This window comes from Corythoichthys intestinalis, chromosome 7, assembly GCF_030265065.1.
Source record: "Corythoichthys intestinalis isolate RoL2023-P3 chromosome 7, ASM3026506v1, whole genome shotgun sequence".
Classification (NCBI taxonomy): Eukaryota; Metazoa; Chordata; class Actinopteri; order Syngnathiformes; family Syngnathidae; genus Corythoichthys; species Corythoichthys intestinalis.
Genome location: NC_080401.1, coordinates 11829871 through 11884101, shown reverse-complemented (window position 1 = coordinate 11884101; position 54231 = coordinate 11829871). Strand labels below are relative to the sequence as shown.

General features: G+C 38.1%; 2 protein-coding genes across 5 annotated transcripts; one reads left to right on the top strand and one right to left on the bottom strand.

Moving 5' to 3' along the window:
• The first annotated feature begins 579 nt into the window (after window positions 1–579).
• Window positions 580–45329, top strand: fam102bb (family with sequence similarity 102 member Bb). 4 transcript variants are annotated; one of them, XM_057841637.1, is made up of 12 exons: window positions 580–846; window positions 22055–22175; window positions 23618–23647; window positions 24514–24630; window positions 24941–24987; window positions 26444–26538; window positions 31594–31692; window positions 31829–31858; window positions 32974–33208; window positions 36522–36658; window positions 36878–36947; window positions 39499–45326. In XM_057841637.1, exons 1-12 carry the CDS (start codon window positions 701–703, stop codon window positions 39539–39541), a joined length of 1170 nt encoding a protein of 389 aa, XP_057697620.1. In that variant the 5' UTR covers window positions 580–700; the 3' UTR covers window positions 39542–45326. The 4 variants fall into 4 exon arrangements, with proteins under 4 accessions (XP_057697620.1, XP_057697621.1, XP_057697623.1 ...); XM_057841640.1 differs by lacking the exon at window positions 580–846 and adding an exon at window positions 2186–2710 and having other exon boundaries at window positions 39499–45328; XM_057841639.1 differs by lacking the exon at window positions 580–846 and adding an exon at window positions 20109–20173 and having other exon boundaries at window positions 39499–45329.
• Window positions 45153–52431, bottom strand: henmt1 (HEN methyltransferase 1). Its single transcript, XM_057841636.1, has 9 exons — window positions 52308–52431; window positions 52020–52132; window positions 49097–49231; window positions 48827–49009; window positions 48312–48498; window positions 48122–48239; window positions 47411–47519; window positions 45491–45648; window positions 45153–45351 (listed from the first exon to the last, which is right to left on the bottom strand). The coding sequence occupies exons 1-9, from the start codon at window positions 52389–52391 to the stop codon at window positions 45260–45262; spliced, it is 1179 nt and encodes a 392-aa protein (XP_057697619.1). The 5' UTR covers window positions 52392–52431; the 3' UTR covers window positions 45153–45259.
• Window positions 52432–54231: the final 1800 nt, after the last annotated feature.

Sequence of the window (54231 nt, the reverse complement as noted above, 5' to 3'; positions counted from 1 at the left end):
CAGTGACTTATTTACAGACACCATTTTTTTCATTGTGACGTAATTTGTTTAATAATTTAAAATATGCGAGTGAATAATTTTTTAAAGTCTTTTTGTTTTTGCAACGAAATATTAGACATCAATTAATGATTCTAAGCTAAAAATGACAGACATTTTGAATAATAAATATAATTACTTACCTTCTTTTTATGGCTGGGTTGAAACAAAAGCGGTTGCGCGATGTCTGTAAACGGGGGGTTTCTAGGGTAAAATGGAGAAATTAAAAATAGTTTGGGGGCTTAATGCTCCATGAATCTGCTATGGCAGCATATAGACATATTGTCCTATCAAACACAACAGTTCTTTTGGCTTAAAATACAGCAGTTTATTTTTAAGAAGTGTGCAAGAGCAGAAACGGCTTTTTCAGTCTTGTCTGTTTTCCTCCCTAAATAAAATTTGTCGATCGTGACTGACACCGACTGAAATTTATTATTTAAGTGTTACATTTATGACCACAATGGAAACAATTTGTAATGTTTTATTTTGAAAAACCCGATTGGGAAGTGCTTTGTGTGCAACATTTTAGCCCACTGACGACGTTTTTGAGCGCTGAACAGTTTCCCCATCCTCCCACAACACATCAGTGACCGTGTTGGCATACGGCGGCACAATGGACGGGAGACGACATTGAACATCCTTCTCAAGATTGCCGACACCGTGCATGGATTTAATGATGATGAAAAAGAAGAAATTCAAATTCAAGGTGGATTTTGAGCTGGACGAACTCTCGTCGGTTCCTTTTGTCAATGGGGTGCTCTTCTGCAAAGTCAGACTCTTGGACGGCGGATTCTCTGAGGAGTCTTCTAGGTGAGATGTTTGGTGTAGCTCTGATTCACAACACCGATTATATTTATTGACACCCACTAGACGTGGCCCACTTAACTCAGGCTAACGATACAAACTCGTATGCCAGACGAAAAGGAACGGCATCTTCTTCACTGCAAAGAATCCAGCATATGCTGTTTTTTTTTTTTTTAACCAGCAAGAACAGTACCAAAACACATCGAATCTATCAAGGTCCTGCTGGATTTGTTGTGATTTGGTAAATTGGTACTGGTCTTGCTGATACAGAAACCAGCATATGTAGGATTTCTTCGCGGGGTGTAATATGTCAACGGTGTTCTGTGTGCCAAAAAAAAAAAAAAAACGGGGGGGGGGGGGGGGGGGGGACATCAAAATAGAGGGAGGGAATCATTTTAGATATAAACATATTTGATTATTGAATCCAAGAAATAGCCATTTCACTTTTTTACCAAATGTGTGATCGCACTGCCATTGAAAGTACTGTGTATAAATAAATCTGCCATGTTTCTGTTTTTCTGAAATACAGTAAACTCAACAAAGTTGATCATGATTCGCCATATCTGCCACGGAGTATTAACCCATTTCATACTTGTTAAAACCAGTGTTGTTAATCTTACTGAAAAAAAGTAATTAATTATAGTTACAAATTACTTCTCCCAAAAAGTAATTGCGTTAGTAACTCAATTACCTGAATGTAAGAGTAATTAGTTACTTGGCAAAGTAATTGGTGATAATTACTTTTTTTTTTCCCTCAAAAAAAAAAAAAAAAAAAAAAAAAAAAAAACATTGGCCACACTATGTGAAGTTTTTTGTGAAGGTTTTTGGTACAATTGGCCCGAGCCCAATTCTTTACCCTAATTTACACTTTACCCTGAATCAACTGTTAAAAGTTGTTAAAATTGGTCCCATTATTGCATTTGTTCCCTTCGTTCTTTCGACATATGAAAGTTTTAAAACTGTTTCATCATTTAAAGATAGATTAAAGTCAAGATTTTGCCGATTTATAAGTATTTTAGATAACAAGTTACTTAGGTTCGCTAGGAAGGTTCTCTACAACAGAGCCGTCCTAAAAAGTCTACTGCTTTAAGATGGCGGCTGTCTACTAACGCATTTAGTGCCATGCAGTGTTGTTAATTTTACTTTAAAAAAGTAATTAATTACAGTTACAAATTACTTCTCCCAAAAAGTAATCGCGTTATTAACTCAGTTACCTGAATGTAAGAGTAATTAGTTACTTTGCAAAGTAACTAGTGATATATATTTTTTTTTCTCAAAAAAAAAAAAAAAACACAGGTCACACAATGTGAAGCTTAAAGGGTTTGGGGGGACAATTGGCCCTAGCCCAATTCTTTACCCTCCACTTAACTAGACACAAGGGTATTGCGATAACTAGCTAGTAACCTTTGCTATGTGTGGAAGTCATTTAAAGTTGTGAATCAATCGTTAAAGTTGTTCAAATTTCTCCCATTATTGCATTAGTTCCCTTCTGTCTACTTTAAACATGTGTAAGTTTAAAAACTGTTTCATCATTTAAAGATAGATTTAAGTTAAGATTTTGCCGATTTAGGAGCATTTTAGATTTAAAAAATTACTTAGGTTCGCTAGGAAGGATCTCAGCATCAGGGCCTTCCTAAATTCCTGAGAGGTGTACTGCTTTAAGATGGCGGCTGTTTACAAACGCATGTAGTCCTTAAAACATGTTGGCAATGCAGCAGTGTCTGTCATCTGCATCTAGTTCTATAATATGATATCTACCGTGTCATGTGGGCGTAGTTTGTCGGCTATGGCTGCAATCAGGTATTATTGGAGCCACCTAGCATCGCGGTTGCAACGGCGTCTTCCCCACTCCTGCTCTGCTCTCGTCCCCGTGAGTCCGTTTCTCTCAGACTTTTTTTTTATTCAACCAACTTAGTAACGCATAGTAACGCACGCCTTTCCCGCCTCAGTAACGGTAACGGCGTTGCCAAGATGAGTAAAGTAATTAATTAGATTACTCATTACTGAAAAAAATAACGCCGTTAGTAACGCCGTTATATTGTAACTATGGAGATAGAATAGTGCCAAAAGAAGTGAGGTTGTAAAATGAAAATTCTTCCTGTAAAATGACCATTTTTAACTAAAAAACACTTGTATTACCGACTTTTTCCTTTTGTAATAAACATGAAAAAAACACAATGTAAAAAATACATTATACAAGTGTTTTTTTTCCAATTACAAGTGATTTTTTTTGTTCTACGGGTGTTTTTTCTTAGCTACAGGTTAAAAAGTTTTGTCTCACCCTTGTCGCGTTTTATGAGACAAAAAAAATACTCGTAACCTAGTTTTAAAATAAAAACATACCTGTAAAATGACTCATCTTAACTAAAAAACACTTGTATTTTAACTAAAAAAACACTTGTATTTCCAAATTTTTTCGTTGTGAAATAAACATGAAAAAACAATATTATAAAATTTCTTCAAGTGTTTTTTTTCCTCATTTACAAGTGATTTTTTTTGTTCTACGGGTGTTTTTTCTTAGCTACAGGTTAAAAAGTTTTGTCTCACCCTTGTCGCGTTTTATGAGACAAAAAAAATACTTGTAACCTAGTTTTAAAATAAAAACATACCTGTAAAATGACTCATCTTAACTAAAAAACACTTGTATTTTAACTAAAAAAACACTTGTATTTCCAAATTTTTCGTTGTGAAATAAACATGAAAAAACAATATTAAAAAATTTCTTCAAGTGTTTTTTTCCCCCATTTACAAGTGATTTTTTTATTTTTCTACAGGTGTTTTTTTCTTTGCTACAGGTGAAAAAGTTTCGTCTCACCCCTTGTGGCGTTTTCTGAGACAAAAGTCACTTGTAACCAAAGATGAAAAAATCTACTTGTACATCGAAATAATATGTTGTAAAACACAAAAATATCATTCCAAGTCGTGGTCAAAAGAAGACGTTAGTTAAGAAAGAACACAATCTAGTGAAGAGTTCTTCGGGTGTTTTATCTTTAATAATCTACAAGTGTTTTCTGAGCATGTACAACTAAATTTCGGCCCAAGCATGTGATGTGAGGCAAAATTCAGACCAATCGGAACGGCGATTGTTCAGGAGGAGGGCGGGACGCTCTGCCATTTCTGTCGTACTCTGCCGTGATGAATAAAGCAAGAAGGAGCAGGTCGGCAATGGTGTGTCCCGCCCTCCTCCTGAACAATCGCCGTTCCGATTGGTCTGAATTTTGCCTCACATCACATGCTTGGGCCGAAATTTAGTTGTACATGCTCAGAAAACACTTGTAGATTATTAAAGATAAAACACCCGAAGAACTATTCACTAGATTGTGTTCTTTCTTAACTAACGTCTTCTTTTGACCACGACTTGGAATGATATTTTTGTGTTTTACAACATATTATTTCGATGTACAAGTAGATTTTTTCATCTTTGGTTACAAGTGACTTTTGTCTCAGAAAACTCCACAAGGGGTGAGACGAAACTTTTTCACCTGTAGCAAAGAAAAAAACACCTGTAGAAAAATAAAAAAATCACTTGTAAATGGGGGAAAAAAACACTTGAAGAAATTTTTTAATATTGTTTTTTCATGTTTATTTCACAACGAAAAATTTGGAAATACAAGTGTTTTTTTAGTTAAAATACAAGTGTTTTTTAGTTAAGATGAGTCATTTTACAGGTATGTTTTTATTTTAAAACTAGGTTACAAGTATTTTTTTTGTCTCATAAAACGCGACAAGGGTGAGACAAAACTTTTTAACCTGTAGCTAAGAAAAAACACCCGTAGAACAAAAAAAATCACTTGTAAATGAGGAAAAAAAACACTTGAAGAAATTTTATAATATTGTTTTTTCATGTTTATTTCACAACGAAAAAATTTGGAAATACAAGTGTTTTTTTAGTTAAAATACAAGTGTTTTTTAGTTAAGATGAGTCATTTTACAGGTATGTTTTTATTTTAAAACTAGGTTACGAGTATTTTTTTTGTCTCATAAAACGCGACAAGGGTGAGACAAAACTTTTTAACCTGTAGCTAAGAAAAAACACCCGTAGAACAAAAAAAATCACTTGTAATTGGAAAAAAAAACACTTGTATAATGTATTTTTTACATTGTGTTTTTTTCATGTTTATTACAAAAGGAAAAAGTCGGTAATACAAGTGTTTTTTAGTTAAAAATGGTCATTTTACAGGAAGAATTTTCATTTTACAACCTCACTTCTTTTGGCACTATTCTATCTCCATAGTAACGCCGTTATTAACAACACTGGTTAAAACTGTCCTTTTCCCATGTCAGTAATTACAGCGTTAACCCTGGAATTTTCTGCAAAGTCGAGACCGAGATTTGAATTTTACGACCCGTTTTACCCACCCTGTTGTCATAAGCTGATTTCAAGGGGGGCCAGGCCCCCCTGGTGGCCGTAATGTGTCATTGCATATAATTGACTTTCCTATGTATATAAAAGTTGTTAAGCAAGAAAACTGCAACAAAAATGAATGAAATGAACAAAAAAATATGTTTTTATAGTGGTTCAAAATTATTTTTCGAACAGATTATGTGACTAGCAACTTTTACTTGCAACGTAATTTGCTTTGCATATAATTTTAAAAAAAAAACAAAAAAATAGGGGAGAGCAATTTTATTTTTCAAATGATTTTGCTCTTTGATTGAAAATATTTGTTTTCATTGAAGCAACTTTTTGGGGGATTAAATGATTTAGACACAAATTTCCTACTCATAATATGGCCCAAACACAAAAAGGATCGCTTCAATCAAAGAAAACTTTTTCAATGAAAAATTAAGTGTTCAAATGCAATTTTTTTTATTTTTTTTTAATCTCAAATATTTTTTTTCACATTCAAAAACTTTTTCCATGATTTAAATTTTTCTTTTCTTGATTGAAGTGATTTTTTTGGGATATATATATATTTTTTGCTTCAATTAAAAAAAAAAAAAAAAAAAAAAAAAAAAAAAAACTAGACTTCAATTTTTTAAAAAAAATCAAAGAATAATAGCTTTCACATGCATTTTTTTTGTTTCAAATTTATTTTTGCATTCAAACTTTTTTTAATGTAGCGACTTTTTTTGGGTTGAAAATATATATTTTGGAACAACTTTTTTTGATTGAATAATAAAGACACAAATCTACCTCCATATGGCTCCACCCAGGGGATACAATTTTTGACTGGGGTAACTACATTGGCACGACACCGGCGGGCGTACCATTTTCAATGGATGACGGTCTTGGGGAAAAGTATTGCCTAAGCAGCCTGATTTAGAATTCCCCTCAAGAATGAGGGGAAACAAAAAACGCTCAGTGTTAACTTATTATTATTATAAATATTCTTTTAAGTTGATTTTATTGCTGACACTGCGTTTCGGGGTCTTCAACATGTTGTGCCCCCCCTGCCCCAAAAGTCAAATTCTGCCTATGCCTGTTTTATATGAGTGTGTAAAAAAAGTGTCAGTTTTAAACCCAATGACTCACTACACCTTCTTTGTAATGAAAGTAGAAAAATGACAGCCTGTCATAATGCAATTTCTGGTTGAAATGGCCACTTTAACCTGAATTGTGGGTTCTGGATAAATGTGGTTCTCTTGTGTTGGGTGAAAAGGCCTTTTTTTGTACAGTTGCCAGTAGGAGTGGGAACCTCTTCTTACCTCACGGTACGATACAATTTGCGATACAAAGCTCACGATAACGATGATCTGACGATATGGCGATACAACGATTATCGATACATTGGTCAGGAAATCATTCTAGGATATTCTACAAACAACTAATAAACAGAAAAACAAGCTTCTGCTGTGAATTGGAATGAGTTTATCACTAGTAGACGTCCAATCCATTTGAACTGGGAGGGTGGCAGCGAATGATCATTCGCTAACATCCCTCCCACTTCAAACGGATTGAACGTCTATGGCCATCAGTGACAGCCAATGCCAGGCAATGAGGTAATTTTGGGCCATTTAACGTCATTTACCTGTTGATTTTCAGTTACTTCCTGTTGATTTTGGGGTATTTCATGGGTCACTTCCTGTTTATTTTGAGTTACAGAACAGGAAGTGACCTGGGAATCACCTAAATGAATAGGCAGTGACTCAAACTCAACAGGAAATGACCTGTAAATGCCCTAAAATGAACAGCAAGTGACCTGTAAATGCCCTGAAAATCGGACAGAATGACTGTGAATGGTCTGGTTTTGAATAAACAAACATTCCCAGTCTAAATGGAACACCGTCAATGCATGAGTTAATTGAGACACTATTATGGTGGAAGATTTTGGTAGCAACTTGTTGGTTCCTTTTTTTTTTTTTTTTTTTTTTAATTTATTTTTTACATTGACACCTTTTTAAAATGGTATCTCAATTCTTGGCAGGAGCATATCGATAACCTTTTTTTCACGATATATCACCATTTCGATATTTTGTCACACCCCTAGTTGCCAGTAGATAACCGGGTTAAAACAACAGCAAAAACAAAATTAGAGCAAAACAATAGTTTGATCAATTCTGAACATATCTCCTCAACTCTTTTGTTATGTCAGCTTCTCAAGAAGCCCTTTCATTGAATGCCTGAAAAGTTTACGCATGTTAAAAACAATGTCCTCTGATGAGCTGATACTGACTGGCAGAGATATTTTAACACTTATTTTAACATTTAACTATATTGTAGTTCTGCGCATCATCTTACATTTGTTTTAGACCCTCACCCAACCACGTCCCCTTTACACCTGCAAACCGGGCTCCCTAAAGGCCCGGTGCAGCCGTACCCATCTAAGCTCTGCCCTGATATGCCCTAAAAACTTTCTAAAAATTATTACTGGGAACAGAAGTGTGAGCAATGAAATAGGTTATTTCCTCCATTATTGTTTTAAATTAGGGCTGTCAAACGATTAAAATTTTTAATCAAGTTAATTACAGCGTAAAAATTAATTAATCGTAATTAATCGCAATTCAAACCATCTATAAAATATGCCACATTTTTCTGTAAATTATTGTTGGAATGAAAAGATAAGACACAAGACGGATACAGTGCTGCTCAAAAGTTTGTGAACCCCCTCAACATTTTGGAATTTTCTATTATTTCAACCTGATTTCCTAATCAATCAATTCAGTAGTTTTTTTTTGTTTTTTTAACAGTTGTGTTGTCGAGACTAAATTAAAAAGAGTTTTCATCAACTGATGTAGGTGCAAAATTGAACTGTTTGGTCACAACCAAAACCGCCATGTCTGGCGAAAAGTCAACACTGCATACCACCAAAAGAACCTTCTCCCAACAGTGAAGCATGGAGGTGGGAATGTCAAGATCTGGGCTTGCTTTTCATCCTCAGGACCTGGACAACCCACATAGTCCAGGGAATCATGAATTCTGAGGAATATTGTCAAATCCTAGAACATAACCTGACGCCATCTGTTTTGAAGTTAAAGCTTGGCAGAAGGTGGATCATGCAACATGATAATGATCCAAAGCATTCCAGCAATACAACCAAGGAATGGCTGAAAAAGAAGAAGATTCGTGTTCTGGACTGGCCCAGTCAAAGTCCTGACCTAAATCCCATTGAAATGCTATGGCGGGACCTGAAGCGAGCAGTTCATGCCAGACGCCCATCAAACCTCTCTCAACTGACTGCGTTCTGCAAGGAAGAATGGGCAAAAATCCCCCAAAGTAGATGTGAGAGGCTGATTAGTCACTACAGAAACCGTTTGGTTGAGGTAATCTCTGCAAAAGGAGGCGCAATATCCTATTAACTGAAGGGGTTCACATACTTTTGCACACATGATATCTGAGTTTTTCTTAAATCAACCACTTTTGTTAAATAAAGAATGACAATATAACTATTTCTTTTGTTTCAGTCCATTATTTGGAATGTCAGTATTGTGGATTTGGGTATAACTTAACATTTAATAAGGTTATTTTAGTTTTTTTTACAAAAAATCTGACCATCGCTGTGGGGTTCACAAACTTTCGAGCAGCACTGTATATACATTCAACATACGGTACATAAGTACCGTATTTGTTTATTATAACAATAAATCAACAAGATGGCATAACATTATTAATATTCTCTTAAAGCAATCCATGGATAGAAAAACTTGTAGTTCTTAAAAGATAAATGTTAGTACAAGTTATAGAAATTTTATATAAAAACCCCTCTTAATGTTTTCGTTTTAAAATTTAAATATTTAAAATTTGTAAAATTTTCAATCAAAAAATAAACTAGTAGCTCGCCATTGTTGATGTCATTACACCACGCTCACTCCCCAAACCCATAAAATCATTTGGACTCAAGCGCCAGCAGAGGGCGCCAAACAACAAAAAACAAGTAACAAGTAGCAAGCGGACATTACACTGCTGTCATTTTTATCTGAGCGGGGCATGTGCGTTAATTGCGTCAAATATTTTAACGTGATTAATTTTTAAAAAATTAATTACCGCCCGTTAACACGATCATTTTGACAGCCCTATTTTAAATATGAATTTGCTTGTTGTAAGGGGTTTTAAAGGCCATCTGAATTGCTCATTGCATGTTTGTTTTATGACATCTAGCCTATATTAAATATAGAATTTAAAAGATAATTATACATTTATAAAAATTTCCACAAAATTTCAATGTCCTTTCATCTGAAAAGGACAGACGAATAAATCCTGGTAGTAAGTACTGTACAATATAAGGATATATATCGCCAAAACAATAAACATTTCTATCATATAAGATGTGTCTATCTCAATCATTAGCTCTCCTCGAGAATTGGTCAATTAGCATGTAATCTACACAGAAAACATTACTCATTCCAAAATCAATATTATTTAATTTATTGTTGATTATACTATAATAACTTAATATACAGCAATCTTCAAATTCAAAGCCACTCACAAGTATTAGTAGATAATTCGATATTTTTACATTTGCGCAAAAATATGTATGCTACTGTGCTGATTGTGTTTACACTGAATATTTTAGATTGCAGCACTACTTGATGCGTTTAACATTTGTGGCAGGTTAGTTTAATGTCCTCTCAAAAATAAAGTGGGGGGGGAACTGTCATAACTGTTGTATAATCTTTCACCAAATAATTAGATATGCAATATCTGGCAGTATCTTTCTTTCCTTTGATACACCAGTTTACATGGTTCTGAGAGTGGCTATTGACAATATACAGGGTTGTCATTGCACCACTACACGATAACGGCTATTAGTAGACATCACATCAGAATGCTCTGACATTTACTTGCTCGGAATTCAGAGATTGTCCCGATCCCAAATTTTCGTTTTTATGGCATTATATTTTGATGACAGTATTTTTTAGCATTCTCACAGCATCTGAGGGAGCTGCAAATGTGATCATGTATGATATAATTTTAGGGTGTTCACTTATTAACACTAATAAACTGGAATGAGCCGTGAAGTGAAAAATTTAAATTAGTTCACACAGCAAGGGCATTGCCTATGATTACGAACAAAGGCTCAATATCTTCCCAGTATATTTTATGAATTGTTCGAGTTAGCCACTTTTACCCTACTCTCTGGTACCATTATCCACAAGAGAAATGCATCTGCACAAAAAGCCAGGCTGAATGCACCTCGAGGTATTGCATTTACTGAATTCACATAGTGGCAGAAATGACTCAGACAATCTGGGGATTTTGATGACTCACTTAATGTCAGCCTACTATTCAACAATAATAATACATTTTATTTCAGAGCGCCTTTCAAACACTCAATGACACTGTACAATAGAGATTAAAAATCAACAAACGTAAATTAAAAGCAGGATATACAAATTAACAGCAGGATAAAAGCAAAAGAAAATTAGGACGTCGAGATAAAACGGAGATAAAGATCAAGATGGGTAAGCAAGGTTGAACAGGTGAGTTTTGAGTCAGGATTTGAAAAGTGACAGGGTGGCAATGCGGCAGTTACTCATAAACAAATGAAGACAAAGTTTATTACTGCATTTTATTCTACAGTATTATTTTTAGTTTTTCAGTGTTTGGTGCTGAGCAGGCCAAAAGCTAAACCTTGGTTCCAGTAGTTGAGAAATCCGGTATAACATTTCTTTCTTTTTTTTCCACATATTGAGGGAATTCTGTAGAAATAGCGAGATAACACTACTCATCACAAGAACGCATACTGTGAATGGTAGTGGTAATTGGCAACATTATGTTTTGTAAAAAACTGAAGGTGAAGACAAATTTCTGTTTTATTGTATGTCCAAAAGCACACTAACAAATCAACAAAAAACAACATCACCAGAAAAACAAACACTTTTGAAAGGGTACAGCTAGAATACAGACACACAGTGGATCCATCTGTGCAGTGACCTAAAGGAGCATGTGCCCAAGAGGTACCAAGTGCTCGAGCAAGGAACAATAGGCAAACCTTGCCAGGTCAAGATGTGCTCTGCCCAAAAATATTCATACGTATACCGTATTTTCCGCAATGTAAGGCGCAACTTAGCCTTCAACGTTCTCAATAGCTGATAGTGCGCCTTATAATCAGATGTGCCCTCTATATGGCTCAATATTAGTTAATCATGGCATGGCATTCCTTTTACCGCAACTTCATCTAGTGCAGTACTTCTCAAATAGTGGGGCGCGCCCCCGCAGGCGCAGAGCGATGCCAGGGGTGGCGCATGTGACCTTGGGGAACATCCTTTTTTTTTCTCACTTTTTGCCATACTAGAATAAAGTGTACTTGCGCATCCACTCAGTCGGTGGCAGTGGCGCTCTCATTTTCAAAGTGCGCGCAGTATTTTTGAAGTAAGCAAGAGCACACGGACGAGAGATATGAAGAGCTGTGCGCCGTTTTCGAAAGCCGTCTACACCTGCGGCATCCGGCCGGACTCACGCAGCGCAGTCTTCTCCGGTTCTCACGTGTCCGCCCGAGACGTGCCATTTTCGGCTTGGGATCGTCACGACGACCGCCGTCACCTATGGTTCTCCCTCGGCTGCCGAGAATGCGCTTTTTTCGGGCCGTTTGCCTTTTGGCTTTGACATTTAATACAGTGGTAGGTGAGGAAAGACCACTGTTTACTGTGTCTAAAAATGATTATAGCGGACAGCCGGAAGCCAAATCAATTAAGACGCCACTTAAAGACATTAGACCCCAATCTCATTGATAAGCCGCTTGGTTGTTTTTCAGCGAAAACGTGCCGAATATTGCCAATAATCGTCCCGCTTTGTCAGCGTTATACAAGTAAACCAGTGAGCACTGTTAGCATGCTCCGTGGAAAATAACCCCACACTATTGCAAACTGGAGGTGCTAATGTGAGCAGCGAAAATAAAAACTGTCCTTTTGTCCAAAGACACCCCCCTTTCTATTTAGTTTTGTTTTTTTCAGTCAAATTTTTTGGCATATTGTCCTCATGAGTTAATGTTTCTAATCAATTTGAATTTGTTATTATTTACTGATTTTATTTTTGATGATCAAATGTTAAAAATGTACCTTGAGTGTATTTTTACAGTTTGGATGTGACTTTTTTTTTTTTTTCAAATTCAGGCAAATTGATGCGCGTTAAGTCTTTTCTGTTACAAACAAAACAATGTTGATAAAGTTATACTTTATAAGTTGATCTCTGTTATTTTCTGTAATAGAAAAAAATGACAATATGAGGCAGAGACGAAGTTATAATAGTAATATTATAGACAAATGATACTATTTACAGTGGCGGCAGAATTTGGGGGGGCGCGAAACATTTACGTCTTTCTTAGGGGGGGCGTAACAGAAAATAATTGAGAAACACTGATCTAGTGGATGCATAATGCAACTCCAACAACTACGACTACATAGTTGATGTAAACCGTGTTTTTTTTTTTTTAAACATTACGTCTATATTGAAATTCCTATCCAATTTTTCAACCTCGTATTTGTTTTTAATTTTGTACGTTGTTTAAAATTGAATTTTTGTTCTTTATTTTGTGTAATCAAGTTAAACAAAATATTTGTATACCCAGACTGACAGGGCTCCAACATGCTAAGAAGCGTTGTGAGCTGCAGCACATGTTAACAAGCCTGAATTCCCCTAGTGCAGTGTACAGCTGGCTGGGAGTTCCCTCTGTAACCCTGTTACATTTATCAGCCTCAGGATAAAGTCAGCACTCACACATCTGCTGCTTTTTATTTTAAGTGAAGGCAGGCTTCGAATTTCCAGTAAGAGATTTTATGTTTGCGCTTTAATATCATGACTCTGTATCTTTCTTAATTGTTGTCACAGTACAGTACAACAAACTGGCAAATGTGCGACACATTTGTGATGTTACATGTCATATTTTTCTTGAACTCATCAATCAATCAATCAATCAATCAACTTTATTTGTATAGCACATTTAAAAATCCGCCAAGGAGACCAAAGTGCTTTACATAGCAAAACACAGCAAAATAAGTCAACTTTGAAAGATAAAACAAACACATAAAATAAAATAAATAAAAGACGAGGTCATAAACTGTCATTGCACATTAAAAGCTGAAGAAAAATAAAATGTTTTAAGACGTGATTTAAAATCCGTAAGTGAGGGGGCCTGTCTAATAGTAAGTGGTAATTGGTTCCACAGCCTGGGCGCCATCACCGCAAATGCACGGTCACCCCTAAGCTTCAGCCTTGATCTTGGGACTACTAGAAGCAGGTGGTCAGCTGATCTGAGGGTTCTGGTTGGACTGTAAGGCTGAAGCAGTTCTGACAAATATGGCGGCGCAAGATTATTCAAACATTTAAAAACAAATAATAATATCTTAAAATGTATTCGGTAATGTACCGGGAGCCAGTGAAGAGATGCTAAAATTGGGGTGATATGTTCACGCCTGCGGGTTCTAGTTAGGAGTCGAGCAGCAGAGTTTTGTACAAGTTGCAGACGGGCCAGTGCCGCCCGACCGACACCTGCATACAAAGAATTACCGCAATCCAGCCGAGTTGTGACAAAAGCATGAATCAATTTTTCCATATCAGAGCGTGAAACAATAGATTTCACCTTAGCAATCTGGCGAAGCTGATAAAAACAGTCCCGAACAACACAAGAAATCTGCTTCTCAAATTTAAAATCAGCATCAAATTGGACCCCTAGATTTTTGACATAATTCTTAAGAAACGGAGACAATAAACCGAGGTCAACATTCAGGGAGGCCTGGCTACTCGGTTTGAACACCATGACTTCAGACTTACTGTCATTCAAACTTAAAAAATTACATGAGAGCCACGACTTTATATCGTTGAGGCATTCAATAAGTTGACAGAAAGTGCCATTCTGCGCCAATGGAAAATAGATCTGACAGTCATCAGCATACAAATGAAATGAAACACCATGTTTTCTAAAAACAGAACCAAGAGGCAATAAATAAAGTGAAAATAAAAGAGGGCCGAGAACAGATCCCTGGGGAACCCCATGTGGAAGCGATGCCTTTTTGGACATGAAATTGCCCATTTTCACACAAAAACTCCGTTCATTTAGGTAAGACTTAAACCATTCAAGAGCGACACCTTGAATACCCACACTGTGTTCAAGACGAGAAATTAAAATCTGATGGTCTACGGTATCAAATGCTGCAGATAAATCTAAAAGAACTAAAACAACAAACTTGCCAGAGTCTGTTGCCAGAAGTATATCATTTGATACTCTTAAAAGTGCCGACTCAGTGCTGTGGAGGGATTTAAAACCAGACTGGAATGGTTCCGAAATCTGGTTTTCTTCAAGGAATGGTAGCAGCTGACTATAGATAACCTTTTCTAGTATTTTGGAGATGTACAGTATGGAAGATGAGAAATGGGCCTAAAATTTGAACAGAGGGTGGAGTCTAGGCCTCTTTTCTTCAATAAAGGTTCTACTACTGCATGCTTAAAGTCACATGGATATGTGCCAGTAAGGAGACTACAGTTAATAATTTTTAAGACGTGTGGATCAATGATGTCAAAAACCTCTTTAAATAAGCGAGGGGGAATTACATCGGAGGGGGAACCGGAGGGCTTTATATTACTAACAATGTTTTCGACCAAAGAAGAAGAAACTTGCTCAAACTGGGCGAAAACAGATGAACAGCGCATGGGAACGGAGGAATCATTGCAAAATGGTGAAATAGAGGCTCTAGTTGTAGCAACTCTGTCAATAAAGAATTGAAGAAAGCGGTCACATTTTTCATTTGATGCATCAGGATCTAGGGAAATTGGAGCATCGAGGACAGAATTGATAGTTTTGAAGAGAGCACGGGGATTATTACTACTAGCAATAATTTCCGATAGGTACTTGTGCTTCTCAGCTTTCACAGTCTTCTGATATTTCACCAAGCAGTCTTTTAGGATCTCCCAGGAAACGTGCAGCTTGTCCTTTTTCCAAGAGCGCTCCGCTCTCCTGCACTCTCGTCTGGCGGTGCGAGTGACGTCATTAAGCCAGGGCTCCGGTGCTGGTTTGACGTGCCGATTTTTTAGGGGAGCGATCGTGTCCAATGTTCGTAAGCAAACAGTATTAAAAGAAGCAACCAGCTCGTCAGTATTTAAACTCTCGGGTGAATGAGGGAGATCGTTGCTTATATCCAAAAAAGTCGATGAGAAAAGAGCTGGAGAGGAGGAGTGAAATGTGCGACAGCGTTTTGGGGGTGCGCAAAGTTTAGCTTCCCGCCGAATAGGAACGTCAAATAAAATGGGCATGTGGTCTGAAAATACTGCATCATGAATGTTCAGATTGGACACACACAACCCATGCGATAGCACCAAATCAAGCGTGTGGCCGAGTTGATGGGTAGGTCCGACCACCGATTGGACAAGATTAAAAGAGTCAATAACATTTAAGAAGCTGCCGGAGATTGGCTCATCAGGGCAACAGACATGAATGTTAAAATCCCCAAGAATGAGGACACGATCATATTTTGGTAAAATTTCAGCCAAGAATTCAGCAAAGTCACTTAAAAAATCCTTGTTGTACTTGGGTGGTCGGTAAATGACAGCACACAGTACAGCGTGCCAGCGACCAATTTCGAACAGGCAGTGCTCAAAAGTCACGCAGGGTGCTTGCAGGCTGATCGGCCGGCTTTTAAAAGAATCTTTAAAAACAACTGCTACTCCACCTCCTTTTCGACCCTCAGCTCGCGGCGAGTTAAAATAGCAGCATTCCGGTGGTAACAGCTCGGACAACTCATATTGTATAGCAGAGGTGTTCATTACATCAATCGTGATCGATCAGTCGATTGCAACTGTAGTTTGGATAGATCGCGGCATCAAACAAATATATGGCGGAAAACACTCAGGTGACTTGAAGTTCCACTCTGAGACCCCCAATTTGGCCAAATTTCAAAATTGTCCGATATGCATGTGAGATACATCATTGGAAGGCTTAAAATCTCAATTTTCTGGGGCAAGAAACATTTTGAACAGGAGGGCATTTAAAAATTTTTTTTTTTTTGACAGCGAAACCCTATCTGGAAGTGAGAACATGAAAGAGCAGAATTAAAGACGCCCCGACTTTAATAAGATATTATCGCGTACTTACCTTGTTTCGATCCAAAAACTCCATGTAGCATTTTAAACATTTTAATATTGTATACAGTATGTACTTACTTACATAATTGAACTTATCATTTTGGATATCATGATTAATCGTCACCCAACATTAAATACAATTTGATCGAAAATATGGAAAGCAAATTTCTGCCAGTAAGTTATTTTAAATTTATTTTTTATGGATTTATTTTAGTGGGCGGGAAACTCATTTCTACCTAAAAGCTATTATATGTGGCGGGAAAGACTCAGGTGACTGACTAAAAAATTAAACAGCAAAACCTTAACTGGAGGTGAGAGCAAACACTCAGGTGACTTGAAGTTCCGCTCTGAGACCCCCAATTTGGCAAAATTTCAAAATTGTCCTATTTGCATGTGTGATACATCATTGGAAAGCTTAAAATCTCACTTTTCTGGGGGAAGAAAAAATTGAACATGAGGGCATTTAAAAAAAATAAATAAATAGAAAATTAAACAGGCGGCACGGTGGCTGAGTGGTTAGCACGTCTGCCTCACAGTTCTAAGATCAAGGGTTCAATCCCGGGCTTCGGCCTTCCTGTGTGGAGTTTGCATGTTCTCCCCGTGCCTGCGTGGGTTTCCTCCGGGAACTCCGGTTTCCTCCCACATCCCAAAAACATGCTTGGTAGGCTGATTGAACACTCTAAATTGTCCGTAGGTATGAGTGTGTGCGTGAATGGTTGTATGTCTCCTTGTGCCCTGCACTTGGCTGGCAACCAGTTCAGGGTGTCCCCTGCCTACTGCCCTGGGTTAGCTGGGATAGGCTCCAGCACCTCCGCGACCCTCGTGAGGAAAAGCGGCATGGAAAATGAATGAATGAATGAATTAAACAGCAAAACCTTAACTGGAGGTGAGAGCACGCGAGAGCATTAAAGACGCCACGATTTTGACGAGATATTATCGCATACTTGCCTTGTTTCAATCCAAAAACTCCATGTAGCATGTATCACTGAGTGTCAAGACACAGCTGTGAATGGCCACAGCTGGATTTTTGGGGGAGTTTAAGGGCGAAACATGGTAATATAACAAGGGTCGCGATGCAGAAATCGCAGACACCAAGGAGTTTTAGATTTTCATATATTTACCCTTTTAAACATTTTTTTCCCAATTTGTCTTTGTTTTGATCGAATATTTATCATTTAACATATCGGCGAAAATGCGACAGTAACAAAAAAATACAATTAAGCGATAGTTATGAGGTAGATATCCGTGACTTTTTTACAGACACCATTTTTTTTCATTTTATTCAATTTTTATGTTTAAAAATACAATTACTTACCTTCTTTTTATGGCCAGGTTGAAACAAAAGCGGTTGCGCAATGTCTGTAAACGGGGGTTTCCAGGGTAAAACGGACAAATTAAAAATAGTTAGAGGACTTAATGCGCCATGAATCTGCTATGGCAGCATATAGATATATTTTTCTATCAAACACAACAGTTCTTTTGGCTTAAAATACAGCAGTTTTTATTTTAAAGAGGGGTGCAAGAGCAGAAATTGCTTTTTCAGCGTCTGTGTTTTCCGCAATGTACATTTTTTGAAGGCCAAAAAAGGCTTAATGATGTTTTGTTGTGCAATATTGCTGCTGTTGAGCCTTTTTGGCGGCCACCCAAAAAATAATACACAAATAATGTTGAATTGTATTGACAAATTAAAAAAGAAGCCTATCATCCAGTCAAATGACTGAATTTTATTCATTTTTTTACCCACACTTAGGTCACTGTGTGTGTTAAAACAACGGCTTTAAGTGCAGCAAAGCTAACAAGCTATTAGCTCGCAACTTATATTGCTGCTTAGCTCTTTAGGCGCAACCAAAAAAACAGACCGCAAGAGGTTGTCTCCTTGAAAAGTAGATGTTAGAGCAACCCTGCTGTACAGTATTTCCCAGATCTCCCATACACTGTACGCAAATTGTCAACTACTGTATATGAAGTATAGTTAGTCTAAAATGAATGGGTCTGAATAAATGGACAGAAGGGATCCAGTGTGGTGTGTGGGCGATGATGCTAGTGAGAGAAGCCATGCTGTGTATCATTTCGCTGCCCACGCATGCAGACCGTTTTTCCTTTCACTTCAGGTATTCTGTTTCTCATCAATTGATATTGCTTTTTGTGAACCCCCACTCAATGGTAGAGAATGCATTTCTCTCATTCCTCTGCAGTTAATGTTACGATGGATCATAGATCAAACCATAAAATATTGGATTTTGCCCAGCATCAGTGATGAACACAAAAGCTGCGTGTTAGCATCATCCAACAGTTCAGATGTAATGAATTCAGCGACACAGAGGCTCATGTCGATGCTTTGTTAGCATTTTAGATTTTCCTTCACCAAAATTGATACTTTTGTACCTAGACGTTATTCTTAATTGAGACGACCATCCATTTTCCCCTCTTATTTTTTTCTTTTCTTCTGGGAAGCTGAACTCTATTTAGTTGGTGCAAGAAGTGGGGTACACCCTGGTCTGAACAAATTATTAGTAGTGTTTCACTGATACCAATTTTTCTCCCCCTATACCAATACCTGGCTGTGCAGTATCGGCCGATACCGATACCATACAGATACCACTTTGTTTGAAATGTATATACATATATATGCCGGAAAACACAGACAAGACTGAAAAAGCAGTTTCTGCTCTTGCACCCTTCTTTTAAATAAACTGCTGTATTTTAAGCCAAAAAAACTTATGTTTGATAAAACAATATGTCTATATGCTGCCATAGCAGATTCATGGCGCATTAAGCCCCCAAACTATTTTTAATTTCTCCGTTTTGCCCTGGAAACAACCGTTTACAGACGTCACGCAACAGCTTTTGTTTCAACCCAGCCATAAAAAAAATGTAAGTACCGTATTTTTCGGACTATAAGTCGCGTTTTTTTTTTCATATTTTGGCTGGGGGTGCGACTTATACTCAGGAGCGACTTATGTGTGGAATTATTAACACATTATGATATAATTTCATGTTATTTTGGTGTTTTGCATTGACACTGATGGTTTTGTAAAGTTGTTAGCATGTTCTTATGCTATAGTTATCTGAATAACTCTTTATAGCTATGGCCACGTTCGCGTTCTGCCTTTGGCAGTGTATGTTCAATTGTATTATTGACTTTTTTATCTTGAAATGGATGCATTTAGTTTGTGGCGCTTTCACGCCCACGTGAGGGCGCACTCGCACTTGTTTACGTGACACGCCAGAAGAAGACGGACAGCTACGTTGCTCTGAGTGAGTGAGTGGGCGAGTTAGCTAGAGAGAATAGACGGATGCGAACCTACTTTCATTGTTTATGCTTTTAAATAATCTCTACAGAGGCAACGCCTGCGTGTATCATCTTTTCTGTTGTTGTTGTGTGTTTTCCACCCGCGATCGGACACTTAGAGCCAGTTGTGTGGTTGTTTGAACGATGTGCTAATGATAGCGAACGCATGCTAACCTGTTACTTATTACTAATAGTACCTAATTATCATTTATTTACGTTGATGCGAACCTGTTTTCAATCGAGGACCAAATTGATTCAGCAAATTATACGGACGTCCAGCATTGTGTTTTGGGAGTTCGCTGTATAGCCAGGACAGGCCGTAGCGTAGGACAGTATATTCACATTTCGTTGTTCATGCACTGTACACTGTACATTTATTTAGCATGTTGTTCTCTTTTGTATTTTTATATTAAATTGCCTTTCAAGATGACATGTCTGTTCTATTTGTTGGATTTTATCAAGTAAATTTCCCCCAAAAATTCGACTTATACTCCGGTGCGACTTGTATATGTTTTTTTTCTCTTCGTAGGTCATTTTATGGCTGGATCGACTTATACTCAGGAGCGACTTGTAGTCCGAAAAATACGGTAATTATAGTTATTATCATTTTCTAGCTTAGAATCGTTAATTGGTGTCTAATATTTCGTTTAAAAAAAAACGACTTTAAAAAATTATTCACTCACATATTTTCACGTTTTAAACAATGAAAAAATTGGTGTTTGTAAAAAGTCTCGGATATCTACCTCATAATTATCGCTTAACTGTATTTTTTCGTTACTGTCACATTTTCCTCAATATTTTAGATGATAAATAATCGATCCAAACAAAGAAAAATTGGGGGGAAAAAAAAAAACTTAAAAAGGGTCGATATATGAAAATGAAAATCTCAATTATTCCTTGATGTCTGCAATTTCTGCATCGCCACCCTTGTTATATTACCATGTTTCACCCATAAAATCCCCCCAAAATCCGGCTGTGGCCATTCACATCTGTGTCTTGACACTCGATGATATATGCTATATGGAGTCTTTGGATTGAAACAAGGTAAATATGCGATAATATCTCATTAAAATCATAGCGTCTTTAATTCTGCTCTTACATGCTCTCACTTTCAGTAAGGGTTTTGCTGTTTAATTAATTCATTAATTTATTTTTTAAAATGCCCTGCTGTTCAAAATTTTTTCTTCCCCCAGAAAATTGACATTTTAAGCTTTCCTTTGACGTATCACATGTGCATATTGGACAATTTTGAAATTTGGACAAATTGGGGGTCCGAGAGCGGAACTCCCAGACAGAGAGTCACCTAAGTTTTTTTTCGCCATATACAGTGGGGCAAATAAGTATTTAGTCAACCACTAATTGTGCAAGTTCTCCCACTTGAAAATATTACAGAGGCCTGTAATTTTCAACATGGGTGAACCTCAACCACGAGAGACAGGAGAAAAAAAACCCAGAAAATCACATTGTTTGATTTTTTAAAGAATTTATTTGCAAATCATGGTGGAAAATAAGTATTTGGTCAATACCAAAAGTTCATCTCAGTTCTTTGTTATGTACCCTTTGTTGGCAATAACGGAGTCCAAACGTTTTCTGTAACTCTTCACAAGCTTTTCACACACTGTTGCTGGTATTTTGGCCTATTCCTCCATGCAGATCTCCTCTTGAGCAGTGATGTTTTGGGGCTGTCGTTGGGCAACACGGACTTCAACTGGTTAAGAGCTATTACTATTGGCCTGCTCCAGACCAATAAGAGCAGGCCAATAGTAATAGCTGCTTAGCATGCAAAGTGATCACATGTCATCACACAACACAGAGACAGAGTGTAGTGAACATCAGGAGGAAAAAAGGCAGCGGTCAAGTGTTATAATACTGGACCGGTAAATGGTATCGCTGCCCTGTTTGTTGGTACTCACCAATACTGATACCACCATTTCGTGCTGGATCAGCCCCCCCGCCGATACTGGTATGGGTATCAGTGCATCAGTAATTATTAGACAACCAATCGTATTCGGATTCACATCTGTGAGCAATTTCAAATCTTGAATAAAGCTAAAATGAATGTTTTCGGACTATAAGAGTGGGAGAAATCCCGAATACTGGGAAGGTACTCTCAAGCAGAACATGAAGTTACCACACTTACAGACATGAGCAGGGATTCAAATCTGCAATGGACCTTGAGATATAATGCTGTGGCATGTTGGTTGGAATAAAAAGAGCATTTTACAGTACATAAAGTACCTTCTCATATAATCATGCATAGAATTTAATCACAAAAAGTATACACAGTGTTAGCATGCCAGCTTCATAGGTCTGATGATGATGAAGTTTCAAATCACTGCTTTGGGCTTTATGTATTTGGATGTTATCCCTGCACTATAGACAACCTAGATTTTGATAGTTAAAATATAGGGATGCACATATTCTAGGTTCGACTCAGTGTTTTACATTTTTTGGGTTTTCTCTAACAGGGAGATAGTCCAGGCCAACTGCGTACGGTGGAGGAAAAGATTCTCTTTCCCCTGTAAGATGAGTGCCAGTGCTGGCACTGGTGTACTGGATCCATGCGTGTGCCGCGTATCAGTCAGAAAGGTATATTATTTATTAAGTCTGAGCTGCTTTCATAACTGTACTTTTTTCCATTATGTCTGTGTTACTTTATTCATAGACTTCATAATATAATGACGGGACATGGGACGCGGAGCCGATTAATAGGGGGCCTGCATTGTTGGCGTGGCTGTCAAAGCTGACCGAGTGGAATCACAGACAAAGAGCTTTTGCCTTTGAGAATTCTTGTGAATAAATGCTTAATTCTTTCTAGATATGGACGTAAAAGTCTCAATTCTTGGTTAAAAGCAAAAAAACGTGCACTTAGCATTTATTTTACGTAAATATCGTGAACTATGATGCTAGTCAGTAAGCAAATGTAGCGGCCGCCTTATGAAAACAAAGAGCTTTTTCCGTTGAAAATTCTTGTGAATAAATGCTTAAATCCCTGAATTCTTTATAGATATGAAGGTAACACGGTCTCGATTCTTGATTAAAAGCAAAACAACCATGCAGTTAATATTTATTTTACATGAATATTGTGAACAATGATGCTAGTAAGTAAGTAAATATAGCAGCAGCCTTTAAAAACAAAGAGATTTTCCCGTTGAAAATTCTTGTGAATAAAAGCTTAAATCCCTGAATTCTTTATAGATATGGATGTAAAACATTCTCGATTATTGGTTAAAGGCAAAAAAAAAACAAAAAAAAAACGTGTAGTTACCATTTATTTTACGTAAAAATGCAAACTATGATGCTATTCAGTAAGCAAATGTAGCGGCCGCCTTAGGAAAACAAAGAGCTTTTTCCATTGATAAATTTGTGAATAAATGCTTAAATCCCTTAATTATTTATAGATTTTGACATTGACGTAAAATAGCCTCGATTCTTGGTTTAAAGACGAATACATGCATCGCCCACAGGATGCGAACAGAACTCCAGTGTCGAGCTGCTAAGCGCTTGAGATATTCGATGGTCGATGATGATTGATATTTCTCATGAGATCACCGTGGGACATTGGGATCGAATGTGCATAGAACAGGGGTGCCCAAACCGGTCCTCAAGGGCTACTGTGGGTCCTGGGTTTTGTTCCTACTGAACGATCACAGACGGTTTAACTACAATCAACTGACTACAATCAACTGATCACACTTGTAAGACACCAGATTGGTGAGATGTCGTCCTAGTTTGTTGTAAAGAAATCCTGCAACCACTGTGGCCCGATGGGAAATAGTTTGGGGACCCCTGGTATAGAAGTACCCCCATTGCATGCCAACCATTATTTTCTAATGCTCTTAAAGACTGAAAGAAATAAAGAGAAAATAAAATTGTCATTGTCAGATGAAGTACAGAGAAAAATTATGGAACCATTTAATTCTGAGGGGAAAATTATGGAGAGAAAAAAATATATATATATACGGAATATTGTTTGTTATACATTATACTATTGGTAATATTTACTTTGTATTATGTTTCTGTCTGTATAGGAGCTGAAGGGGGGGAAAGCATATGCAAAGGTAAACTGAAATTTGTTTTGCTTTAATAACACCATTTAGGTTTGTGACAATTTATTAGCATGGCACTTCTTCACTTTCCAATATGTGTCCGTTCTCCCTTGCAAAATCCTACACTATTACATATTGTTACTTCTGGATGTAAAAGTACGCTTACAGTTGTTGGCATGCACCATGTTTCCTAATAAGATAACCCTTAAAATTTCATAGAAGTGGTTGAATAATTATGTTAATTACAAATGCAACCACATTTAACTCATTCACTACCAAAGACATAAACAATGTTGATTATAATGTTCAACTGCTCATAACTAAATAATGAAAAAGAGTACAAACTTTTTTTATGATGAAAAATGGGAATATAATCTTTCTTTTCGTAAATTCTGTGTTCATGTAGCCATAGAACAATATTCTGTGGCGCTTGAAAGAAGGGGATGTCTTGTGAGTTGTGACATGATGTTTGGTAGTTAATGAGTTGAGAGTGAGTGCAATTTTGCAGCCACCCTATTAATGTTGTTTGTATTCCTATTTTTAATCACCCCATAAAATATCCGTTCCGATGAATAGTTCAAGTACATTCACAGATTGAAAGTCTGTGATCTGATATTATTATTCTTTCTCAAAAGAAAATTTACACACTTCGCAATTCAAGATGAGAAAACAATTTAACATTGTACTCTATAGTATATACTAATGTTCTCAATGAAAATACAAAAAACATGAAGCATACAATTGGTATGGCAGGCAGAGAGGCTGGCTAATCTCTGCCAGTACAAACACAAAGTTTTTTGCTCTTTTATTTATTTATTTATTCATTTATTTATTTGATATTAAAACAAAAAATAATTACTGCATGTTTTTTCCAACAGCTTGGTTTTGCAGATCTGAATTTATCAGAGTTTGCTGGCTCAGGAAGTACAACCCGAAGATGTCTGCTGGAGGGTTACGACACCAAAAATACTCGCCAGGATAACTCAATTCTTAAGGTAAATTGGAACTACGCAGCTGTCTAGTTGGACTTCAACAGAATAAGACCAAAATGTTTTCAACATGTCTGTCCCTGATCTGGGACAACAATACTGGCTTGATAAAGTAGACATTTGGAGTCATCAAGGTGCTGTATGTAAGTGTAACAAAGAAAAATCATTACTGTTGTTTATGGCCAGTACTCAATCTCCATTCAGAAAGGCTTACAGTGGAACTCTGGTTCTAAATTCCCTGTTTGCACTGATGTTATTGTATGCCGGAGTATAACTAGTGCAAGTCAAAGAAATGTAATTTTTTATGGTTTTACAGGTTATCATCAGTACTCAGCTTATGTCAGGAGATCCCTGTTTTAAAACGTAAGTATAAGTAACTTTCTACCCTACTAAAAATGTACTAAATTGAGTGAGCAATACAAAGCTTCACATTTTCTTGTTGTTGCCTCTAGCGCTTCGCATAAAATACCTTGCTGATTTCATGAAATGTAGTGGTGCATGACCCAAGAAAGAACCGATTAAATGTGAAATGAAGGAACATGTCCATTTAACAGCATTTTTATTACATTGACCTTGGCAAAAGCCTGACATGGTCTGAAGCTTATGAAGGGAAAAGCAGAATCAATATCTGTACAGTAGTCACAGTGTAACCTTAGTTGTACAATTAAAATGAGCTTTTAGTAAACTAAAATTAAATAGTATATTTGAAAGCTTCATAAATAAAAGTTTGTTTCATAGTCATTTATAATGTTCCTCCTTGTGCCTCGTTTTAACAGCAATTCACAGTAAATATGCCGGAATGGCATTAGGCCTCTGTATCTAGATGTAATATACTGTAAATGCACTTAAATAGACACAAAGCTAGTGTCAATGACATGTGAAAGATGGCTGTTCAGAGAATTTAAATATTCTAATCAGGACTTTCATTAAAGTAGTGTTGTCAAAAGTATTGATACTGAAATGTTGTATTCTATTACAATATTTTATTGCAAAAGTATGGATACTCAGCCCATCTGGTCGCTGCTACACCTTCCCCTCTCCTCACCACGGAGATGATAGCTTTTCACATAAGACAAATGGTATAGAGTGTTTGTTTGTTTTTTGTCTCGATATCGAGTTGAGAATTTTAGTATTGTGACAACCCTACTCAGAACTATAAGAAAATAATGTACAGTATTTAGAAAATGACACAGGTCATAGGTGGTAAATCAGGAACTCCAGAACATGATGTGTGAGACCGCCAAAGAAGGCTGGGAGCTTATCAGTTTTGGGCTGCAAGGCAAAATAGAATTGACTAATGAATTTACAAACTAAGATACTTGCAAAGCTATAGTGGGCTGTGGGTTGCAGGCTAACAGTTTGAACTGAGATACTGGATTTACGGTTTTTAAGGTTTCAGGTTTTTCTCCATCACCACACAGCAAAAAATGAATTTTTTTTTTTTTTTTTTCCAAATTGTCAAACATAATTCTTTCCACTAGGATGCACTTGATCAAATACCTTGTCTTGCGCTTTAAGTCACATCTTGACACACCGTATCTTTGGCTGCCGTGTTTTCCTTTTTTTAGTGAATGTACAAATTTGGCAGCAAGGATGGATTTTAAAAAAATGTAGATGAACCCGAGGGAAGGTTTTGACCTAGAAGAAATTCAGCAGTCTCTGTGTTTTCCCAAAACATATACAATATTATTAGGGTTCTTTATTTGGTATATACACTTGATTCACTTTCAACTTTGATCTTTTTCCACAATAATTATTAGACTTACACTGCTGTCTTTATTTTGAAACATTTCCTGGGAAGTTAAACTGTCATCATCAGGCCACCTTCAACAGCAACAGTGATTGGGATCCAAGGTGATGGCGAAAGCCTGCTGGAGGAAAGAAGAGGTGGTGACTCACAAAAAGCTTCTTGTGGTGAGCCAAATCACTCCCACGTTAGACTTCTGAGTGCTGCTTAGTCATCCCACTTTACCAAAAACTATATTTACTTCGCCAATGCCTGTTCTACATTGTATTGAGTTAGTAGCAGTTTTCACATGGGGTTTCAATAAAAATAAAAAAAAATCCCTGCAATACGATCCGATATCAATTCTCTGAACAATTATACAAAATTTGTCAGTATTACAAAGGTATCACAATTCGATTCGAAGGCCTTTGATCATTTTAATGCTATATTATTTAATTGTTCACTGTGTGTAGGCATGTGCCGGTTACCGGTTTCAAGGTATACCGTGGTATGAAAACATCAAGCTTTCAAAACCTCAGAAATTTTCCGTCATCCCGTCCCTACAGTATTAGCTATTTTTTATGTCCCAAAAATGCTGGGCTCACCCCTCCCCTTCAAGCTGTTGCTCAGTGTCAGTGAGTCAGCTGTGCTGCACGTTGACTGTAGGACATGAAACACCTGAACTTTTTCCCCCATCGAAGAAAATTAAGTCGCTGGTATTGGAATACTTCGGGTAAAGGAAAGGTACAGACAGCCACAGGTTAGGTGGGTCAACCGACATGTAAAACATATTTGCGGAGGGGTGGCTGCCGAGGAGTCAATATCTCCAATATGATTTTGCATTTATACAAAATTAAAGGTTAGTAAAGGCTGTCATGAATGTTTCCCACTAGCTACGAGCGTTTACTCCAGCGTGTGTAGTGTGTCTCGCAATGGTAAAACAAACATACTGTAACGTAAGCTTGTTAATGAGGCAGGTAACGGGGCTAATTTGCATGCCAATATAATTTTATTAAGATTTTTTTTTTTTTATTTAACCTAACATTATATTTATATTCCAATTTGCTAATACGTTGTTTTGAAAAATAACAATCCTGTTCAATGGGGTAATTTTTTAAATTTTTTAAACATTTTAGAGCTGTAATGACAATACCGTGAAACCGTGATATTTTGGCTTAAGGTTGTCATACCATCAGAATGTCATACCGGCACATGCCTAACTGTGTGTAATGTTATCTTCCCTTAAAAGACCTCAACATTTGCCTGATTTCCTGGAAGTATTGTGCTACTTGTGATGAGGACAGGTAATGGCGCAAAAATGTAAAGTATTTTTGATACTAATTATTACTACCGATTGTTTATTACTATTATTATATTGTTATTTACCTGATTCTCGCACTCATACTGGAGTTATCCCTAGCTGCTAAATTTATCTCGTCTTTAATTGTGAATCAGTGGGTTACTGTTTTGTAAGAGTGCTGTGAAGTGCTTTTATCCATAATTTAAACAAAGTCCCATTGGATTAACTACATGATGCTACAATTCGTAGGCTCTTACATGGCTAAAAATAGAACTGTTTGCACGTTTACGGGAGTTTGGTGTTTGCTTCCATGTGTTTGCAGTTTATCAGCTGTATAGCTTAGGGTGACCATATTTTGATTTCCAAAAAAGAGGACACTCAGCCCGGCCTCAAGATACTTGAATTTTACTAGAAGTTCACTCAAAGATGCCTAATTACTATACTTAAAGTGTGCCCCCTCACTCTGGATGGAAAAATGCAGTTTGAAAAACATAAAATAATAATGACAAAAAAAAATACATATTATATATATATATATATACACACACAGGGGTGCACATAAGTGGTCCGCATGCACGCATGCGTACTGGATATAGACAAACGCGCTGGGCCTCAACGGCTTCCATACGCTTTTGCGTACCGATGGCTGACCACTGTATTTGCGGCAGACACGAGAAAATCACTTCTCAAAATGTCAAAGAGGCAGGCCCCACTGAGTAATTATTTCCGTGTTCCCCCACCACCGCCAAAAGACAGACAGACGACAGAGACGTCACCGGAGCTACCGAAAAAAAGGACTTTTGCTGAAAAGTGGCTGCAGGAGGTACCATGGCTAGAAGCAAATGATGGTCGCACGGAAATGTGGTACGTGAGAATCCCAATGTCGCTGATAAGAGCAGCGCATTTTATGTAGGGTCAAAGAGTTTCAGCCTTCCAAACTTTGAAAAGCACGAAAAAAACAGAGAGCATGTGGCAATTAAGCAAACTATCGATGTCAGACAGGACCCCACTCGCCCTATGGACAAGTGGCGGAATAAAGTTAATCAAGAACAGCGCCATGCACTGACAAATGTGTTTTTGCTCGCATTTCACAAAGCTAAACATGCACGTTCAATGAGCTCTTATGAGGAGGACATCCCACTTTTACAAAGTTACATTACATTACAAAGTTAATGTGGGAGGCAAAAAAAAATATACGCACCCCTGTTTATTTCTTTACATTTAGCTTCGAAGTAATGGAAATTTTGTTGTGCCAGTTGATAATCAAGCATTAATTGTTAATATAATTAATTAAAGGTAATTGGCTCTAAGTAAAGCTTGTCATAATTTTATCGCATCAGGCGGGTCGGCTGTTCTCTGAGAACCTGGGCAAAAAAAATATGTGCACCCCTGTGTAAAAAAAATAAAATATATATATATATACACTCACCGGCTACTTTATTAGGTACAGCATGCTAGTAACGGGTTGGACCCCCTTTTGCCTTCAGAGCTGCCTCAATTCTTCGTGGCATAGATTCAACAAAGTGCTGGAAGCATTTCTCAGAGAGTTTGGTCCATATTGACATGATGGCATCACACAGTTGGTGCAGATTTGTCGGCTGCACATCCATGATTTGAATCTCCTGTTCCACCACATCCCAAAGATGCTCTATTGCATTGAGATCTGGTGACTGTGGAGGCCATTTGAGTACAATGAACTCATTGTCATGTTCAAGAAACCAGTCTGAGATGATTCCAGCTTTATGACATGGTGCATTATCCTGCTGAAAGTAGCCATCAGAAGTTGGGTACATTGTGGTCATAAAGGGATGGACATGGTCAGCAACAATACTCAGGTAGGCTGTGGCGTTCCAACGATGCTCAATTGGTACCAAGGGGCCCAAAGAGTGCCAAGGAAATATTCCCCACACCATTACACCACCACCACCAGCCTGAACCGTTAATACAAGGCAGGATGGATCCATGCTTTCATGTTGTTGACGCCAAATTCTGACCCTAACATCCAAATGTCGCAGCAGAAATCGAGACTCATCAGACCAGGCAACGTTTTTCCAATCTTCTATTGTCCAATTTCGATGAGCTTTTGCAAATTGTAGCCTCAGTTTCCTGTTCTTAGCTGAAAGGAGTGGCACCCGGCGTGGTCTTCTGCCACTGTAGCCCATCTGCCTCAAAGTTCGACGTACTGTGCGTTCAGAGATGCTCTTCTGCCTACCTTGGTTGTAACGGGTGGTTAGTTGAGTTACTGTTGCCTTTCTATCAGCTCGAACCAGTCTGGCCCATCTCCTCTGACCTCTGGCATCAACAAGGCATTTCCGCCCACAGAACTGCCGCTCACTGGATATTTTTTCTTTTTCGGACCATTCTCTGTAAACCCTAGAGATGGTTGTGCGTGAAAATCCCAGTAGATCAGCAGTTTCTGAAATACTCAGACCAGCCGGTCTGGCACCAAAAACCATGCCACGTTCAGAGTCACTCAGATCACCTTTCTTCCCCATACTGATGCTCGGTTTGAACTGCAGGGGATTGTCTTAAACCATGTCTACATGCCTAAATGCACTGAGTTGCTGCCATGTGATTGGCTGATTAGAAATTAAGTGTTAACGAGCAGTTGGACAGGTGTACCTAATAAAGTGGCCGGTGAGTGTATATACATATATATGTATATAGTATAATGCAGAACCATTGAAAAGTAGTCCAGTCAATACACATACACACAGTAGGCTTATAAATTACTATCACGACAAATTGTTATTCCCATTCAATTGATATTCTTATTCAATGTTCTAGATTGCACACAAACAATAACCGAAATAAACTGACAAACTATTCAACCAGCATGTTTCCAAACGTAGCAGTTCAAAACTACGTTTCCCATAATTCCTAGCGTGGTTTAGCTTACTGATAGCTAGCTGAGGCAAAAATCAAACTCTGCTAAAAAAGTTTACAATCATCGGCAGCGCAAAGATGCGACCCCAAACGGGATTTTACAGTCAAAGCTCCGACAGAAGTCAACAGTTGCCATTATATACGTATTTATCGTAAAAAACTTAACAACTGGGCAGGCGTTGTGGCCAAATCGTCAACCCAGTAGATGGCGGTAATGCCTAATGATAGGGGTAAACTGCCAACGAAAACAAGAAGAACTACTTCTTCCCTCTCTACTACTAGGAGCTATGTCATCGCATGCAGGCGCTGCCTCCCAGCGGCCGGAGGGATTCTCTTCAAATTGGTCCCGTGAAAAATCATAAAAACCGGACATTTTTATGAATTTATAAAACCCGCCCGGACGAGGAGGATACTACGTGAAAGTAGGACTTGTCCGGGCAAAAGAGGACGTTTGGTCACCCTAGTATAGCTGATGTGCTTTGAATTAAATTGCATGCATTAAAAATAAAAAATCACAGCAGTAATGTCGGTTTTATAAGCCTTTATTGTATATTTAACAGAGGTGCATTTTTTTTTATCTTTTTTTTTTTTTTTTTTGTCACAATGTGGTGAAAGAAATGTTTTTACGCACGTGTGACTTGACTGATTTGCTGTTAAAATAGTAACTATGCGTGCATGCCGAAGCTCCACTATGGTCACATGCTGAAGAAAGATGTGACATGTAACTGATAGCTTTTCACACTAACTATAAATAATACAGTAGGTAAGTCTATTGTTCACCTTTTTTGTTTTTTTTTTAATAAGTTGTGTTTTATATGAATTTCAATTATACCTGTACAGCTTTACACTTCATGTTTATGACTGTGTGAAGGATGTGATTGAAGGCATACCATATCATATGCTACTGTACGCATTGACTGCTACTGTATATAATGATAGTGTATTATCATTAAAACAAAGGTCCATAACAATTGTTCATGGATCACATGCATTTACAGTATACGACTTAGCAATTCAAATATCAAAATTTAAATCTTCATTTATTTTGCAACTTCAGAGAGTCGAGAAGTCAAGTGTCCTGTGGTGTCTGAGGATCTTGGCGGCTGTGGCCACTCGCGAACTTCCAGCTACGCCAGCCAGCAGTCCAAACTCTCAGGTCAGCCATTCTGCCTTGCATCAAAATATAAGCGCTGGTTAAATTATATTGTGATGTTCTGCACTTGAAAAATTCATTTTGAAATTTCCCTGTAACTTCAGATTGGTAGCATTCGGTTTTCATGTCATTTTTCCAGGGGAGACCGCAATCACAGATGAGTCAAAGAGTGAGTCATTGGAGCTCTAATAGGCCAATAATTCAAGACATTGGAGCTGTATTTCCTGCCTTTTAGTCATCATCAACCACTTGAAATCTCCATGACATGAGTGACACTTTTCTGATTATCCTTTAAGTCATGCCCTTTAAAGGTGACATACAATGAAAGTGTCATATCCTCGTCTATAGATAACCTCTCTTGGGTGCCTGTGTTCCCATTTACAGAACTAAACACGTAGAGCTGATTATCTCGAATAGTACATGGTTGTGAGAAGTTCTGCACTTTGGGACCATTGTCACTGTGCAGAACAGGGACAGCTCAAAGCCTCCCTCTTTAAGAAGCTAATTTTAGCAAGACAAGCAATACGGTATTTAAATTGAGCAAATTAATTGTTTATCCTTGTAGTATGAAGATGAAAGCGTATCCCAAACATATGTGTTTTTACTGCGAAAAAAAGAACATGTTCCACAAATGAGTTTAGTTACAGATGTCAACAAAATGCAGATTCACAAGCAGGCCACAGGAAAACAAATTATTGATCCAGCTATTCATTTTCTTCACCACTTATATTACAGTATATTAGATTTTTACCTTTTTTATCCCAGCTGATTCTAGATAAGAGGACTTCACTAACTAATCTACTAATTAATCACAGGATATGGTATGAGGAGACTGATAACTCAATCAGTACACTTGTACGCTGATAACATTTTACAGTTTACACCTATGGTCGATTTACAAGAACCTACATTTTTGAGGAATGATGGATGAGTACCAGGTAAAAGTGTTCACCTGAGCTTTTGTCTTTGTTTTGTCATAATGTGGGTATGTATTAATAATGATGTAGTCAAGTGTATAAAAGTTAGTGATTTGATGTAGACAGATATATAATCCTTACCATTCTAACTTGGTGAATTCAGATTTTTTTCGTCACAATGTCAATATTAACAGTGTTGTTCATAGTTTATTGGCTAAAAAAAAAAAAAAAATTGGTTCTGCCGGGGATTACATTCAAAGTCCATGATGAACTCAACCTTAATTAACCAAATATGGTTCTTTTCACTGTGTCAAATCAATTGAGTTTGTTCTTCCACCATCACTGCATTGTCATGTTTCCCTTGCAGGCTACAGTACAGGCCATTCCCGCTCGTCCAGCATGTCAGATTTCAGTCATCGTAGGAACCATTCAGTGGGAAGCGCCTCAACAGGCATCGGCAGCATCCCAGAACCGAGTGAGGACAGAGACAGAGAATCCAGACCATGTCCTGCTCTGCCTGAACATCCACTTTCCACCACCAACTCTTCCACCTCTGTGGGATCACCAGTCCGAAGCGCCTCATCCTGCGAGCGACTTAACAGGTACGCTTTCATCATATTTTCTTATAGTTCAGCTATGTTGTTCTGAAGCTGTAATTTAAAGGAAAGAACAGTGTTCATGCATTTTTCCTCATGGCCTATGAATTTAAATGTGACGTGCTGTACTAAATTACAGAATTCGGTACATTTTTAGGGAGTTTCAAGTCCAAAAGTCGTACGACAAATCGAGTCATCACTAATTTTTGCAAAGCTCTATTTTCATCCCACCGCATATTCATGTGGCACTTCGAAATATATACGTATATACTAATCCATCTAAAAAAATTAGCATATTGTGAACAAGTTCATTATTTTCTGTAAACATTAGACTTTCATATATTTTAGATTCATTACACAGAACTGAAGTAGTTCAAGCCTTTTATTGTTTTAATATTGATGATTTTGGCAAAAAAAGTCAAGAAAAAATGAAAATCCCTATCTCAAAAAAATAGCATATCATGAAAAGGTACTCTAAAGAAGCTACTAAACTAATCATTTGAATCAACGAATTAACTCAAAACCCCTGTGAAATATTCCTGAGGCTTTTAAAAACTCCCAGCTTGGTTCATTACTCAAAACCGCAATCATGGGCAAGACTGCAGACCTGACTAATGTTCAGAAGGCCATCATTAACACCCTCAAGCAAGACGCTAAGACACAGAAAGAAATTTCTGAGCGAATAGGCTGTTCAAGGCACCTCAGTGGGAAGTCTGTGGGAAGGAAAAAGTGTGGCAGGAAACGCTGCACAACCAGAAGAGGTGACCGCACCCTGAGAAAGATTGTGTAGAAGGGCCGATTCCAGACCTTGGGGGACCTGCAGAAACAGTGGACTGAGTCTGGGGTAGAAACATCCAGAGCCACCGTGCACAGGCGTGTGTGAAACAGAGGCAGAAGCGCCTGACCTGGGCTACAGAGAAGCAAACCTGGACTGTTGCTCAGTGGTCCAAAGTACTTTTTTCAAATGAAAGCAAATTTTGCATGTCATTCGGAAATCAAGGTGCCAGAGTTTGGAGGAAGACCGGGGAGAAGGAAATGCCAAAATGCCTGGTCCAGTGTCAAGTACCCACAGTCAGTGATAGTCTGGGGTGCCATGTCAGCTGCTGGTGTTGGTCTACTGTGTTTTATGAAGGGCAGCTAGCTATCAGATTTTGGAGCACTTCATGCTTCCATCTGCTGAAAAGCTTTATGGAGATGAAGATTTCATTTTTCAGCACGACCTGGCACCTGCTCACAGCGCCAAAACCACTGGTAAATGGTCTACTGACCATGGCATTACTGTGCTCAATTGGCCTGCCAACTCTCCTGACCTGAACCCCATAGAGAATCTGTGAGATATTGTGAAGAGGAAGTTAGGAGACACAAGACCAGGCCGCTATCGAAGCATCCTGGGCCTAAATAACACCTCAGCAATGCCACAGGCTTACTGCCTCCATGTCACGCTGCATTGAAGCAGTCATTACTGCAAAAGGATTCCCGACCAAGTATTGAGTGCATAGCTGATATGATTAATTGAAGGTTGACTTTTTTTGTATTGGTCGGATGAAATATGCTAATTTTTTGAGATAGGGATTTTTGGTTCTTGTTTTTGCCAAAATCATCAAAATTAAAACAATAAAAGGCTTGAACTACTTCAGTTGTGTATAATGAATCTAAAATATATGAAAGTCTAATGTTTATCAGTACATCACAGAAAATAATGAACTTTATCACAATATGCAAATTTTTTGAGAAGGACTAGTGCGTGTGTATACACTGTATTTTTTTTCCCCCGGTATATATATATTTATTTATTTATTTATTATTCTTTTTTTTTTCTTACCCGACCAGACATGTACTATATTAGGGCTGTTTTTTTTTTTTTTTTTTTTTACTTGCTCCAAGCAATCGGGAAGCACTTATAGACCCTACCCACGTGACGTCACAACTCCTTCCTCCTGCCTGGTGCCGCCCAATTGTCCGTCAACACATCATGTTTACCTGTTACGGCTACGTACATTCCTCCTATTTACGACGTGTTTTTCTGCTCGTTAACATTAATAATCAAAATGGTGAAGGCGTGTGTGGCGGTCGGTTGCAATAACAGAGAAGATAGACGGAGATGACGGAGAGACTTGAAGTTCTACCGGATTCCGAGAGACCCGGAGAGAAGAGAGCGAGATGGGCTGCTGCAATTTGACGAGAAAACTGGGCTCCAAACGATTACCACAGATTATGTAGTAGTCATTTTATATCTGGTAAGATGCATTTAATATATATTTAGAGGGTTTTGGGCTGACAACCACAATTAAGATCATTGCTAGGCTAATCGCCGACAACATACACGTATGTATGTAGTGAGAGTGCTATCGCTAAACCATATAAACATTAAAAGCCCTAACTCCATTGACAAACGACATGAAATACATTAGACTTGACAGTGGATGTTAGCAAGAACAAAAGATTATGAATTGAAAATTTCGTAACTCACCTTTCCAAGCACAAGATAGATTCCTGCCGAATTTTCGTGGACGAGGACCTGTTTCACCCAACCAGCAACGAAGTATTTATAAGCCTCCAAGCTCTTAAAGTTTTTCAAACTTTCGTGAGAATAGGCTGATTTTGTGTGGACAAGATAGTTGTACATATCAGGCTAGCTAGCAGATGTCAGGCAAATACGGCGGAGACAGCGGGTCGAAAAACATCGATTTAGGCATCAAATATGGATCTGGCGAATGGATAAACTGAAGCTTTTCCACATAACGCCTTTTATGCAACGCATCAAGTGAGTTTACGGCATCCGAAAGCACCGGGTCTTCCATGAAATGCATTATGAATTATTCGATCAATTGAGACCATTGATAATACAGACACAAAATGACGGACAAGGGGGCGGAACCATACAGCGAGCACGTGATTTTGTGACGCCGGTGGGTAGGGTCTATAACGAACAAACGATCTGCCAACAAACTTAAAGATCAATCTGGGTACATCGTGCACTGTCAACAATGTTCTCTTTAAATAATAGGTCATGCAGAATGTAATAATTATACAGTAAATATAGCGTCAACCGCACACTGCCCTTTGCTGCTCATGTGATAAACTGAAGAAAGCCCATTACCAGAATGTGATTTTCTTTCATTTAAAGATGACATGCAATCTCAGCCAGCAACAATATTTCATGCTAAAAATAGTTCTGGCCGCCAAACAAAGGAGATACCGGTAGGTCACAATGACAGCTTTGTGACATGTTTTATGAGAAAGAAAAATAAAGCTATTTCTGTGGTAGTGTGTGTTTAAAAGGGCAGCACAAAATGACCCCCACAAATCCTGTTCTCAGGCATCCAGTGAAGCAAGACTCTATGGAGTCGCAACTAAAGAGAATGGACGATACCCGTGTAGATGCTGACGACGTAGTGGAAAAAATCCTCCAAAGCCAAGACTTCACACCCAGCCTTCTCGACTCTAGTGCAGAGGGTAATTCATGCTCATGCAGATATCAGTGCACTCTTGGGATTCGGTCTTTTCCATGTTACACTAACCTAAACTGTTTAAAGTTTGGTTTTTTGCATGACAACACAATTAATGCGATAGTATACGTTTCTGTACGATTGGATCGTGGACCTGCTAAAAAAAAATGAAAGGGATCCGGCTGATAGTACATTACAGGATGACATGATTTTATGTCCGTTTCAGAGGAGGGCTTACGCCTGTTTGTTGGCCCAGGAGGAAGTACAGCACTTGGAAGTCATCATCTTCCTACTAGGTAAGGATTTGAATCGTGCATCTAGTGTTATTAACAGTGTTGTTAATCTTACTTTAAAAAAAGCAATTAATTACAGTTACAAATTACTTCTCCCAAAAAGGAATTGAGTTAGTAACTCAGTTACCTGAATGTAACTAGTTACTTGGCAAAGTAACTGGTTTTACTTTTCATGTTTTTTTTTTCATTAAAAAAAAAAAAAAAAAAAAAAAAACGTAGGTCACACTATGTGAAGTTCAAAGGGTTTTTGGCACAATTGGCCCTAGCCCAAATCTTTACCCTAAGCTTAACTAGACACAGGGGTATTGCGGATATTGCGATAACTAGATAGTAACCTTTGCTATGTTTTATTTATTTATTTATTTTAAACCTGTCCTGTTCAGCTGTTTGACACGGAGAATGGAAGTCTAAGTGCACGGATAGTCTGAACAGTTTTAATGTTTCACATTGAGAGTGACATACTCCCTTTGTGATCATTCAACATACCTCATTTATTATGACAAAACAGCAAACAGGAAGGGGTTATGGGGGAACAGAAGAAAAACACGAGAAGAAAGAAGAAACACAAACAACAACAAGAAATACATTGAACGCCTAACTACACTAACTACTAATATGTTGGTGCTATCGTCAGCTAAATGTATTTCCGGTTGACACCATGTGGGGGACCTGTTGACCAGGGAAAGAGGGGGAAGAAGGTGGGGGAATCTATAAGCTAATTGATAGAGAGGCGTAGAGTGTACACAAATCATCGCTGTGATCTAGAACCCAGTAATCGTGTGAATCCCTTGTGAGTGTAAGCCCGTTGGCCACCGACCCTACGCCGCCCCATCACCAATCCCGGCACCGGGACTCCCCCGCCCGAGCGCGCCCACAGCCATGCAGACGTGCGGAGACGCCATGCGGGCGCCGACACAGGGCCACGGCCCCCACTCAGCCAGCCCGGGGAGAGAAGGCGGGCCGGGGGGGGTCAGCGCAGCCATCCCTCCTCCCGCAGCCCAGCAAAGGAGCCCTCGTCCCCACCCCCCTCCCCCCCGGAATCCAGGGTGGTCCCCTGGGCCACCCGCGCGCCCATCTACCGGCCCCTTGGGGATGGCAAGAGGGGATGCACCACCAACCCCACGCCCGTCCCCAACCCCGTCCACCCACCCGGGCCACGAGCCGCCGCCGCAGCCCCCCAGCCGACACTGCACGCCACGGAACCCCCAGCGGCCCACGAAGCCCAGGGCAGGGCAGGGTCTCCCGCCATAGCAGGCAACATCCAGCCGCCCAGCCAGCTATCCGTGGCGGAGCACAGGGCGGATACCCAGTTAGAGAAGAGAGGGGAAGGCGGAGGCATGAGAACGCCGAGGAGCCGCCGTAGGGCGACGCGAGACCTTTGCTATGTTTGGAAGTCATTTAATGTTGTGAATCAACCGTTAAAGTTGTTAAAATTGCTCCCTTTATTGCATTAGGTCTACTTTAAACATGTGAAAGTTTTAAAACTGTTTCATATACAGTGGGGAGAACAAGTATTTGATACACTGCCAATGGGTTTTCCCATTGACTGTGTATCAAATACTTGTTCTCCCCACTGTATTTAAAGATAGATTCAAGTCAAGATTTTGCCGATTTAGGAGTATTTTAGATAAAAAGTTACTCAGGTTCGCTAAGAAGGTTCTCTACAACAGAAGTCTACTGCTTTAAGATGGCGGCTGTTTACTAACGCCGGTGAGTCTATCATTTCGCATGTAGTTCTCTATTTTGGCGGCTGTTTACTAACGCCGGTGAGTCTATCATTTCGCATGTAGTTCTCTAGACATGTGATATCTATCGCAGCATCATGTGGGCCAGTTTGTAGGCTATCGGCTACAGGCAGTTATTATTGGAGCCACCTAGCATCGTGTTTGCAACGGCATGACAACTCCCTTTTTTCCTCCCCACTCCCGCTCTGCTTTCTCCGGGAGTCCGTGTCTCTCACTTTTCTCCTGTCATTCAACCAAAGTAGTAACGCATAGTAACACACGCCTTTACATCCTCAGTCACGGTAACGGCGTTGCAAAGATGAGAAAATTAATTAGTTTACTCACTACAGAAAAAAATAACGCCTTATATTCTAACCCCGTTATTAACAACACTGGTTATCAATTCAAATTTGCTAAATTTTGTTGGAGTAAAAAATATATTGAAACTTGAAGACAGTCTAAACTTATCTGTCATGAAACATTGACTAAGATACTTGATCCATTTTGCATGCGCCTTGCCCTGTTTAGAGTGATGAGAAATCTTGAACCTGACCCAGTTGCCTGTGGGCAACAGACAGATTGTGGTCCAATTGGTCTCTCAATTTCAGGGCATACCACAACAAACGGCGCATACTACAATGTATACACTAAAAGCCATTCCACAAATTAATTATTTTTCATGGAATCTGTTGGGGACGGGCATGCCTTGCCATAAATGTGACCTTGCTAAAGGCAGATTAATAAACATGAACACATGTGACAAGATTTAAACTTGTTTTATATTCTATACATTATATTCTTATTCTATGCTTGTTCTTATACTATTGCAGGGTCGGCGCTGGAGCATACGAGCAAGTGGTGATAAAGCGTTAAACTGGGTTATGGGCCAAAACCTCTCCTCCCCCAGAAAAAAAAAAAAAAAAAAAAACGAAGGAGTGTCGCAACCATTTTAGTGTTCTGTCACATTCTACATAATGATGTACACGGTCTTATCTTATGTGCCCGTTGAGTATCTGATGTCACAATAGCTCCTTCCTGTTTTTGTGGCTAAATGAACACTTGCTTTCTGACATCTGTTCACCTTGTAGTTATTGTTCAGTGGTTTCACTTTCAAACCTGTGGCAGTAAATTCCTTTGTTTTTTTTTTCTTAAGGCAAGGCAAATTTATGTATAGCACAATTCGACACAAGGCAATTCAAAGTGCGTTACATCACATGAAGATCCACTGAGATAAAATGATCCGTAAAAAAAAATCACCTTAAATAATCAAGAAAGTTAAACAATTGAAACAGGAAATATAAATAAAACTAGAAAATGAATATAAAGCAAAAAATAAGATGGAAACAGGAGATAAAATAGGCAGTTATGAATATGCAGTTGTTCACAATAGCGTTTTTGGCCCTGATTTAAAGGAGCAGACTTTAGACCAGGGGTCAGCAACCTGCGGCTCTAGAGCCACATGCTGCTCTTTACCGTTGCCCTAGTGGCTCACTGGAGCTTTTTCAAAAATGCTTGGAAATGGAAAAAGATGGGGGCGGGGGGGTATATACAGTGGGGCAAATAAGTATTTAGTCAACCACCAAGTTCTCCTACTTGAAAAGATTAGAGGCCTGTAATTGTCAACATGGGTAAACCTCAACCATGAGAGACAATGTGGAAAAACAAAACAGAAAATCACCTTGTTTGATTTTGAAAGAATTTGTTTGCAAATCATGGTGGAAAATAAGTATGTGGTCAATGCCAAAAGTTCATCTCAGTACTTTGTTATGTCCCCTTTGTTGGCAATAACGGTGGCCAAACGTTTTCCGTAACTCTTCACTCTTCGCTTGGTGTAAAGAAATCAACCGTGGGAGAAATTAGAAAATGGAAGAGATACAAGACCACTGATAATCTCCCTCGATCTCGGGCTCCATGCAAGAGCTCACCCCGTGGTGTCAAAATGACAACAAGAACAGTGAGCAAAAATCCCAAAACCACATGGGGGACCTACTAAATGACCTACAGAGAGCTGGGACCACAGTAACAAAGGCTACTATCAATAACACAATGCACCGCCAGGGACTCAAATCCTGCCCTGCCAGACGGGTCCCCCTGCTGAAGCCAGTACACGTCCAGGCCCGTCTGCGGTTCGCTAGAGAGCATTTGGATGATCCAGAAGAGGACTGGGAGAATGTGTTATGGTCAGATGAAACCAAAATAGAATTTTTTGGTAGAAACACAGGTTCTCGTGTTTGGAGGAGAAAGAAAACTGAATTGCATCTGAAGAACACCATACGCACTGTGAAGCATGGGGGTGGAAACATCATGCTTTGGGGCTGTTTTTCTGCAAAGGGACCAGTACGACTGATCTGTGTAAAGGAAAGAATGAATGGGGCCATGTATCGAGAGATTTTGAGTGAAAATCTCCTTCCATCAGCAAGGGCAATGAAGATGAGACGTGGCTGGGTCTTTCAGCATGACAATGATCCCAAACACACAGCTAGGGCAACAAAGGAGTGGCTTCGTAAGAAGCATTTCAAGGTCCTGGAGTGGCCTAGCCAGTCTCCAGATCTCAACCCCATAGATAATCTGTGGAGGGAGTTGAAAGTCCGTGTCGCCCAACGACAGCCCCAAAACATCACTGCTCTAGAGGAGATCTGCATGGAGGAGTGGGCCAAAATACCAGCAATAGTGTGTGAAATGCGTGTGAAGAGTTACAGAAAACGTTTGGCCTCCGTTATTGTCAATAAAGGGTACATAACAAAGTATTGAGATGAACTTTTGGTACTGACCAAATACTTAATTTTCCACCATGATTTGCAAATAAATTCTTCAAAAATCAAACAATGTGATTTTCTGTTTTTTTTTTCTCCACATTCTGTCTCTCATGGTTGTTTACTCATGTTGACAATTACAGGCGTCTCTAATATTTTCAAGTGGGAGAACTTGCACAATTTGTGGTTGACTAAATACTTATAGGACAAACATGGCACATTCTTCTAATTCATTAATACTGTAATTTAGTTAAGCCTCAGGCGGCATCGTACAACAGAGTAGTCATGTGGCTCATCATTCTCTATAGGAATCACTGCAGGGAAAATAAACATTTCATCATGAAGGCTCATGTTTTTAGACAACCTAGTCATTTTGATAATTGGCTAATATAGCTAACATAAATAGATACACAATGTGTTGCCTTAATTATAAAGCTTATAGACGGCTTTTAATTTTTTGCCGCTCCAGACATATTTTTTTGGTCCAATATGGATCTTTCAACATTTTGGGTTGCCGACCCGTTCTTTAGACCTTCAGGTACCTTGTTCCATAGGTGAGGAGCACAGTAACTAAATGCTGCCTTACCTGCTGTGTCCTTGTTCTTCAAACATACAGGTTCCAGACGACCTTAGGGGTTTAGATGCTTCATAGGGGTCAAACAAATCAAGCATGTATTTTGGTCCAAGGCCATTAAGTGTTTTGTAGACAAGCAGTAGTATTTCATAGCAGACTCCCTGGAAGCCAGTGTAACGATTTCATAACCGGTGTAATATGGTCCAGTTTCTTTGTACGCGTAAGGATACTGGAAGCAGCATTCTTTACCAGCTGCAGCTTCCTGAAAGATTTTTTTTTTTTAAGACCTTTAAAAATACCACTTCAATAGTCCAATCTACTAAATATGAATGCATGGATAAGTTTTTCCATGTCTTGTTTAGACAAAAGCCCCTTAATTCTGGTGATAGTTTTTGGGTGGTAATAGGTAGATTTTGTAACGAACTTTAGATTGCTGTCAAATTTTAGGTCCGAGTCAATAATCATGCCAAGATAATTGCTGCCTAAGTTGATACCATTCATACATTTTCAAATGTGAACTGAAAAACAATCTCCTAAGAAGAGATTCCATTGTAATAGGACGATCACGCTATAAAATTCCAATACATTTCTTTTCATCCCATAGTAATTTATTTTGTTGTTTACATTTCTCTGATCTGTTCATTATTTTTGTATTCAAGAAGCTGAGAGGCAGCTGTGGCAAAAACTCAAATAAGATCATATTTTACTAGTAAGATCATTTGCTAGACTTGAGCTGGACGATTGAGTGCGAGCACACCTGTAACCATATACATATCACTTTTAACTGTATTCAAAGTAATTCTGTCATTGTAGTACTACAGTGGTCACTTGGTTGAAAACAGCAAAATGACAGTGGTAACTTTGGCCAATTTTTAGTTGTACTGTTTATCTAATATTTTTTGTCTGCATTAACCCATTAGACCTGCCAAAAGACCAATTATAACAATTATTAATTCTCATTTGTAAAGTTTATTACTTTTAAATATTAATGGTAGTCTGGTCCATGGCAAGTCAATCTGGTCTTCTGTGGTTGCACCTGGATTTCCCCTCCAGTCCTAATCTGGACAAACAAATCACAGCACACAAGGCGGGACTTTGTAATGGGTCATGAAGGGGTGCGACGGCAAATATTTTTTACACTCTTGGGAGTTTCAGAGGGCGTTCTTGTCTTTTTTCCCGTATGTCCAATGAAGAGGCTGCTGCAGAGGACTTGATGGCATTTTTTCAGCGTTCTGTTATTGCTTGTGCAACGTTAAGTCCTTTTGAATCTCATGAAAACAACAAAACAAACTTGACCAAGCTAAAGGCAGACTGAACTTCGCAAAGCTTTTAAATTGACTGTTAGCATCTGTTCCCCCCATAAAAACGGCAGTTATCGTTCACTGGTGCACTCATTTGATTATACTGCATGTCGCAGTTGTTTGTGAACTACAAACAGACAGCGAGACTTGCATTGCATTTGTCACATGCGTGCTTTTGTGATCGGTTCTTTCAGATTCAGTCGGTGCTTGTTAGCCCCACCTCTAGCATCGATTTTGAAATCCAGCTCAAACCACAGAAGACCAGTATCTTCTACATCAGGGGTGCCCAAGTCCGGTACTCGAGAGCCCCTATCCCGCTTGTTTTCCATGTCTCCCTCCTTTAACATACCTGAATCAAATGATCAGCTCATCAGCAAGCTCTGCAGGAGCCTGATAATGATCCTGATTATTGATTCAGGTGTATTGGCGGAGGGACACATGGAAAACAAGCTGGACATGGGAGCTCTCGGTGACCGGTTTTGGGCACCCCTGTTCTACCTGGTGAAAGTCAGGCTGGCTTGCCAGGCTATATTAATGGCGGAACTAAACAAAGCAAGTTATTTTACATCTGCATTTTCTACTCTGCATGATGCCAAAGTGGGATTATAATAAGGACACCTGGCTAAATCAGAAGTACTGATTTTCATTGCCTATGCACGTTTGTAGCAGTGGGCTTGATACTCTAAAAATTATAAACAATATATTAACACACAATATACTTCATTTAATATTATTGTAGGAATATACATTTGCGAAATATAGGGATTTTTTAAGTTTCAAGTATTGAAACAAAAATAAACTTTGAGGCCAATTTAAAAAAAATAAATAAAAAGCCTTACTCTTTACACGTGATGTTGGAAACCCAAATCCTGTATTACAGTATGCCATGAGTCTAATTAAACTTACTATAACGCTTTCAAGTGGTAAAGAATGAGGGATCCTTGTTTTTTGGGATAATTACTTTAAATGCATCTTAAAGTGAAAGCCCCACGAGAGAACATAGAAGGAAAGCCACGTAAATGTTTAAAAGGTGTACAAAAATATTTTTTTATGGAGTCATTACAGTAATTGGGGATGTGTGAGCCTAAAACATTTTAGTTGCTATTAGTCATATCAAGTGTGTGCATAGTGCAAATACGAATTTAAGTAGTAAAAAAATGGTGGAATTCTATTCCATGCATTCTCATTTCTCATAAAAAATTACATGTGTTTATGTTGTAATAGTGTGGCAACGAATGAGCATTCATAATTTCCGTGAATGTCCTATTGTCATAATCATTTGCAAATTATTTTGATTTTGTGAACCCTCTCAATCAGAAACTGACCCAGTGAAAAAGCAGTCGACAGGTCAAGTCTGATCAAAATCATGTATACTGTAGTTGATTCTGTACGTTTGTGTAATGTTTTTTCAGTGTTCAGCATGATTTGAATGTCATGTTGAAAATGCCAACATATCACTGTGTTTGATATAGTGATGCTATGTTGTCTTGTTGAGGAAACATGTTCTTGACTCTCAAGGCGGTGTTGAATCTGATTTTTTTGTGATGATGAGTATTTGTTTAGTCAGTTCTGTTCTTTTTTGGATATTTGTTTTACCTGTGTGACGCAGGTAAATGTCACACGGCTAACTAACATGTTGTTGAAAACATGGTTGCTTCCTCTCTTCTGTGAAGCTGTTGTCTATATCCAAGTGCTGCTTGTATTTTACTGTAAAGTGATGTACTGCGCTGTATAAGCCCTCAATCCATTGGTTCCCGTTTCCCTTAAGATATTTTTGCCCCTTAAACTGTGCTGGATCCCAATGATGTGTACCTTACACTGTTGAATAAAACTGAATAAAGTTACTCAACCACGTATGCTAGATTTTTTTAATTGTCTTATTTACTTAACATTCAATAATTCTTTTGCCAAAATAGATCACTTTACTTTCTGAAACAAGTTTCCCGCTCCAATTTAGTGAACACTAATCATCTGTTTCCCAGTGTTCCGGTTCCACATGGCAGGCCTCAGCATAGCCGCTGTCCCTCAGATCATTAGGATCATCATCTTCTAGTTCTAAATACACAGGTCTGTTAGCAATGTGAGCACCACAGGTATCATTTGGTTTCAAAATGGGAAAAAAGTAGGCTCTTCCATCATGAATTGTTGACATGTTCATTGCAATTAAAAGCTGGAAAAATAAATGCACTGGTACCTTGTTCCAAAATGCAGATAATAACAGCAGAGTGCTGGCCATTCATTTTAACCTGCGGATCATCTACAATGAGTTGTCTCATATTTCCCAGGCTTCCACTCAGCTCACTTAACTTAGGGCAGCAATTCCACAGCAAGTGCAGGGGAACAGACACATGTCTGAGGCAGAAATACCATAAATAACATGTAGCAAAATTGTTTTTTGTAAAAACCAAACAAAAAGGTACAAAAAGCAGGTACAAACCTGCACAGGCATCATCAAAGTGTTTTAACATATTAGAACGCTGTTTTAATTACAATTATCAATAGTTAGCTAGCTCTAGCACCCCGCCACCCTCGTAAGAATAAGCGGTACAACAGAAGACAAATTAATGAATTATTCAATGCATAGACTCCGCCATCAGTTGACATGACAACTCCCACAGACTTTGCGCCACGCCTTCCGAAAGGGGGCCAACCCATAGAGCGTTGAGGTGGCTTTCACTATTCACTGTGATAAACTCAAAGCACAGGCTCCGTTCTAACACCGGATTTAGGTGGAAATAGGATGACGGTTTTACTGCATATAAGCCGGCAGGAGTGTCTCAAGAGTGATTTGGTCAAGGATTTAAGGTAATTTTTTTTTTTTTCACACCATGCGTGCACTTTAAAACGTGAATACAAAAAAAAAGAATGGAAAAAAATTAGCCTAACTTTAGCTTGGAAATATTTAATAAAATTAATTATGACTGCCCGGTTTTTTGCTTTTAACCAAGAGTCTAGACTCTAGTCTGTTTTACGTTCATATCTACAGAAATTGCGCGATTTAAGTATTTATTTCCAATAATTTTCAAATTTAAAAGCTCTTTGTTTCGTGATGACCGCCATGTTGGATTAAACAATACCGTAACTTTGGCTTGAAATATTTACGTAAAATGAGTAACTGCCCGTTTATTGCTTTAACTAAAAATCTGGACTGTTTTACGTTCATATCTATAGAAATTCCGCATTTTAAGCATTTGTTTGCAAGAATTTTCAACTTAAAAAGCTCTGTTTCGTAACGGCCGACACGTTAGATTAAACAATACCGCAACTTTGACTTGACATATTTACGTAAAATGAACGATAACGGTTTTTTCCTTTTAACCAAGAATCTAGACTGTTTTACATTAATTTCTATTGAAATTGCGTGATTTTAGCATTTATTTGTAAGAATTTTCAACTTAAAACACTGTTTTGTGACGGCCGCCATGTTGGATTGTGTATCTCACACAATAGCGGAATTCAACCTAAATAAGTTGTGTGTATGTAGAAAAATGCAAATTTAGCTTTTGTTGGTTAAATTATTGCTTTCCTCAAGTATTAAGATTCTGATGTGAAAATTGCTTTATTAGCTGTTGAAAAAAAAATGTCTGTTTTGGGCAAAAACTTATATGAGATGTTAAATATTGCTATTGACCCTGAAACTATAGGTGACTATCTCTGAATTTTGAGATTTTTGTGTATCTAGCTTAAAATTTAAGAATTTTATAGCAATTTTTTGTTTTGTCATACTTTTACTATTATAAAAAAATAATCTGGATTTTATTAGGGAACGACTTTGAATTTTTTGATGTCGCTGCTCATGGAGAGTCTTATATGCCTAAGGGAGGTGTCGGTTTTGGTTTTAGCTCGCTAGCAGCTTTTGTTTTGAAAATATTTGAAGTTTTTGAAACCCACTACGGATTGGCCACGTTTCCTGTGTCATGTCAAGTATTATGAAATCTATTGTCTGTCTGATAGTGAAGTCAATGTTTAATGTTAAATAGAAGAAGATCTAATGTAGGCTTGACATGTGGCCATTCATTTAAAGACAATGAAATGGGCTGAAGTAATTAATACCTCCCTGACAGTGTCAATCAAACTGTAGATTGCATGCTTGGTCCATAATTAGGATACACACCTGTGTAATGGTTGACACTGCAGTTCTTGAGGATTTGTCCAAAAGATCTCTCCAAACTCGCACCCTCCTCTGTCATCCCTCTCCACAGGAATTTGCTCCTCGTGTTCCACTTGGGTTTGATTAGTATAAAAATAAATCAGAGAAACGAGAATTCATTTTTGATGTAGTCAGACAATACCTTGGGGCACATCAAGATTTACTGCACACATAAACTCCGACAGACCATAAATGGTTGCTGGCTACTCCTCAAGTGTGTGGGGAAAATCAGTCTGTTGATCTTTAAATTTGAACAATATGTTGACGACTGGGGGAAAATAATGCTCAAAAGTATCATTGCATTGGACTGCAGATGTCCGCATTGTATTATGGGGCATTTCCAGTACAACAAAAGACATGCAGCTCATTAGCCTGTTAAAAATCCCCTGATAAGCCGCACCAACTTATGGTCTGCAGGACTTGAAGCGTGAGCAGGATGATGGTTCACAGTGAGAAAATTAAAAAGTAAGTGAGAAAATTAAAAAGTAAGTAAAAAAAGTAAAGTATTTAATAAAACCTGAGTCACCATTTCAAACAAGAAATACATACAGTACTTCTGCCTCCATATGCTTTAAATGTTTTGAGAATGGTCTGACTTACAAAATAAAGAATATGGTTGAGATATGAGTTACGATCTTTCCTAAACCTGGCCCAATTTATAACTGTTACTCTTACCTGCCAAATTTTCCAGCCATTGTTTTGTTAGCTTTTCCGCCCAATACAGCAACTCACTAACCAGGACTTTGCGCAAGATGTTGTTGTCACAAAGGCTTGGATAGGTCACACAGTAGAGCTAATAAAAAAAAAAACACACACATTTACAATAGTTGCAAAATTCATTCCACATAGCTTTTCTCTTACTTACCAGCTTGTATGGAAACTCAACTTCTGCATTGTTACCAAACATGTGACCATCTCTGTTGGTCATCATGAGCCTGTGAAACACACCAATCTGGGTACAGAAGCCGATACTATCCTCTTGGCCTGGCGGAGCTTTTCCTACTCCAGTGAACTCTGCCATATAGCCAAACACTAAACATACTTTCAGGGACCTGGAAAGAAATACCCATTTCATCATAAACGAGGGGTTTATTGCCACATTAGAGCAAAGGCAAAGCAATCATCCCAGAATGATTTTAATGTCATGGTCTTTTTGTTGCTGTTAAATAATTTTGAAGAATAACAAATCTTGTAAAATTATGGGATAATGAACGTAATTTTGTCCAGGATATTCCCCGTTGATTTTTTGTTTTAGCATCGTTTCAGATTGTAGAGAGGAACAATGGGAAAAGTTATCATCTTTTGTCACATTTTACACTCTGTCAGCCTCAATGGAAAAACACTTGAATGGATGGACAATGGATTTATGAAACAACACACCATGATTGGAACTCAACTCTGGTCCACTCAAACTTGTGGTCGTTGTGTCTGAAACCCAGCAATCCAGGGAAAAGTGGGTTGAACTCAGAATTTGGAGTACTGATGATCACCGTTTGTGGAGCCATGTAGCCAAAGACCACCTTTGAAAACTGCTCCAAATCATTCAGGGCAAGGTGCTCTATGCTGCAGATACACAAGTATGGGTAGAGATAAAACAAGAGATAAGATTATGTTTTAAAAATTAATTAATTTTAAAAAAAAAATACTTACAGCTCTATACTGGTGATCAAGTCAAATCCTCTGAAGCGGGCATCTTTCTGTGTGACAGAGCCCTGGTAAAGCTGGACGCACAGTTGATTAGCTGGTGGTTGCAGATAGTCAGTAGATATTGGGGCCAGTCTGTGCCTGTGGAACGTCACATCAAGGGCATAGGTTTGCATAGGGACGGTAGGGAAATAACACTACCAGCTTTTCAGGATGCTAAAATTGTCCACACCAACTTTTACGCAACCTTATTTGCATTATATCATGACTTCAATTATGTAGGTAATTTAGCTTGTCTTCCCATGTTGTAAGAATGGCATTAACCCTGCCATTATTAAGTGAATTACAGTACTTTCAATATGTTCAGACTTACATTGACCCTTTTTCCCTTGCCCGAATGTGCTAGTCCATTTTTTTCTCCCTCAAACGCAAGTTTGATTGACTGATGACGTGACCCCTCCCCTACCCACACTTGCACATGCGTTCACAGTCGGTGTTGCGTCACATTTTTCACCCTGATAATATTTTGCTTCCGAAGCTTTTGTGGTGGTGAATAAGCCTTCTTTTACATTCAGTTGGACTCTCAATGTTATCCAAAGGTGCTAAATAAACAAGTTACATCATAAACATACACGTGCAACATAATTATGGCATTAACAAATGCTTAAAGACACGGCGAAGACGTTAACAGTGAGAGAGCGGCGTGCAGTTGAGTTGTGTGCAGCCACATGGCAGGATGTGTCTGAGGAGAACTTTTCTACACGTCCGTCCATGATCAAACGTAAGTAACTATGGCTTTCTTTATCGAAAGTTTGTAGTGCTTACTTTGCAACTGCTGCATTCGCCGGCATTTTTAACATTATACGCATGCGCAAAACCGTTTATTTTTTGCATTCCTGGATAGTTAAGGGGTGATGAACAAGTTTGTATTTCTTGTGTATGTTAATATAGTTTGTGTTCAAGTATTACAATTTAAATTTGCTTATGAAATCCAGACATTTATTCAGGAAGTTTTCAAAATGTTTCTTTAGTAGTTTTTGAAAACAAAGGTTTGAATCGAACGGTGCACTACCTGATCCTATACATATGCACTGCAAAACCCCACCTCCTTAAAACTGAAAAAAAAAAAAAAAAACTTAAATTCCCGTGTTTTCATTGTAAATCTACTAAAAATATGTCAAAATATCTTGTAGTACTTCATGTAAATTTCACTCAGATTTCTTGTAGTAAGAAAAATACCTAGCTGAAAATAAGCTTAATAGACTTATTTCAAGCAAAAAGTTTGTATGTTTAATATTAAAAAAAAAAAAAAAAAAAAAAAAACTTGTCAGAAATGTTCCTAATTCAAGAACAGATATTGTTCAAAACATTATTTGAAAGCATTTTTTTCTTGAGCTAGGTGAAAAATAACCAACTTTCAGATGTACGGCCTTAATAAGAACAAATACTGTAGTAATATTTACTTAAGTGGAAGAATTTGACGCATTAATCTGTTAACTAGCGTTTAAAACGCGAAAAAAGATGAAAATATAGATATAAGAAAAATTAGATTAAGACGTTATACTGTAAATTTGCAGTGTGAAAGTTAGTATAATTAAATACAGATTAATTTTGCTTTAATCATCCAGCCTGTCACTTCATTAGGTTCATATTCATGATAGCCCTGACCCCCGTTCAACAATCATTTTGGTCTCATTAATGTCCCGTCCCCAGGAAAAAGCGTACAGTCAGGTTATATTGTTGTATCATCCCTACCAATATTGCAAGGCCGTAGGTGTGGTCTCAACATTGGTGGGGATGATATAACAGCATAACCTGCAGGTACACTTTTTGCTCGCGATGGGACAATAATAAGACCACACAGATTGAGTCAACGGGGGGTTTGTGCATGTTGTGTTGTGTGGGTAACATATGAGGTTATGCAGCACCAGTCTCTCCCCAAGCAGCTTCTTACTCATGTTTTTCTGGTTCTATGGTGTCCAGCAGAGTTCACTACATTTCTCACACTTTAATAAATGTCAACAGTAGAAAACACAAACAGAGGGACATTTCTCACCAAGCAACATCCTACTCGTGTTTTGGAGGTTAGCAAATTAACACAGTTTAATGTTATGGTAACTCTGATGCAGGTAGGACTTTCAGTAGCAAAATTTGTGGTGTGCTTCCCCACCTCCACTACATTGACGTCTTTTTACATGACTTACAGTGGCTGCTGGCTGAAAAAAAACTTTCTATTATTCCTCCTCTTCAAGGGGGGCGGAGGAGGCGGCATGTTGTCGACAAGTATATCTGTCAAGGCTGTGTGAGTGTGAGCGTGCATGTGTGTCTGGGGTGAGTCAAGTCATCAGCTAATCAAATGTGCGTTTGGGGGGGGGGGGGGAGATGGACCGGCGCATTCAGCAAGTGAAAAGGGGTAAATGTAAGTTTGAATAATTAAATTAAGGCAGGGTCAATTCTATCCTTACAACATATGGGAAGGCAATCAAAATTATCTGTATAACTGAACTCATTATATCATGCATATAAGGTTGCTTAAAGGTGGGTGGGGACAATTTGAGCATCCTGAAAAGTTGGTAGTGTTATGTCCCTACCATCCCAATGCAAACCTACGTGCTTGCTTCACATCATTGGCATCACAAAACCAGTTTGAATTCAGATGGAAATGTTCATGACACTATCTGCCATTACAAAACTTTTTAAAAATTGTATCTATCTATTTTGTGGAGAACCAACCATTTACGGATGCACGTATTTACTGATTTACCACACTCCTACAGACTACAGAAACCAATTTATAAACCAGTTTATTTATCTATTTAATAATTTATTTTCATTTTCTATTTAATACGATAGTTCCTCTTACACGTCGAAACACATTACAAAGGCAGTAATGCGCTGAAAAATTGGGTCGTTTTAAGGCTGCACTTACATCTTTTTTCTCAGCTTCTCGCCATTGATGTCAACTCCGACCAACAATTCAATTTGACGGTGGAACCTGAGCTTTTGAAGAAGGCTGCACTCGCCACAGCCCAAATCTGCCACCTAAAGAAAATATGGGACGACGTTATGGTTGAATTAATATAGTTTGGGTCCAGTTTCATCGTGGTCGTTAAGACAAAACGAGAACGATATCGTTCAGGCACAATGGGACTGAGTTCTGACTTCACTTCATTAATTGCAGGTGCTTGATCAACTAGCCAAAACAAATACATCGTACCTTTTTGGGGTTAGTTCTCCTGACAAAGTCGACGACAAAATCATGTCTCTGAGTGTGAAGAGACGGTGTGAACAGCGGATTCATTTTTCTCCACCGTTTTGTAGTTTGAATTGCAACTGTTTGCTTTTTTTTTTTTTTTTTTTTTTTTTTTTTTTAAACTTAGAAATTGCTAACGGCACTCCTGAACGCTAGATGATGCTGTTGAGCGACTTCATTTTGGTTATGGTGTTATGGTGTTATACTTATATAGCGCTTTTCCACCTTTCAGTAAAATGACCGAAGACTATCAGATTTCATTAACTTTATCTGTGTATTTAATGTTTTAAATAGTTCATTTGTTTATTTTTTCATCCCCTCTATTGTACATCACGACTTGGAAATACAAGTAAAATAAATAATTTACAGAGTCATTTAAAGTTTTTTTTAATTGAACAATATAGAATACAACGCTAACAAATCAACCAGTTTATATGACATAAAAGAGAAAACTAACTAAATGTAAATACAAAATAGTTAAAATATGACTGTACAATATTTAAACTAGGGCAGTCAAATTTATCGCGTTAACGGGCAGTAATTAATTTTTTAATTAATCACTTTAAAATGTTTAACGCATGCATTCCCAAAAACAGACTACAATTGCGCCGTTTTATGTATATTGAGAGCTAAGAGGCAGAGAAAGGAGAGTGGAGCGAACACAGGCACTCATTGGGAGCACGCTATTTATTGGCATAAGTTTGGGCATCTCTTCCACAACAATTATAACAATTGTGGCGAGCGACGTGGGGAAGAATGACAGGCAATAATATGTTTCTTAACACCCTGTATTGAACATAACGCAGAGAAGATACACCATTTGCAGTCACCACTGACAGTCATGGTTGCCCAACTTCCCATCATGCATTTGGGCAGAACAGTTAAGTCATTACAGTATCATTTACTGAAAGCACAACAAAAATAATATTCTTTCAAAAAAAATAATGTTCACAAAAAGAAAAGCGCTCAATGCAAAGAGAATTGGCATTCCCAATCAAAATAGCGATGCAAAATAATACTCAGACTTTGGTCAAACTCTATTCAAACATTTCGTTTAGCTCAACAAATACACTAGACAGCAATATTTAGTCACAATATAAAAACTATCAGAGGTCTCGTACGTTGTGAAGTCAACACTCAAATGAAGTAAGGTACAATGAACCTGGAAACTAAGGCATCAGTCGAGGGGAAAAACGCAGTAGAAAAACTAGATCTCTAATTAATTTAAAACTCGCCCTTGACACCTTGTTGTGTATTTCAATCACTACCTTTCACCAATGCAAACTATTAGTTTATTTTTTGATTGAAAATTTTACAAATTTTATTAAAACGAGAACATACAGAGGGGTTTTAATATAAAATTACTATAACTTGTACACACATTTATCTTTTAAGAATTACAAGTCTTTCTATCCGTGGATCCCTTTCACAGAAAGAATGTTAAAATTGTTAATGCCATCTTGTGGATTTATTGTTATAATAAACAAATACAGTACTTATGTACAGTATGTTGAATGTATATATCCGTCTTATCTTTCTAGTCCAACAATAATTTACAGAAAATATGGCATGTTTTAGAGATGGTTTGAATTGCGATTAATTATGATTAATTAATTTTAAGCTTTGATTAACTCGATTAAAAATTCTAATCGTTTGACAGCCCTGATTTAGACATAAAGTCAGTAAATAAAAATAAATATACATAACATTTGTTAAAATTTTCTGAATGAGCAACAATAACTGACTGTTTTTTTTTGTTGTTGTTGTTTTTTTTTAAATCATATTAAGAGTTTTAAAGATACATCTCATCTCAAGAAGAAAGGTTTCATGAGACATGAGGTACTTCTGCTTTACTTCCTTATGTCTGCCAGCAGTCTTGTTTATCTTA

What these genes read in the sequence shown, in the direction of transcription:
- fam102bb (XM_057841637.1), top strand. Translation starts at nt 701, where the DNA reads ATGGATTTAATGATGATGAAAAAGAAGAAATTCAAATTCAAGGTGGAT. An exon ending in TTCTCTGAGGAGTCTTCTAG is followed by an intron (nt 847 to 22,054) that starts GTGAGATGTTTG and finishes TTTCTCTAACAG; the next exon opens with GGAGATAGTCCAGGCCAACT. An exon ending in CCAGCAGTCCAAACTCTCAG is followed by an intron (nt 31,693 to 31,828) that starts GTCAGCCATTCT and finishes TCATTTTTCCAG; the next exon opens with GGGAGACCGCAATCACAGAT.
- henmt1 (XM_057841636.1), bottom strand. Translation starts at nt 52,391, where the DNA reads ATGAATCCGCTGTTCACACCGTCTCTTCACACTCAGAGACATGATTTT. An exon ending in GGAGAACTAACCCCAAAAAG is followed by an intron (nt 52,133 to 52,307) that starts GTACGATGTATT and finishes TATTTTCTTTAG; the next exon opens with GTGGCAGATTTGGGCTGTGG. An exon ending in CAGTGTCAACCATTACACAG is followed by an intron (nt 45,649 to 47,410) that starts GTGTGTATCCTA and finishes TTTCTGCCTCAG; the next exon opens with ACATGTGTCTGTTCCCCTGC.